Source organism: Scomber japonicus, chromosome 20, assembly GCF_027409825.1.
Source record: "Scomber japonicus isolate fScoJap1 chromosome 20, fScoJap1.pri, whole genome shotgun sequence".
Lineage (NCBI taxonomy): Eukaryota > Metazoa > Chordata > Actinopteri > Scombriformes > Scombridae > Scomber > Scomber japonicus.
The window spans coordinates 11,809,964-11,874,663 of record NC_070597.1 but is presented as its reverse complement, the minus strand read 5'-3'; the positions used below and the strand labels follow the sequence as shown (position 1 = coordinate 11,874,663).

The window sequence follows — 64,700 nt, the reverse complement described above, 5'->3', positions numbered from 1 at the left end:
CAGACACAGTTAATTGCATTGTGTTTTACATTTTGAAATTGTTTACAGCGACCTGTTCGGATGTCAGTAAAACGGACATGCATGAGTGATGTATTTACTGTCCCGTGTGTTTCCATTAGGATATACTATATAAGATAATGTACACTATATGAAGAAAAGTATGTGGAAATGCACATTCAGTTTTTAAAATGCTGTTATTTGAAATTCGACAGCCGAGCGATTACTTGATGTTGAACTACATGCAACCAAGGTTCCCGGTTGAACTCAAACCAGCATTCAAGACACAAGACAACAAGTCTGAAGGCAAAGGTACTTATTGTGGTTCCCAAAGACTGCAGTCAAAGATTGGAAGAAAAGCCTGCTGGTATAGAGAGGGGTGAGACACGATAATAATTCAAATCAGCTTTATTGGCCACGTTTGAACACACAAGGAATTAGACTCCGGTTTCTAACAGCTCTCAAAGGTACTCAGATACAGTGAAAAATATTAAAGGATAGACAAACAGAAGACATACAGCTAAACAAGTACAGCAGATTAACATAGAGAGATAATCAAACATAAACATATTGTGTATAGGCAAGTAAGTGTATGACTGACATCTTACCACTCAACATCAGAGCCTGATTTTGGCTGAATGGGAGAAAATTGTGGCAAGCTTCTCCAGGAAAGTGAGATGTTCAACAATGTCCGCAGAAATTTGGCCAAATAGAGTTAGATGTGCATTTTTATTATTGATTGCTCCTCTTGGTTGTTGAATATTTCATATGTTGAAAGAATGCATTTTCTTATGATTACACAAAAAGCTGATAAGCTGGTGTTGTCAGGCATTGAATCGTAATGGCAGATATAAATATTCTGATGTGTTGGAAATATAGACATTTACAGTATTTGGCTTGTTACTTTCTTTGCTCTTGACTGTTAATGATGGTTATAGTAGCCTACGCAGTCATTTCCTTCATCATTGTCAGCAAATTGCCCATGCAGCAGTGAGGTATTTAACGTCCAGCCTGGGTGTAGTTCCATTAGATAGCTTTAAGACCATGCTGAGTGCTCTTGAAAATTAGTTTTTTGGCAACTTCGTAGGATGCACAGTCTCCCAGCAAGCCACCAAGGCTTTGTCAAGACTGCGCTGGTTTAAGCTTGCAGCTTTTCAAGCCTCCCATTATGCCTGACTCAGTCGGGCAGAAAGCGAAAGAGCCTTTTCTGCAGTCATGTGGGCATACTGGCATTATACACAGTTCAGTATTAGATATTTGTGAGTCATATAAACAGAAGGGAGGGCACTGAGACTTCTTGAGGGAAAAAAAACTTTATAATTGGGGAGTTATATAAGTGTCTAAATCCTCCTCCAAGGATTTCATTTTTCCCCCATTGTGTGTTTTGAAAAGCAGGAAGACCTCACAGCAGAGGTGACAAATCCTCTGACACAGAAATCACAGTGGTACAGTTTAAGCACTGTAAGTAAAGTCTTTGAGTCTTGAGGTGAGGGGTAGTTAACAGCCTCCCACTAAGAAGTGATTTTTCAGTATTCACCAAACAGTAAATTACTTGTTTTATGTGCAACAGCATCAGGTATGTGGATGTTTTTTGGTGACGGTAGCAATTAATTCCTTCCCAAAATCCTTTCTAAAATGAAATTGCATAAAATTTCCATCACTGGAGACTTATCATATTTACATCTTTATGATAATATGTTGGCTAGCAGTCTATAAAGATCTGTTTGCATGGATAGCACTGCTCAAAATGCATTTATCGCACCTCTTCTACTGAAATCGTCCCACTTTTTGAGTCTCCTTTTAGACATTCAGGTCTATTTAGCCTCATGCACCCTTGTGTAGATTTGTTATGGTTCTCTTCTTCCTTCTGTAGCCTCCCCCCAATTATAAGCTGTATAGATTTCCCCATGGTGAGTCCCTGTCCTCTCTTCAGATCTACTCTGTGCATGTGTATGTCTGTGAGCTACTTGTGTGTGTGCATGCGCGGCTCCCTGTTGGCCCAGATGCTGCGGTGTGTACAGTGTGTAAATCTGGGGCTAGTCGGGTCGCTCAGGCATGACCTGGACTATGTCGGGCCTTGTCTTCTGAGTGCCTCCAGCAGTGTTCCCCCTCCTCAGCTCTGACCAGCCAGCCTCACAAACAAGGATTTAGGTCATCTTGAACCCCCCCCCACATCACCCGTTGAGTTCTTTAACGTGGCTGGGAGTCACTGCCACTGATGATCTGTGAGCTCAGAGTTTAAGACGTTTACAAGGGCTGCTTGCAGAAAAACAGATTTTTGGTTTCATTTTAAAATCTATAACAGAGCCTATAAACCTAATGATTTCACTGCTATCTTATTTGACTGGTATCTTATGAGCAAGTACTCTGCACATTGTGGTCCATGGTTTTCCTTCTGTTAGTCTTGTGAAATGTTTCCTGGAGCAAAGCTGACCCAAGCCCCTTTTTTGAATAACCTAAACAGGATTTCATACTCACCCTCATTTGACACTATGACTCCTACTGATTTTGTCATAGCTGCCTCAGAATCTAAACTTTTGGCAAATTTTGTTATACACTTTAATTCCCTATTAATGCTGTCCCTAAATTCCCAAATGCTGTCATAGTACCTCTGTGTTTTCAGATGTGGAAATAAGCCACTGTGTGTCGGATTTGAAGGTTTTCCCCTACTAATAAGAATGACACTGTGGCAGACAACAATGCTCACTGGTTCTGGTTCCGACCCAAAACAATACATACACAGACAGTAGTTTTCACTGGAGATTTTCTCTTTTTTAAGACTTTTTACTCCTAACTTGAAATACCTGAATTAAGTAAATAATTTATTTAGTTGACTTCCACCTGCCTGAAATGTAACGTTGTGGTTTATCATTTATAGAAATCAGAACAAACTCACAGTAGACAGACACAAGCATTTCCTGGACAAGGCTGTATGATGTAATGCCTTTTGTTGCAGCAGCGAATTACAGTCCTTAATGAGCAGCTAATGTTGACAAGCTTTCATGGCAAACATTTCAGGAAAAACACTGAGTGATGAGGGCAGGAGGCTACAACAGCTGATTCGAGTTTAAAGGTAACTATATAAAAATATATATTTTTTCAACTGTTCATTCCCTACGATCATCACCGCTGCTGCTGCTGTCAAGAGGCACCTGCTTTTGTTCTGATATATTTGAATAAAAAGTGTAAAGACTGTAGATGAATGGGTGATGTTAGGTGACACATACTTAACTTTACTTACATATTTATTCATTTGGTGATTAGATCTACTCCCTCACCACTACAAATACCACCGCACCACTGCACTTAAGGGAGTGCAAAGGCCTGTCCTAGAACAGGCGTACCAGTACAACAATTACATGGTGCCTCTGAAATCAGATTATGTATGGGTTCAATTGACTTAATGGATTTGAAGAGACTAGATCCTATTAATGAATAGGCTGCCCTACGGCACTGCCCCGACCAATAGCAAGCTAATCTGGCATGCAAATTAAATCCTGCCTCAATATGCCTGCCTGTTTAATGTGATCCATTACAGTTTCACTTTATTTATATATACTATTATAAAAAGAATAGGCTTATAAACAAACCGAGGGAGGGGTTTTCTCTATAAATGGTCCTGCGCAGTGGCCCTGGGGCCAGTGGAGGGAGCAGTGATATTTGCTGTCGGTCACTGCCAGTCTGTGACACCACCTATGTTAAATTATGAGGAGTAGCATTAAATCTTTAGTCATCACTTTATTTTATTTCATCTTTCAGTAGCGAGTGGGATTTTTTATAATAGAATTTCCTGTGTTTTACATTGCAGGACATGAGGTTATATAACGCATCAGTATCATCAGACTGTGTTTAGGGTGAGATTTGATCTGTTTCTGATTTGATTATGTTTGAAACATTTAATCTTCTGTGCCCATTTCCCCACTTCTGATTCACCACTTTCAGCCCACCGTGCTGCAGGGAGATAAATGATTTGTAGGCCGCGGAGTGCATTTGAAGTCATAATCTGGCACATGATCACGCTGAAGGCTGAGCGGGACGTCTGCTGAGGAGCTTCCAGCCTCTTTGGTTCTGCCAGGCTCTTCATGCCTGGTTACCTTAGAGGCTGCTTTGTTAGTGTCGGAGGGAATAGGGGTCAGGAAGAGGCCAGATTTCACCTGACCCCTCCTGAAATATTACCGCCAGGTTTACTTATACGTCTCCAGCCAGGGGGAAAAAAACTGAAACGGAAAAGGAGGGGAAGCCTTGGAGGAGGAAAAAGAGGGAGGCTAGTGAGAATATTATTAGAATCTGGTGAGGGGTTTTCTGCTGATGAAGCTAAATCGTTGCATAATTTTGGTCAATCTCCTGCATTGTGTCGCCTAAACATGACTAAATGTTTTCTTGTAGCCTGTAGTCTCATGTAGCACTGGCCTTACCGAGGATCAAAGTCTGATTCAATCTGGTTCAACCACTCTCAGAGCATACTTCAGCACAACCGGCTTTTGAGCAAAATTGAATAAGACGTGAATTGAATATTTTCTGTTTATCTGACACGGGTTCCCTGACAAATATAAATAAATAAAGCCTTCCCAATGCAGGTATGCTTGAGTGTGTGCACCTCATTTCAAGCACAATTAACTTGAAATGGAGTGCTGCAGGATCAATAGTCCCCATTTGATCCAGGGGGGTCTGTCACTCCGTGGAAATGGCACACATATGGTAATACAGCCAGCTTAACAACAACTTAGAGGATTTACTGTTGCCGTTTTCAAGCCAACATGAATAACAAACAGTGGGCCACTCTTGGGAGCCATCTTCTTTTATCCCAGCTTCAATTAATCTTAAAGAGAGATACCATTTAAAGCTAATGAACAGGGCGTAAAACTAATGCATATTGATACCGAGAATAAGATTGTCTCTAATATTCACAGTCATAGAAGGGGACTCATGTTGCAGATTTTGCCTCTATAGGCAGCCTGACTCTGGTAGCTCGCCTCAGAACACCACATAAAAAGATAAATGAACACTGAATGACCCTGACGTAGCCCTGTTCTTTCATCATATAAATAACAAAAAGAAGAGCGAATAAAGCAGACCGAGCCGAGGCCAATTCCCCAATGGGTGCTTATATGAAATGCAACTTTGAGGCGTTCCCCCCGCTCAGAATGTGGCATTTATTTGCAGGACTCTGTTTCAATTTAAAGGGAATGGCAGCTGAAGGAGGCACAGGGGACAGTGTCTCATCACTGCCACTTACCGGCCTGCTGCCGGGGAGGAAAACCTCAGCAGGCAGCTCCACTTAAACAGTGAAGACCTCCACCAGTCAATGTAATGTGCGAGGCTCTGATAGCCTCATATTCTCAATCCTTTTGGAGCGTGTGGGTGTTTGTTCATGTGCATGTGTGTGTATGTTGTACACTGGAGGGTCGGTGCTGTTTTAAGGAAGACGTGTTTTTGTAATGCTTGAGATATTTAAAGGTTTTTCACATTTAGCCTTTAACTGCAATGTAGAAACGGTTTCATCTTGTTTTAGACTTTATTTTTTAATTTGTGGACTAGCAGGGGGTGGAATCATGATGTAAAGTAATGATGTTAAGTAACCATACCGGAAAATCCTTTTACCTTTGGTACAGTTTATGTTGGCAGTGATCTTCCTCACAGGGTTAATGTAAATCTTGTACTATTTTGGGAACCATTTGGAAAGTCCCCTTTTAATATGCTACTTAATAATTTTTGTAATGCAAAGATATGTTGAGTGCCCAGCAAAAAACTAGCCAGTTAGCAGAAATATTTGATAACAAAAATACAGCTTCAACTTGATGTTATAGTAATAAAAAAACAACTATAATTGATATTTTTAATAATCATTGTAGACTCAACTGTAACCATTACCCCCCAAAGCACCTGGAAATACTTATACACTGATCTATATGAGATCATGTTGTAAAGATTGTACCCATAGGCAGTGGTGGTTGGCTTACTGTTAACATGCTAGCTAAACTTCTAAAACTCATTAAGTTTACATGCACTTAAGTATCCAGATTACTGTGAATCCACGTATACATGAAGCAGATCAGTAACCTAATGAAAAACAATGACAGAAAAATATCAGTTAAATAGAACTTTGTCTCAACTCTTGCATCAAACTATTATTGAACCTGTCTGAGTTTGCAGATGGTAAATATGATATTGTTGGGGAAAAGAAGACAGACAGGAGTGCTTGAACACACCAGTAATGTTTATTTCACCAGTAGGGTGGAATAAACCAACTTTAACCAGTAATAATTATCATCACAGATTCATTAGCCATTTTAAACTTTTCCCCTACAATGATAGAATGTGAGAATATTAAGTTGCGTATACTTCAAAGTTTCATGGAAAAGTGAGATAGTCTTAAAAGGTCAAAACTCCAGCAACATATCTGATTTTGTCGCCTTTGAATAGTCTCTTCTTGTGTCCTTCATGCTGCAATAGAAAACAAAGTGAATTAAAGAGGCATCATGCTTTCAATATGCTAGTTAGTGGGTCTTTTTGGGGTGATTTTCACATAAAAGCTACATGAAACATACTCAAAGAGACCATGGTACAGGTCACATGTTCTGATACTGAAAACCAAATTAATTATTTTGTATTTTCTCCCTAGGAGTCACTGAGAAAGCAGCCTGACTAAAACAGTGTGACTCCCTGCCCAAGGACGTTCTTGGGACCATTCTTGAAAAGACGGCATACGGACGTTCCTCGCCCAAAGGGTTAATGTTGATGAAAAACAAACAAACATGTCCATAAATAGGTGCTTTCCCTGGAAGAAAGACTTTATATGCTACAAGCTCATTTGAAATTCAGTGGAATGTCTCACACAATGGTCGAACATACAGGGCTGACAATGGGGGGTAAATTAGAGCTCGGAGATGAATTATCAAACAATTAGAAAAAAGAAAAAAAAGAAACGAGGCTGAGCCAAAGGGAAACAGAGCACAGATGATATTGGCAATGGTTTTAGAGATGCTCTTGTCTTTCTTGGTTAAGTCAGTCTTCTGATTTCTTTTATTCTTTAGTTTTTAGTTTTTTTGTTATAATGCAGCATATCATGGGTCTGTTAAAAGCCTGAACAGTCAAAAAATGGAAGGTTTTATTTCAAAGCCTATTTCTCAGCAATCGGCATATCAAATGTGAAGCCATGTGAGCTGACAGTGAGGCCAGTAAAATGGCAAGGGATGTGTCCATCCCCACCCCCTTACCCCCCCACTCACGCTCCACCCTGCTCTCTCTGTGTTCCAGCGATATTCATTCTGATTTCAATTAAAGATCCTGAGTGTGACTCTCGGAGAGAAATTGCCTGCCTTTAATTAGGTAGTCTAAGTTCACGGAAGCAATTGTTGTTTCCACAGCACTTTCAATTTGATGAGCCAAGGACTCCCATTTTATAGCTATGAATGAATATGGTTTCATACCCCTCAGGTTTCTTGTCCTGTTAACTGTCTTGCAACCAAACAGAGAATATTACTTGTGTGTTTGTCATTAGTCGTTGGGGTTATGCTGCTGTGGCAATGTTATATGTGTGTCTGTGTCTCTGTGTGTGTGTGTGTGTGTGTGTGTGTGTGTGTGTGTGTGTGTGTGTGTGTGTGTGTGTGTGTGTGTGTGTGTGTGTGTGTGTGTGTGTGTGTGTGTGTGTGTGTGTGTGTGTGTGTGTGTGTCTGTGAGTGTGTCCTCTAGCATTGCTCTGGACTGCAGGTGGGCTGCTCCATCTGTGATGAAGAGGTCACTGGCTGGCTAGGACCACATGGTGCGGTGCAGGCCGCTGCCCGCTAGTCAATAATCTATTACAGGACATCTCTCCTCCTTCCCTATGTGACTAATGCACTGCACAGAGAAGGCCTCCCAGAGGTTAATGCTGCTCGGCTGACCCTGGTCCCTTCTGACACTGTCGATGTTTGATTTGGAAAAGCTCTTCCTCAGCCAAATATCAGGTTGCTTCATTCTGAAGGTGGCTTGTGTAAGAATATGTCAGTATATCTCAAAGGGGACGTCACAGGCTATTTGTCATTTTCTTTCATTTTTGTACTGTTAAAGTAAAAAATCCAAAACTTGAGGTTAATGTATGTAAAATGTCATCTTCAAGTCAAACGCTCAGGTTTCGGCCTGCTCTGAATTCTTCGTTTGCAGTATTTGTTACCTCTGCTTCCACATTATGATGACATCAGATTGGTCATAGAAGCCTATGAACGGCCGTCCACTCTGTAGCCTTTGTTGCTATGGCTGTTGCACAGTCTGAATTGTTGCCTTGCATATTTTGGATTCGGGCTAGAACATTTACGAATGTATTTGAGAAGTTTATATTTCAAGTAAACAACGAGAAAAAGAAAATTGAAATTGAACTACTAATGTTTGGTCACATAGTTTCTGGAGCTGGTGAGATGCAGCTTAGTTTATCAATCAGAGTGGACACACATATTACACTCTTGATCATGAGAACTTGGATCTAGAATGAGACAATGATCACAAAGTTAAAGTAAAGATTGTCATTGAGCCATTTTCTTTAGACATTGTCCCCAAAATTTAGAGGACAGAAAGTAATTGTTAAGATAAACTTAAATTAAATTAACATATTCAACATTCAATGTCAAAGAGCTCACAGGCATCAGCAAACACTTCCACAGCAGCTATCATCACTTTCAGTCCATGCTACATTGTCCTAAAATTGGGGCAACAAGCTCTGAGCTGTTAATCTGTGTGGATGTAAACTACTGCAAAATCAAGATGAAAGTAACCACTTGGAGCTCATAGTCTCTGTTTTTAGTTTTTAGTACCTGTCAGTGTCAGGTACTAAGTTACTGCACTCTGCTGTGGTTTTCACTTGTGTTTGAAGCTGCAAGGATGAAGATGCCTCATGAGGATCTGTGATAAACAGATCTCTCTGTAGGACCCTGATTGTTAGAACATCATGTTATTCTGACAACCCTCGCTTCCAATCAACTATGCCACAAATTCGTACTTATATTCACTCAAGCATCGCATGTGGCCTTGTTCCTCCATTTCCTTTTACCCCTTGTCAGCTCCTTCAACATTCGTGGTTCCTCTCTCTCTCTCTTTAGTAAACAGGACCAAACATTTGTGTTCACATCCCTACAAATTTCCACCCAAATCCTGCTGCCAAGAAAGCAATTTCTTTTAAAAATGTGAGCAAAAACAGTCACAGTTTGTTTTACCATCTAATTTGCATACAGTGATATTTGCACTGTAGTTAAGAGCCTCATAAATGAACAGGATCATGGTTTGTGAACACTGCGCAGCCACGTTGAATTCAATGTGAATATAATCCATGACATTAAAGCGATGTCTCTTTGTTTCACTGTTCTGTTTTTAATAAATCACCTGCTGCCTCCAAAAGAAGCCGTCATTTGAAATTCTAGCAGCAGGTCTCGTCTGAGTGTGATGAGGACCACGGGCAGGCCTCATGTCTGCGTGTGGAGCAGAAGGAAATTAGCCGCACCTGAATGACAAGGCAAAGGCTCCCACCCCCAGAGGGACTGTGATCTACACACAAACTCCCTTTTAATAGACTTACACCTCATTTGGCCTCTAAAGCTTGTTGAAGGGTCCCAGAGGACGGGGAGGGGGGAGCCGGGCCCCTCAGAGGTCAGCCCCGCTCCTCGCTGTAAACCAGCTGCAGTGAAAGGGAGAGCTTGATTAGATGGCCATTCACACCCAGAAGGGGACTGCCGTGGAGGGACAATGCCACATTTTCCCTTGCAAAACAACAGGGACATTTTGTCTAGGCTGTCGTGAGCAATATCTGTTATGTTGTGGAAGGCTGTTTGAAACGCTCAGTCTCTGGAGAAGAGATCCAGCATGAGGAGACGAGTTGTTCACAGTGCAGTCGCTTCTGTTTAAACAAGAATCCATGTTTTCTGGTGGGTTTGGAAGAGTCTAGTTTAAGTTAATCCCCTGAATGATTTGATGATGATTAAGCTTATTTTGAATATCAGTGGATATCAGTAGGCTGATATAGCCCTGCAGTATGGATCTGCGAGATATATGAAGTAGATAACATAAAAACAAGAATCCTGATTATGTACTTTTACCTTCTTTACACTGAATAGCTTATGAGCTCCAACCAGTCACCTAACAGTATCTCTTTGGACTCGTCCTTTCCACTATTATTTAAATCACAATAGTTTTAACTCTTTACTAACTGCTTTTCCTTAAACAGGATGCTAATATGATGTGCAGCATGTTATACATGTTACATTTTGTTAAACTCTCACTATTTTGATCATTGTGGTCACTTTCAAAGAGAATATACAACTGAAACCTTAAAAACAGTGTTTCCATCCTCCTGCAGCCTGGTGGTACAACAGTTCAATCCATCCTTGAAAACCATTGATACCATTGATCAAAAAAAATAAAAATTGTTAAAGGATTAAAAACCTTTTTGAATGTTTTCTTTGAAAGCAAACATTTATTTAGGACCGGAATCACAGAAGTTATTGGAAATCCTTTACTCAGTCCTAACATTGCATGAATTCAAGCTCAATTCTGGCTTAACAAGATATATACTTTTAAATATGTTAAAACATTTCAAACATTGGTTGGCCAACAAGTCCTCTAAATTCAACAGCATAAATGACTATGTGGCTATGGTTAAGTCTGTAGTCTTAAGAGTGTGTTTAAATAGTCAAAGAGCTTCACTTTAAAAACTGAGATAATAGCATGTTTTCTGTCTAAGCTAAGGCTTGTAGCTGCTGACCATCCGTGCTTCAGATATAATACAATTCCATTTTGGCTCATTTGAGCATCAGCTGCCTGTAATTGGAGGGAAAAACATGTGACCTGCATAATGGTAGAGAATAAGAAGTAAGGGGAATATGGTTCATATACTAACTCACAAAAAATAAGTAATTAGTAAAGAAGAGTTTTGCATTGCTAGCTCAATAAGCTGTGTCGCTGCTGCAATATATTACACAATTATTATACCAAAGCTGCCATAATTGGTATTTATTAGAGTGCTGTAAAGTGGATTTCAGTGGATTTATTTTGGGAGATAATATTTACTTTTGATGTCTCAGAGAGTGTAACTCTCTTTCTGAAGAATAGACTTCTGCTACTATAATTGTCTACCAGCGAATATGCTTCAAGTGACACATGACGATAAACTGGGGATTCATTGTGTTTGGGCTCGATGCTCTCACTGCTCTTTTTCTTTTTTTTTCTTTACACATCATTCAGTGACATCCAAAAACATTGATGGTTAATTATTTCTGAGGAGGCTTTTTGCATAGCTCCTGTATCCCCGGGTTAATTCAGAAGCATTCCCTTATCTTCCCAGGGGTATAGAGTTTGCATTTTAAGTGAGGCACAGCACAGACACTCAGCAGCATCTTAACTTCCTAAGTTGAAGTGTGGCTGGGGTTAAGTGGTCCCTATGCTCACAGCACCTATCTCAGCCCAAACATGACAGCTGGGGACTTGACTGTTGCTATGGAAATCACAACCCCCCCTCCTCCCAGCCCCTCCACCCCGAGTGCATGAAAATGCCCCAGACTGCTCATTTGAGACCATACAAGTCCTCCTCCTTCTCTCTGTGTTAACAAGTCAACTTTTCTGTTGTTCTGCCCTGTTTCAAACAGGGTTTATTGCAACTGGAAAAAGGCTCGGGGTGCACTCGGGTGCTTAACAGCGCTCAACTCGGCTTTGCAGCTGGAAAATTTCCTAGAATGGGCTCCTGTAAGCTGGCTAAAGATGACAACTGAGAAATGGTTTGCCTCACAGTCCATCTTATTTTTAAATAACCACAATAAAAAAATCTAATAAAAGCACAAACTGTATCTTGGTAAACAAGATAAATCCTGTAGATCATTAATGTGCTAAATATTTCTTAGTATTTATCTTTTAAGTATTTTAGATTTTTCCTCATATTAAACCACATTTTTGATAGTGTTAATGTTGAGGAATCACCATTTAGTGTTCTGTAAATGCCTCTTTTATATAGTAGTTGTCACTGGAAGACTCCATGTTTCCCATGTGGGATTCAGATACCCAGAAACAAAGCATGCACGTACTAGACATAATGTGGCAGCCAGCATTGGATCATAAATGCAGTATTATCATATCTGACAATATTGTTGTTGTCTTCTTTTCTCCACACTTTGTTTGGCTTTGCTATAAACAAATACTGCTGTTACATTTAGAGCAGAGTAGCAGTCCCAGGAGTGTTTGCTGCCCCCTGTAGTCAATATCTTTTTAAACTATTTTGAAAATGTGTTTCGCTGTTATTTCACTTGGATGTTTGAGCTTCACTGTGCAGAGTAAAGTACAGACACACTTTATAGGCTGTTCTCACATCCATCTCCTGAAATCTGAGCTTAAGATCAGTGAGTTTACATACAACCAGAGTTTTTAAGTTAATTGTGATCCTTAAGCTAATGTACCACTTACACAAATGTGATGTGGAAACTTGAAAACCTCAAGCACACATAGAATGGGTTTTTTAGTCGACTTGAAGAATGGGGTAAGAATGGGGTAATTGAAACAATATCACAGAAAAGGATAAACATTTCTATAGATTTCTTTTTTTAAGAGTATATTTTTGGGCTTTTTTTGGCTTTTATGTGACAGTAGCTGGTAGAGTGCTCGACAGGATATGGGGAGAGAGCAAAAGGGTAATGACATACAACAAAAGTCCTTTGCCGGACTCAAAACCAGGGACGTTATTGTCATTGTGTGGCATGCACAGTAACCAGATATTTAAAGATTATTTTCATTATTACATTAACCTATTAAGTCTTAGTTTTGCTGCCCTGCCATGAATTTTAAATGAAATGTATTTGATTATGAAACGTAGTGAGTCTAATTATATGAAGAGATTCTTGAGTAGAATCTTTTTTTTTTTTTTATAAATGCAGGTGCTGCCTGCAGGATAAGAAGGATGAAACCCTCCAATTGGACAGTTTGAAAGATGTGTTATGATAGTCTCAAATCTAAACCAGTTCAAACATTCTTCTAATTTTTGCTGTCTCGTGATGATCCTTTCATTACTTTGCCCAAATTGGAGAGTGAGCCTTGAACCATCAGTCTCAAAAAGGGTGTTTTTAAGAATTCATCTCAAAGCCATCACTTGAAAGTTTCAACACTCAAACTTGTGGTATAAACAATGTTTATTCCCCAAGAAGCTGCCTGCAAAAATGTGCTGGAGGAGCTTCGTAGCGTCTCCGCCATAAATAATTATCTGCTATACATTTCATCACTCCCACTCCTTTCCTGTCTCGATCAATCCTGAGCCGAGGAGCCTTGCATGCTGCTGTAAAATGACTGGAAGCTGATGGATACAGCCCCCAGCAGAGCACGTGACCAGTTTTCATCGTCGCCTATGGCACCACATTTAATCTAAATGTAGTCCTTGACAACGCTAGGATCCTCACCCGGCTGTGTGGGATCTTTGCGGAAATGTAAAGCTGTTTTTAAAACAGACACCATTTGTTTTATTTTTATTTTTTTGTCATGGTTAAATTGATTTAATTTGAGCATATTCAGAGAAACCAAAAAAGCTGAACAACGGCAATTAGTCTCAGACAAATAGTGACAGGCTGTAAAGTTGTGAAAGTTGTCATTGTTGGCTGCGAGGATGCAGGTGGGAGCTGGCCAATCCTGTGCCAGCTCTTCTCCACTCAGTTCCTTTCTCCAGGGCAAAGCGCTGGCCTGCTGAGAGCACACATGAGCAGTCCACGGAAGGGCCGAGATCCCGACAGCTCTAACCCCCCCACCGACATCTCATCCTTCTTGCAGTGTGTTGGCACTGTGAAGGGTAAACTGGGCTGATCTGTGGGACAGGCGAGGAGGGCACAGGAGAGCAGCCTTCCCACCGGAGGCCTGGACCAGCACGCTCAGATTAGAGGAAATTTGTTCCACAATATTGTGGCCTCCTGCTTTCCAAAGCTGGGCCCGCACAGAAGGCAGAGGCAGAGATTTGGGCGGTGGCCAAGGCTTTTCGTCGGGCTCCTTGTTCGCGCCACATGTGCCGAGCTCGACTCCCCACTGATCCTTCTAGCTTTATAGCCTCCCTGCCTGATGGAACAAATGCTAGATCGCAGAAAATAAACTTATCTCATTTGGATGACAACACATTCCCCCAGGTTATAATGTTGCACCATTTTGAAAAGGCAGACAGGGTCAATTGTAAATTTCCTGCTCAACCAGGGAGTCTTTAGCTGTGAAAATGCCTGTCTCGCCACATGCCTGACAGTGAATTTGGAACAATTTGCCTTATTGACTCTCTTTGTGTGTAGTGTGAAGTATTTCCCTAGAATGGTGCTGAACATATATATTTCTTTACAGATATTTCTCAAACACTTACATCTTCTTTTAGTGAACAACAGAAGAGGAGAGTTCTTTTGTAATAGGTATCAATCCATTACATCAGCCAGTTTTTCTTTTTTTTTTTTTACCAGAGTGGTGGATGCATGACATGATTGATGACCTTAGTAGATTATCTCCAATACAAAAGCCATCATTGAACAGCAGGGCTGCCATTGTGTGTGGGATGTCTCCCATTGATTTAAGTAGTATATTTTCATGATCTATAAAGAGGCCAGCTGGAGAGAAAATTGTTTGCTCTCAAACATTTCGTGTCTATAAGCCATCACACTCTTGATTAGAAAATTATTATCACTCTTTGAACTCCTTTATGTTGTTTTTTTTGCTAGAACAATAGTCTAGTTACATCCTTGTGAAAAGCAAATTGGTTCTAACCAACTGAATTTTACTGAAAGTGAAAGGCTCAGTGCACCAAAATTACAAAAAACAAACAAACAACATATTTTCTCACTTCCCACTTATGGTGTATATACATGTACTAGTTACAGCATTTGATGACGTTTTGAGATATCTACAGTCTTAGATTGCCTTCACATAAAAACACTGCAATACAACTGCCTTCAAAATATGATTAACAGTGTATACTAGTGACCAAATACATTATAGAGGAAATGTGATTGCAGTGTCATGTTTTTATACTCTTCAGAAGTTACACTGTATAAGGAGGTGGTCAGTGTGGGTGGACTTTGACGCCTGAGGCCACACGTTGTTTTGGCTATTAAAACACTGTTAAAGGACATGTTCATAATTTTTCACAGTCAGATACATGAAATTAATTCTAAAAGCAAGTTTTTTCTGTAATCATTCCTCCTGTTCAGACTGACCATTAAAGGATCCCCTCCAAATGTGCTTACTTTATAATGAATGAAAAAAAAAATCCACAGTCCTCCATTAAAGAAAAAATGTATTTAAACATTTTTTTTTTCAATTTAGAAATCTTGACAGCATTTTACTTTTTTAACCCAAGCCATGATCTTTCCCTAACCAAGTGGTTATTGTGCTTAAACCTAACCACAACAAGAAAAAAGTGTGTGTTTATGTGGCATTTGGCACCTGAGCAACTAAGAACACTTTGACATCAGTATATCATGGTAAATTGAATGTCCATACTTTGCAATGAGAATGAAAGAAAGTTTGTCTAATTTGTATTGATATTGTGTATGACAGGGTTGTTCTGCTGAAGGCATTAAGGCACAAAGCTTTTCCAAAAAGACTTTATTTATTAACAAAAATAACTCCCAAGGGTCTTCAACCTCTCCTCTGATCATCCAAACAAACCCCATGCTGATTAAGCAGACAAAAAACAGCGAAACAGGAAGTGACAGAGTTTATAGCTCTTATCATGGAAATTAGGCCACCAGTTGTCTCACTTCCCTGCATCAGTCTAATCAAAACATGCATGAGTTTTATATACCCAACGACTCCGCAGTGGAGCATTTGAGAGGGAGGAGATGGAAGATGAGAGAGTAGATGGCTTATATTGTATGATATGTATGACATACATGTATGAGTTGTAGTTTCATACACCTTTACAGTTGAAAGAGATTGCACTTTTTGTGCATATAGCATGTATTGAATTAATCTCATTTACAAAGCTTTTAAAGCACTTTTTTCTCTTGCAATTTTTTCCAATTCCCACATTTTGCCAAAAAAATCACATAAAACTTTGCAAATCATAGTGCAATTTGAATTAGACACTGCAAAATCAGGCATTTCTGAACACAGACCTCTTCTGTCCATGGTGGACCATAGATTTGTCAAGCTAAGAGAGAAGTGTACTCTCCACACAGAGTCCAAAAGAGCTATGAAGCTACAATGAATAAAAAGACTTGAGGATATCATTACATACAAATTAATTCCCTTTCAGCTGTTGCTGCCCGGTCCTTTGGTTTAATTGCTTGATTGCTTAGCCTTGTGCTTCCCAGCAATCAAGTTGCTTCCATTTAATTCAAGTGCCACAAGATGGGGATAAATGGGCATCTCCTCGGCCCTGGAGCATAATAGACAGTGGAGAGTGAGGATATACCCTCCAAAATGGAAAACACCGGGTCATAGATTAACAGAAATGAACACCATTAGTCTGGTGATGAAGAAATCGTTTTCCCTCTCAGGTGTTTTGGAAAGGCTGAAATGGCATCTCTGGGTTATCAAAATCTTTTTTTCAGCTGACCCTCGTGAATATTCAACAGCTGAGGGATTGGAGAATAAAGATCAGTTTAAGGTTTTAATAAAAGTTAGACAAGGAGACTTGTCAAAACATAATCCTGATTTAAGAAAAGTTAATATATCCTGCCAACGCACGTCTTTCATGCCAGTACACATTTGTAAGATTTGTATCTTATAGAGAAGCACAGTTCTATTATCCTTATTAGCTAAGCTTTAGAAAGTTCACACAGCTCCAGTGTAGGCCATTTAATTAGAAGTCAAAATGAATTAAAATGAATTCAGAATTAATTATTGGTAAGAAATCTATATCCATGGTGTTTGTTGAGACTTATTTTTCTATCTATATCCTTCCAACTGACATTTCTGGAAATTTGAGGATAAAATGGCCAAAGATAACCAGCTGTGGGTCATCATTGTTAGTGGTTGTTTTGTCTTAAGTGTAAGTTATAAGTGATACTTTAGATAGGTGGCACCAAGCAGGACTAAAATCAATATTTATTTATTTAATGTAGCATTGCAAATTTCTTAACTTGTATTGCCTATTTTTTAGAGATGCTGTGTTGTCTCATTCTTGTAGCAATGACAATATAGTACTTTGAACTTGAACTTGAATCCCTTGTTAATCTGTGACTCCTTTTTGTTACTTTTTAAAAATGATTTAATCACGGGGCTACATACAAAGTGCTGAGGTTACAGGAATGTAAGTCTGATAATTTAGTGGACTCATGACATGCTTGCTAGACCTCCTGTGACTCAGCAGCTGTTGATATAAAATGAACAAAAAGTAACTTGGTAGGAATCAGTACTAACATTAGCAAGCTAAGCTAATTAGCCTTTTTTTCAAATACAAGCATAAAGGTCTAAAGAAAAGATCTAACAAACTTGGGTACAACATGTTTGATTAATGTAGACTGTACGATGATCACACCTACAAGAAAATATTATCCTTCTGTGCTGCTATAGTAGTAAAAAATGAAGCTAAGCAAGAGTCGAGCCCTTGCAATAAACAGCTGAAGCCTCCACCATTGAGTTTAGCACCAGTGCTATGTTGATAGTTGCTAGTTTGCTTGGATTGTAGATTTATGTCGTAGCAGCAGTCACATTGAGAGATGGTCATCGAGAACAGCCATCTTTAAACCTCTCACAGTATGATGTAGGACCAATTTTTTGGAACGTTTTTTGATCAAAGATACTGTTATGTTTCTTTCACATTGGTCGTCTTTCGTCTTTTGTCTTTCGACAGCCTAAAATTGCAGTGTGGGAACACAGTTCTGTTTACAGACTGTTGTTAGCTTGTTATATCTAAACCTCTTGTACTTAAGCTCTTTAGGAAATTTACAATGTTAAGTAACAATGTAGTACAAAGAATAATATAGTATAAGGAAAAATATAGAAAATTGCAGACCGTATCCGTTATCACCACTATGGGTCCTCCCAAATGTTGATTTAGTAAAGAGACGGCCAGCTTAATTTACTAATGGTTGATAGCTAACTCGATGTGGGCTAGTTCGTAGGATATACAGAATGAGTTCTCAAGTTAATTGACAGCTGACAGCTTGTCTCTTAGCAACACTGGCCCTCAAATGTCAGTCAACTGTTGTCAAGGGAAACACCCACTCAGAGGTTTCCACAAATATGTCCAAAAATTTTACAGAAGCAATGCTCTCTTTATGATGCACGTTTCACAGCAGCAGTCTGATGAGTAGATGTATTCTGATAATAACACAGCCAACATCTGCAGACGTGAGACTGCTCACTGATCTTGATCAGCAAGGGCTGTTCTCATACTTCTGCAGCACTCGAGACAGAAGTGAATGACAGGTGCATGAAATAAAGTCCCTCAACACAGAGAGCCTGCATTTCATTTTTACATGTGGTAACTGATCTGTGTGTTTAGCATTAATTGTTTTTCTTTATCCAAAGTGTCAATGTCTTACAGTCTTCAGAAAAGTTGACATGTAGACAAACTGACTACATGTTTCTTTTCAGCCTGTCCAAGTCCACCAAACTCTTCTTCCACCTCTCTTCAGGTTAATCAGGTGTAATTTAAAATCCAAAATTCCTGACAGTACATTTTCTGATGGTATTGCCTGTATGTTCTGCATGGCTGTTTGGATCAAAGACTGGTTATCTCTTTTATTGAGCTGTTCTAACCTCTGTCCACTCTCATTACAGGCAGCGAGCAGTGAATTTCCTAAGCAATCAGGACTAACGTTCCTGGGCAGGTATAGACTACGACACTTTAATGAGTTAAAATGCAAAGCCAAGTAGAACATTAAATCAGAGTGAGCAGGACAACCGACTCCAAGAGTCATCAAGCCTCTCGAAAAGACAAGTGGGTGACATGTCTGTACATACATATAACAGAAGGGAGCAGATGCAGTGAACGGTATTAAATTGTACGTGAACATTTATTACATTATGAGGCTTTACAGTCCAGTCTATGTCTTCAAACCACTTCTTCAAAATCTTTCACTTTTGACTGTGGTCTGCCCTTGCTTATTTCTTTCCCACTGTGTGTACACTGTGCACTCTAATAGTCCTCAAACTTATTTCTTTTTGTCGCTTTGAATCAAATACATAATAGAACTACATATATCTTTATATTTAACAAACTCTCAGACTGTCCTTAACAGAAAAATGACAGCTTTAGTTTAAAATGACCCATGTGTCCTTATTCCTTACGAGCAATTTTCAATGGACATGAAAAATACTGACTGTCGTCTCTCAAAAGCTGTTTACACTTGGTGACCAGAACACAAGTGGACAGCCAAGATCGTCACGTCACTTTGGCTTGAAGGTCCAAAGGCCTGCTTGGTTATTAAGTCAGTCTGTTGCCAGATTTGTTTTGCACAGGCTAGATAAGAAAACAAAAAAATGCATGTACAAAATATATTCCAGTTCATCATTTGGGCGTTGGCGCAAGGTCACCAAAACAACCACCATGTCCTGCCCTTGTTGGAGACGCATCAGGACACATAGCATTTATATTACAGAAGATATGTGGTCAAATGTGTCCTGACCTCCACAGCAGGTGGTTTAACTGATCGACCACAACGTTTATTGGTGGTCATTGACACTCGGATTGTTCAAGACGTATTTAAAAACCACATTTAAACAGGATCTCAGGAGCACAGGTGAAAGCCCGATGCTGTGATAGTGCCATAAACCTGTTTTTACTCTCTTATTACACCAACTTTAAACATATTTTTGTGGGTATAAGTAAAGCTATAGGGATTCATAAAGAACAGATAACATTTCCATCAAGGCCGAACAGAGTAGCTCCTCAAAGCACGTTTTCTGCCCCCAGCGATCGATAAATGTGTAATTTTGGAAAGAACTCTGGGACTTGTATTAGTAAGATGTTATTAACCACAAGTGTCTCAAAATCAACCAGAACTGTAGTCTTTAATTAAATTACACAACCTTTACAATCGCAGTGTCAGACCAGAAACGCTCATATGAATCACTTTTTTTTTTAACACCCATATAGGTCATTTGGAGGGCAATGACAAACAACCTATTGCCGTTTTTGTATGAGGATTTATTTGGAAATTTAAAGGTTAGAGCAAGACCTCATGTAGCTAGATCCATATTTCTCTTTATCTATAATAACCTCCATATAGATTTTTGACAAAGACATGGTTTTAGGTCTTGAATCAGTCTTGTCTCAGTTTCAAACCTTTTTTGACTTTGTCTTGGACTTGACTTTAGCAGTCTTCAATTTAATGAACATTCCTTTGCACTAAAAATGAATACAGCATTTTCCTCTTTTGAAATATAGGCGTTATTAGTCATGTCATTGCCAAGAAAATTGAGTTTTGTCCTAAAACACTGCCACAAAACGATATGTTATTCCTTTTCTAAGTATATTTATTGCTTATCAACAGTATGTATCTCAGTTTATGTATGAATATGTGTTTATATTACAACAATTATTAATTATTATGTCTTATGGGTCACCTTACCTTAATAAGGTGCTAATCGGAGAGGAATTTCATTAGTTCTGAGAGTGTCCCATGATGGTCTTTAAGCTGTTGTAGTGGCTTTTTAACCCTGACAAACTTCTAAAAATCCTGATGGAAACACTGAGTACTCATAATTGGTTGACATGAACCCTCCTTATGCCTGCAGCCCTGATAAAAGAATCACCCAGCATTGTGAATCTGGGTTATGTGTGGTATTCTGGGTAAACTGGGGGGAGGAGGGGGTGTTTCGGTGGCATGAGGTGCGAGGTGAGGGTAGATCTGAGAGTTTCGACGCTGAGACGCACCAGCTGTGTTTATAGATTCCCACTGCACCTGCTGGGGTTACAGAGCAAGTGCACTGAGGGATTAAGCACTGGGGCACTGGGAGAAGTAGAACAAGGAACAACAGATTCATGTTAAGGAAGCATGTCAACACCTCCCTGGTGTCTGTACTTAAGCTATTCATTGTTGTCGGTTGCTACGTAGGTTTCAAAGTAATCTTCACTCTCTTTTTTTTTTTTTTTTTTTTTTTTAGCTGTTAATCAAATATACCCAGCTGAGGAGGAAAGGTGCCAAGTTGCTACCAGAGGAATTTGAGTATCATGGACAACATTAAGTTGGAAATAGAGAAGATAAAAGCTGTTTAAATTTAGCACCCATAGACATTTACGTTTTGCCGGAGTGCGCTAGTTCTTGATTACAATGTTGACATTTTACTTAGAATTAACCTGATTAATGTCATTGAGCGTAAAAGCCCATAGCTCAGCATTTCTCATGATCACAGGAGATGGATTAAGAAAGAAGGCTTTCAAATTGAATATACCTCTCCCTGCTCAGCCTGCTAATTGTGCCATTTACCACTACTTGAGTCACTGACCGACGCTATTTAGTCAAACTAATGATGATGCACAGTCCTAGCCATCCCTTGATAATTAAACGAAAGCTCCATCTCTTTTTCTGTATTAGCTTTTTTTTTTCTTTTTTCTTTTTTTTTTTGGGCGAATTAACAGGTGCATGCAAAAACATATCGAGCTGTGGTCACTTTGTTCATTTAAATCACTTGTGGCATTGTTAGGGGGGAAATTACTTTTTTTCACAATCCATTCTCTGTCACTTGTTATTGATTACGCAAAGTAAGGACTGTTAACATTCCTGTTTTGAACATTTAGTCAGGTGAGGGGTGTTTACTGAGTGCACAGCCTGCTCAAAAAAAACCCAAGACTTTCATTTACTACTTTTTGTCTGTCAATTTTTTTCATATTAGACTCTCATTAGTTTATTGTTCAGTAGTTTTAGTTTGATCTTATTTGTTTTAATAGTTGTGGAGCACTACTGTGAACAAACTACTATGGGTTTTTTCTAGGATGTGATCTTCATTGGTATTATTGGCATTTTTTTATGATTTCATACCCACATTAATTCATTTTAATTCTGATGTTGTGAAATCTGTTTTATGTTGTCCATTTTAATCTCAATAGGGCTTTCCTTGTTAAATGATGTGAAATAAAGAGACATTTCCAGCATCAGCCAATTGTTGAAATATACTTCTTCTCGGGAGCAAACAGGATGTAGCGTGATATTTTATCGCCAGAGAATGAGTCTGTGTTTATGCTAGGGTTAAGAAATTGTCTGACTTTATTTCTGTTAACTATTATGATATTTCACTAATTCTAACATAAGTTTTAGATTCCTAAACCAGATTTAACTAAACTAGAACTTAACCTAAGCCCAGATTCATTGTTTATGTGTTGGTCACACCAGCAGTGATAGAAAGTAACTAAGTACTGTACTTAAACTTGTACTTTACCTGAATATTTCCATTTTATATGAATACATTTCAGGTGGGAATGCACTACTACTACTACTACTACTACTACTACTACATTTATCTGACAGTACTTTTGATTTTGATACCTCAAGTTCATTTTGTTGGGTGGATTTGCAGGACCTGTGATGGTATTTTTTCATTGTGGTATTGGTGCTTTTACTTAAGTAAAGATCTGAATACTTCTCTCACCACTGCACACAGCTCAGAGTTGGAGGACACTGACAAACTTCCTATTCGTCAGGTGTGATGACTTAAAAAATAAATCAGTGAGGGAATTAATTTCAGCACTTCAGCAGGTTTCTACATTTGTATCTACACTTCATGGTTGTTTAAAAACTCAGGCTCCCCTGTAAAGCATTCCCTGTTCTGGCCTGATTGACTCTGATGTCACCGGTGCCTCTAAAACAAAATGCCCATGTGTCCCTGTAAACACACAGCATTTGTTCTGAGGCAGAGTGGCACTGCAGAGCGGAGCAGAGCTGCTCTCCGGCAGCACTGAGGACCGAGCCAGGGAATAAGTAAATGAATAAATAGGCTGATGTTGAATTTTCCCCTCACTTGCCTCCACTGACACAAATAGGATCTACAGTAATTTATAATGCTGTTAGAGAGGCGGCTCTCTCTCTAACCGAGGTGTCTGTCACCTCGCGTGCAGGAGGCCTCTCAGTGCCAGAGTGGAGGACCTGCAGCACCCTGACATCCTGCTTTGCTATTCCACACACATGGCCCAAAGGCTAAGTGACATCAAGCCTCATTATTGTCATCACATGCCACATTTGTAACTGGTTAGTGAGCAAATTGTGATAAAATAGGCTGATGCCCCTTCTGAGCATCTCTGGCTGCACAAGCTGGACTTTCCATAATGTTGAGAACCACGTCAGTCTGAAAGAAAAAGAGGATGAGAGGTGCTTTTTGTGTCTAAAATACAGGTTTTCTTGTATCTTACGCTCCTGTATTCATACATCATTTATGTATCAGAGTGGTTCATATCAATAACTTTAATGTTATGGCTCTGGTGCTGAGACCAGTCAGCTGGGATTAGTTTTATCTTGCAAAAAAATATATCATTGAGTTCTTTGCACAGTATTTCTAAATGTGTGACATCTCTATGCTGTTTCCGGTGAGCTACTACACATGTTTGTATGCTAGCTCCTCAGTTGTACTGTCCTTTTTTTTTTTTTTTTTTTTAAAGTCCACACGCAGAAATAATGAGGAGGAAAATCTCTTGCTTGCATCAACCTCAAATTGGCAAAATGAAAATCTGTCTTAAACAAAGGGAAAGACCCCCATGGCGTCTGGGTCTACAGTTTCTGTCACATATATTCCTTGGAGGTTTCATGTGACAAAACACAGAAAGTTGCTTTGTCCCTCCTCTTGTCACGTTACACCCCTTACCCATAGGTTTTTTCCCCCCCTTCCTGTTGTCTGGCTGTCTGTTCTGTCAGCCCATAGCCTGGCACCTGCTCTCATGTTCCTAATTAGTCTCATTTAATTAATTATATACTGCAGCACATCTCTTGATTTCTGTCTTCCTCTGGATTTCATCGCCTTTGTTTCAAACTTAAAAAGAAGATTAAATGTTGGTGCTCAATTTATGCTCGTGACATCCATGCGATTGTGTGGATTTAAGACTCTTCTTGGATGATCTACTCACTCCAAGGTGTTTGTTTCCAGGGTTGTGACTCTCATGATGATAGGAGGATAAGATGAGACATCATTTCATATTCCCATGTGAAGTTTCTATGTATTTCCTGCCTCATAAAAGTGCTTGGTAATGCCTTTAGGGAAGGTGAAGCTGTTGTTTTTGCTGTGGGTTGTTGTGTGTTCTTGGTAAGGAATACCTGATGGCATAAGCAGCTTCCCAGCTGCTACTTCATCCTCCTGTTACACAGGGATGCATAATGTGCTAAAGAAAAGGTTTCATCAAATATTTACCACCTGATCAACGCAGCACAAAAGAGAAAGATCAAACCTTTTGACTGAATAGGTCAACTAAAGACTCATTGAGTTTCCAGTAGAGAAAACCATAGCTGCACTGTTGCATTCTGTGAAAGTCCTTATGGTGCTGTTTTTATATTCATTTATTTATATTTATTATTTTATATTTATTTTATTGCACTGCTGGTCAAAACTATTGCTCCCCTGTCTACATCTTCAACTTAACATCATAGCTTAATGTTATTTATCTGATAATCTTTATTCTGAGTGACTTACATTCCATGCAATACAGTAGTACAATAAGCTATAATTTACATAATTGTAATCAGCTTGTGAAGGAGATCATTTAAATTAAATGAACACACTAGAAAGGTAAGGTGCTGAGTTGAACAGGTAAATGTTGGGGAACTTTCCTAAAGTCATGTTAAAGTATAGTATTGTATTGATAAAAACGTAAGTCCAGTTTTTGATTATTTTACCATCTTTAATCCATTTATTCTGCCATGCAAACTATTTTATACCTTCCTCGCATATCAGAAAACATTCAGTATTACCTTGAAATACATATTCAAAAGATTTGCAGAGTTAATTTGAAGTTCATAATCATAATGTTAAAATACATTACTGTGCCATGAGTTAGTCCCCATTGCATTTTTGTGTCATTATGATTTTGGGAGTAATGTCCCTTTATTTAAGTTATGGCTACTGTAGTGTTGGTTAAGAGATAACATGCAGTTGTGAAGTTAAGATTATCACTGATGAGAAAGTCAGTAAAGGATATTTATGGAGTTTTTAAAGTGATGTAACTAATGGTGACTTTAAAACTTCTAGCGCTCATTGAACAACAATATAACTCACAAGTATTAAGGATGAATTAAAAACATGTGCTATTTATAGTTATTCAGCAGTGTGTGTGTTTATAAGATAAGGTGTGTTTGTGTTGTTTTTATGTCAAGAGGTCACGATCTGACTCACTGGAGCCTTTTCACTGCTGGCATCTGACACAACACAAGCCCAGATATTGTTTCCTTGAGGCCAGTTTTGGTGTTTAGATGTTTAAAGAGGAGCGACACGTGTAAACACTCCTTGGCATGGAGATTGATTTTGTTTTTTTGTGGGGTTTTTTTTAGGGAACAGCCATTGCAAGAAAAATATTTACTTTATGAATAATTACATTTTCTCCTGCTTTGATTCAAGGTTTGTTTCCAAAGGACCTGTTTATGGAGAGGAAATGACAAGAAGTCGAGTTGACAGGCCTGGAGTGAGACAGTTAAATGCCCCTTGCTGCTCTGGATAATTAATAAATAAAGTACCAGGGGAGTCCTGTCATGGCTTCCTCTATGACAGGGGCTGTCTCCAGTGCGCTAAAGCATTAAATGACCAATTCCTGTCAGGCTAACTTCCACTGCACTCCCATGGCACCCTCTCTCTCATTCTCCCTCTCTCTCTCCCTCACACTCACACACACTGTCTCTCTTTCTTCCAAAGAGAGCTACTTTGCTCTCTTTGCTCTGAGTTTTTCAGCGACTGATGGCTCTAGTTCATTTCTGCTGAATTAATTGGTCCCTGAATGAATTCTGTTGACAGGGCAATTCATCATGTGTTTGGCCTGACAGTGACTGGGGTGTTGGGAGTGTGGTGGTGGTGGTGAAGGAGAGGAGGCGAGGGTGGAGGGGATCTGCAGGAGTAGCTGGGGTTACAGGGGGGAAAGGATGGGGGTTGATGATTCTGCCCTCTCTCTTCTTCCCCGCTTCTATTATTCTCTTTTCTGCTAACAGGAGTAGCCTGCATCAAATTCTGCTATACCCCCCCTCCCCTCCCCTACTTCTCGCTGAATATTTCCCAGCTCCCCCGGTTGCAAACAAACACGCCTGGCTGACAGATCCAGCTGATTAGGGAGCTCTTCTGTCTGCTTTGGAGGATATCCCCATTACTGGCCAGTCAGGTAGCAAGCCCTGCTCGCCCAGGACCACCAGCGCCTGTTACGTGGGACCTGACACGTTCACTAAGTGAGGCGCATTGCATTAGGCTTTAATTGCATCATGTATCACACAATAGCCATTAGGGTAATTATTTACTGGTGAAGGGTAAATGAGGTTTGGCTCTGGGCTGAGCCAGCTAGGCAGCGGCCTCGGCTTTGGCAGAGGATTGGTGCTCACCTATACGCTAACAGACCTAATCGACAGACATTTGCTTCATTTGGAAATATGCTGCCATTCTGACGCATCTAATCCCCACCCACCCCTCCTGAACCCCTTTCCTCCCCTCTTTTTCCTCTCACTCGTTTTCAGTCAAGCAGGGCACTTATTATGTCCAATCAATCAATGCTTACTCATTAGGAACCTCCCCTCAAGTATCCCCTGGATGGCCTCAAACAGCAAGAGTCAAAAATTACCTCATAATTGCTGCTCAGGCATCATAACAAGCTAGGCTGCCCCACTGACACGGCCATACAAACAGGTCTAACACAGAAATTGATGGATACTGGAGAATCGTATTATATATTGCCATATCCAATTAGATACAGCACATAAAGCAGCAGATCCATTCCCTCTTTTCATAGCGTCTAAACCAGTACTCGGGTATAAAGACGTGAAATGCATTTTCATATTTCCTCAGCAGCACCCCCTTGTCTTGGCGTGTCACTGCAAATGATAACATCCTGAGGATTTATTGTACATTTGACACACCAGTAACCAAATTATAATTCAGTTGCTGCGGCATATTCATAGAACCACTGTACAAATCGCACAGAGAGAGAGAGACAGAGAGAGAAAGAGAGAGAGAGTGTTCAGTCAGCATGTATTAGCGTTGAGCAGCTTGAAAAGGTCAACAGTTAGATCTGACACTGTGGGTTTGAAGTTATGCATGATGAGGTTCACTGTTATAATACTTGAAATAAGTGTTTCTTATTACTGTCAAAACTATATTTCAACATACATCCTGCCACGTGTGAAGTCCTAAACTGTTTCATTTCTCCCTCTTCTTAAAAATGAATAATGAACATTTTTTAATGGATCATAAATTTTCAACATCAGTCTTGTTTTATAGGTGCATGTTTTTGTCCTCAACTTTTGAGGAATAGTAATTCCTTAGGGGAGAAATGCAGAGCATATTAGGGTAATTACTGCTGGTCCAAAGAGAACTAATCACATTAATGTCACAACTAGACAGAGAGAAAAAAGTATAGTAGAATTTAATTAAAAAGTATTTGTTTCATGTATAAAAAGCTCAGTAAATCGATCACTTAGGCATTTAACTTAATTACTAAACTATTTTTTAAAAATTTAAATAAAAATGTCTTTTTCAATCCAAGTTGAACTTTTTTGGATCAAAAATACACTTTTATGTGAACTTAGATTTAGTCCATTTTAGACAGCTGATTCTTCTTCATTTACTTCATTAACTGAATGTTTAATGAGCAAAGACAGTGATAGACACCGAGTAGAGCCAATCAGATCATCCCACTGCTATTATGCAGTATATATGGTAAACAATATATATTTATATTCCGGAGGATGCTGTTGTCATCTGGCATGCTGCAGTCTATTTGAGCTTGATTGACAGATACATCCAGGTTCACAGTTTATTGGTTTTGGAGGAGAGAGCCAGATATGCCAATTTAGACAGGGAAGTGACAAAAAAAGTTTCCATCTAAATAGAATAATTCTGCTTCTGGGAATTCTCAGCTTGGGAGACAAAAGAGTCAAGCTCTTTTTTTTTCCCCCCCTTCTCCTTTAACAAGGGCTGTGAATGACAAACATATATACGACAGTTAGGGGCTGACAGAACATCAGCTTTTGATGCATCACAGGGGAGCTATGAAATAAACAACAGGCAGAGAAATTGAATTACAAAGCAAAAAGGGGTCTCTTCTCGTGGGCCCAGAGGCATCAGAGTGCACCAAAAAACAGCTCAGCTCCCTATACGTTTTAGAAGAGCCAATTTTCTCCTTTTTTACAATGCCGAAATTTGGAGGAAAATGTGTAAGGAGAAGGACAGAAATAGTAAAAGAGAGAGAGAGGAATAGAAAAAAACTTCTCATATCCATACTGGGCCAGAGGGTAAAACTCACATTTTTGCCACTAAACAAGACTGAAAGTAGTGTTTGGAGCAGATATGAATGTCTGAATGAACAAGTGAAGAACTCAGCTACTGTATTATACATTCCCATTCTGCTTCACATCAATTCAAATGTACATGCTGCTTTATCGGGGTGCGCGGCCCCAAATCCTTTGCAAATCGCACAGCGCTAATCAGGACAGTGTCCACTTGTTGTAAATCAATAATGATATAACTAAGTCATACAAGGCGGCGGTGGTGGAGGGATTACAGAGCGAAGAAAGAGTGAAAATAAGCTCTAAGAGGGATTTCATGCATAAATCTCTCACTGCAACTTAGCACAAATTGAATTCAGGCACACTGCTAGAAAAATTAATTCAGCTTTACAAAGCGAGGAGAGGTTAAACACTTTATGTGCTGCTCAGTGATCCAAATCATGGAGAAAACATTCAGAGGCATTCTTACTGCAGTCCCCTTCTACCATGTGATCTTTTATACCTGAAAAGTAAATACATTTATCTCAAAACTGTCTCATTAAGTGCCTGAATTCATTACAGCATGGTGTTTTATGTATGTATATATGTATACCCACCAATGCTCAGAAAGTAACTTATATGCCATCTCAACCATGATTTGTAGAAATGTAATACTTTATGTTAACCCCTTTTAAAGTTAGATTAATAAGCAGTGTATAAACACACTCATGTAATTGTAAGCAGATATAAGGGCATTTTAAATGTTTGTCTACAATTCTAACTTATTAACTACATAATGTAATACAGCTGTAATCACTATATGAATTACATGAAGTATATATTAACTATGTTTAATATTTATATTTTTACAGTGCAGCAATTGTATTCATGTCATGTATTTAATAATAAAGTATGCATTTATTAATAAATATGTCTTCACTTTCCATGACAATGCCATGAGATAAAGCTAGTATCTAGTAAGTGGAGCCTTGAGTTCAGAATTTTTTGCCACTACTATTTCAAAGGTAAAAAATGAACTCTCAGCTGTATATAAGCATATGCTAAAAAACATCTGTAACATGTGTAATCATTAAGTGTAATTAGCTATGTTATACTGTTATCAATCATTAATTAATAGTTTATACACAAGTAAAAATGCTCTTATAAAATGTTAAGTGTTTCTATCCTATAAGGTTAAAATAAAGTGTTAGTCTTAAGCTAACTTGATTTACATGTAGTGACAGATCAGTTAAAATTGAGCTTATGATTGATTTTTTTTTATACATCAGATATTACAATTGAAGTATTTAGGACCATAAATCAGGATTATTTTCATCTTTTGTTTGTTTTTTCAATAAAACAATGAATCATGTGGATATAAAATGTCATAGAAGAATGAAAACTATTCCCTGGAGTCCAAATTGGCATTTTCAAGTCGCTTGTTTTGTGAGACCAATAGTCCAAAACCTCAAGCTATTCAATTTACAATGATATAAAACAGTGGAATATATTGTCTGTTCATCTTCTCTCCAATCTAATCTACTAATCTAATCTAAACTCTAGTCCAGACAGTCAGAAACACCATGCAGCCTGTTGGGTTGTTTTTTTTGCGTAAAAGATTTCAGACACTTTTATTATTGTACAAGTGTGACCAGCATAATGAAAGTGATAATACCCATGAACATGTAAGACATTTTTTCTTACTGTATTTACAGAGAAGTGTCTTCACATCACACACAAAAAACCCTTCTACAAATGAACAATTTGTAAATAACATAACATTAAATAAACTCCACCTACCTTTAGGTTTACAGCTGAATATGCATATGATGACCATCTCTGCACTGCATAGAATTTATACATATACTTTTCCTCATGAGCAATGTGGGTTTTTCCTAATAATAATAATAATAATTATAATAATAATAATAATAATAATACTGCTCTCATGATGCATATAGGCGGCCTGTAAATAAACATGGAGGAGAACTAAGTCTTTGGCAAATGCAAATACATTCACTTGACAGATGAAGAAACCATAGTTCCAGCTTGATTCAAAGAAATGACTTGGCCTGAAACATGTGAGGGAGCTGTTTAAGGCATTATAGCTGAAATCGTTGCCCTGCTTTTTGACGCTATTGGAGTCGTCAGAATCATCTATCAGGGTGAATTTGGACGCTTCTGGCATCAAACTAGGCAAATGATGATACTGGTTTTTTAACTTGGGATGGCTGTTAGATCCTTTTCTCTGGTTGAATGCCAAAGACTTAATCAACTTAAATAAAAAAAACACAATGCAAGCTGTGAGAACATACAGTAGTAGTGCATGTCAAGGCAAATGTGACATGATGGGCCTTGAATTACAATAAAAAATTAAAAAATAAAAACTGAACAGCCTGTGAAACTGTAAGTGCCTTTCCAGACTGAAACTTATTAGACTTAAAGTCAGTTTCGTGAAATGCTGTAAAGCAAATATGCATCGCCGTTTTCTGCATAATAACGCTCCAGTGTTGCAAACCCTCCAAAAATAGTGCAAAAAATTAACAAAAAACACAACAAGGTTTTGCCTGATGACCTCTTGTATCCTGACAAATAAGAAATAGTAAAACACTAGCCAAGCAGTCTGCAGTTTAGTCATTACGAATTATAAAAATGAAATAAAAAAATCATTTTAAGAATATATTTACTAGTTTCTTGAAATCTTGCAAATAGTGGGCCATAGTGATATACTGTCATGGCTCCCTCTATTTTCAAACTGATGTTTCTTTATTTATTTCATTTTCATTTTTACATCTTGATTGTGTATCACAGAGAACATGTCTTAATCTTCTCATGGCATCAAAGCGATCGGTTTACTCATGCTGGATGTTTGGTCGGTGACTGTTGAGATGGATAAAAACAATGTTAGTCTTCCACAGCCTGCATGTGCTGCTGCTAATCTCCTCTGATCTCACTGCGCTGCCATTTGAATTGAGAGAGGGAAACAATTGGAAAAAGGGAGAGAAAAAAAAAAAAAAAAGGGCTGCTGCTACATTTTAAGCTCCGGACAGCGTCTCTGCTGAGAGCCGTCAAGAAAAGGAATGTACAGTATTGATCCAAGATGGGATGAAACTGTGACACTGCAACACGGGGAAAATGAATTCTGGATATTTTTTGTTTTCAGTCTTTTTCTCTTTTTTTTTTTTTCCTCCTTATTTTTTGAAACCACTGCAGTTCCAAACAGTTTTCATCATATGTGTTGCATCTTTCAGTGTCTCTTGATGATGTCTTGGAGATTTTTTTATTTTATTTATTTTTTTGGCTTTGAAGGTCCAAAAAAAAAAAAAAAAAAAAAAAAAGCTGAGAGGAGAGAAGTCGTCTAGAATCCCCAAAAAACGTTAAGTTTCTCATTGTGTGAGCCGGGAACATTTTATGCGCAGTTGCTCAGTGTCCAGTGGACCATGCCGCTCACACCGGGGCAATATGGAGGCTGAGGCCATGGTCCTGCAGGTTGATTTGGTTTCCATGGTAACTAGTGACGGTCATAGGCAGTGGCAGCAGTGGGAGGGGCGGAGCCTCTCGATGCGGCACTATAATAATAAGGGGAACCTGAAAGTTAACAGAAGAACGAACCATTTGAAACAACAACAAATAAAGTTGACCAACTTCTAGCAAAATGTATTATCAGTGTAATGGAATTGGTAGATGGCTGTTTTACACATTATATTATATAGACAAGTACAGACACACTTAATTATGACCTGCTATCTCATAATTACAAGATCATAACATCATCCACATTACCCAAAACTACCAGTGTCTCAAACCACGCAGGAATTAAAAGCAAAGTTTCAGATTATTACAAGATCTTTATCTTATAATTACATGAAAACTGTCTTCCAATTACAATATACTTTTCTCATGAGATTCCAAAGTCATTAATATTAGATAAAGCCTCTTCTCTTTTTTTCTTTTCTTTGGTGAATGCGTTGAGCTTCATGGAAAACTTCTTTTACTCAATATGTTCGAAATGATGATGGTTGCATATTTAAACCCAGGATATTTTTTTTAAACAATAGGTCTCTGATTTCAGCCAGAGGCAGACAAAAGCAAGCATGTGATTTTTAGTCAGAAACTGTTGATTTTGAAATGATTTTGTTGGCAGGTAGCTAATTAAGCAAGCACTAGCTCCATGAGTATTCAGAAAGTGCTATTTCTGAATGACTTTTTTTTACATTTTTTCCCCCAGCCGACTCCTTTTAGAGTGATAATCTTAAATGATATTGATATTGTGTTAAAAAACCAGGTTAAAGATGTTAACAGGCAGTTAGCATCCTAGTTAGTAGATGATCCATGAAGAAGACATTTAAATAAAAGACAAATGTTCTTGTATTGCAAAGCAGTCTTTATAAGTATGATATGAAAAATAAAGATCAGAGTGGTAATTAATTCTAACACAACACTAGTTGGTTATTCTGTTTTAGGCTATGTTTTCATTTGTAACATGACAGGAAAAGCAGTTTTTTAGGATGACTTATAACTAATGTGTGTGGGAAACGTAATGCTATCTTAAGTGGCATTATTAGTTGGAGTTGCTGGAGCATAAACTTCTTGAAACAGAATAAAGAACAACAAGGAGCTGTTAACGTTAGCTTAAACTCTGATAGCATTCAGGACAGATGGTTTTTCTTTTGTTTACATAACCTGTAACTCCACAAAAATAATAGAGGCGATTAATCATGTGCTCCTTAGATTTTGAGAGTAACAAGCATGGACATGTTTTCTTTTTTGGAAAACCTAGAAAATAGAGACTGGTTAATCTCTGTTCAGGGGAGGCACTTAGCTAACGGTCAATGAATCGTTCTCCAGTTTGTCACTCAATACTCACTTAGTAATGCTGGGTTGCTGAATCGCCAGGCTTCATTGTAGGTTGTGTACTGTGGATGACTGTAGGGGTTCCCCGAAAACTCACTCCCTGCAAAACAAAACAACAAATCAATTAGCATTTCAATGCGTCAAACCATTACCCCTTCACATGCAGTCATTTCTCATCATTCAAAACAGGATGCAATTTGAGGGGGAAAATGATAGTCATCGATGTGCGACCAGTCAAGCAAGTAATTTATTTCTTTTTCATTTCACTTAAGTTATGCAACACTGAACAATACAGGATGTGACACTGAAGGCGGCTTTCCCTGTCCCATTTATGGATATCTACCCATTCTTCTTCCTCCAGTATATTCCAAACCGGTCTAATAAATAGCAAGTGGTAATAAACAGTTTCATGCATACATTTTTTGATATACTGCAATAAATCCTGCAGCCTTTCTTGGAGGAATTTTAACGTCTCCAATCTGATCCCCTCCAATCTGAGCTCTGCTGTTTTGGTGCAACAGAATTTCATTGCAAGGGAAGTAACTTGGAGCATGTCAGTGAGCACTGCTGTTGGTTCAACACGTTTCTTTCCTTTATGAGACAATAAAGGCTATTTTATATGAAGCTGGTGAGAAATGGCTTTGCTTTAACAGTGTTTGCGCCTGTCACTAAATCTTAGTGGTTGTGTATAGGATGAATGGGTTGTGACACAAAACCACAAGCCATGGGATTAAGGCCCTCATCTTTTGCTTTGTGCCACATACAAACAAATGGAAAGTAAAAGTATGTTTGACTTGACGCTTTTCCGCCCACATGATTTAACAGTTTTATAAGTCAAAATCCAAAAGCAAATCTTGACTGCACAGCCACTGGGATGCTACCACATCTCCTTTTTGTTTTTACTGGTAGCTGTTAAATCAAACAAATGTAAAGTTTAATAACAGAAGCAGAACTAGAAAACACTCACACTCAAATAGATCCACTGTTTGCTCCATTTAAATAGAAAAATGACGCTAAATGTGCAGTTTTAATACCGGAATGTGTTTTCTGGACCCACATCTGCATTATGTGCCAGATTTTTAAAATTAAAATTGATAATAGAAATGAAAATCTTGCTGCATCTTGTTATTTTAAAGGGTCAGTTCACTAAAATTATATAATATAACTTAATTATTTAAAATTTAATCCACCTCAGTTGTATCTGAGATCTACAAAATCTGTACAAATAAGACGAAATACATTCTTCACAAAAGCACTCGCTCCTTGTTCTATGTTCTATTTTGTGCCAAGTTTTAGTGACATCTGTTCTGAAAACTGGAGGTTTTCTCAATTATTTGCCAACTAACAGACAAAACAAATGGTACAGTAAATATAACCTTCCTGGTCCGAGGTGATAATGAAACCCGTCATCACAGCTCTTTATAATGGGGAAAAGAGAACCAGCCAGAGCCTGTGATGGGTTTTGTGATTGCTAAATGATATGCTAACACAGCACACACTCGACTGGTTTCCCCATCCGTGTGGTTTAATCACATCAAGGCAGAATGCCAGCTGTGTTTTGGTGAAAAAGTGTGTGGCGATGCTGGAGCTTGAACAGCACCAAAAAACGCGTCACCTGCCCTGTTCCTGGCAGTGAAACACAAGCCTGACCTCCTCAGAGAGACAGTGATTTGAATATTTACTGGGCTCCCATGCCTCTGCCTTTTGACCCTTAACTGTTTGCTGTGAACCTGAACTGCAGGTTAAGTAGAGGAGGGGAAAAGGGATATGCTCTGGAGTACAGAGGCTGGGGAGGGCTGGTAGTGCTGTTTATCGACGGACGGTGAGAACGGCAACGCAGGGAGATAATGAGCCAATAAGGCATAGAGGAAAGTAGGAAGGAAGGGAGAGCGACTGTCCTCTCCCTTGCCTCTGATCACTTATTCAGCCTGTCTAATCCAATCATACACACAGAGGTAATATACGGATGTGTGTGCTTTTTTACCCCGCAGGTCAATATTCATCGCTTCTCTGTGTAATTTGGCGCTAAAGTCTCCTCACTCTGCTTCTATAGCTGGGACACGTGTTCGTTTTGAGAGCAAGGCCACCTGTTAAATAGACCCTAATGACAATGTGAAGCAGTGACGTTGTCTCTCACTCACCAGGAACCATTCCAGCGAGCGTGGAGGTCGGATAGCTGCCCTGGCCTGTAGGGGGAACGTGAGGGGGGTATCCAGGTAAGGTTGTGTTGGCCATGTCCCGACCTGGAGAGACAAAACAAGGCAAATACAAAAAACATACGTCATCCGTGCTGCTAGTTTTAAACTTAAAGTTTTTACTTTAATGTTATGGCTTTAAGGATGATATAGCTGAGAGTTAAATCCTGGAGCTGCTGCACAAAAGATGAATAACAGCTATTAAAAAAAATAGTGCAAACTCAGCAGGGTTGTTGTAGCTAATAAATTGTATTAATTATTTTATATCTTGATCTGGAAAATCACAAATAACTTAAATGTAATTTAGTAAAAAGTACAATATTTTCTCCCACAGTGTAGTGCAGTAGAAATATAAAGTAGTACAAAAAGGGAAATACTCAAAATATAATTGTCTTAAAATGCATGTAAATACAATACTTTAAATGTACCTCGTTACTTTTTTTTATTTCAGCTCTTAGTGTTTCATCTTAAAATGCAAATGAGCTCTTGTCGACAACACACCGCATACACAACACCATCACACCACTGTTCACAGTCGACATCATGACTCATCACCACCACCACAAGTCAGTCAGCACGACAACTCGATTAGTTACTCGACCTGCCCGGGCCAAACGTTTCTCAGAATGTGGTGTCATTTAAAGCTGTTACTTAACACCAGGGAGCCTCAGCCTGCCTTTCACAGGTGAATTGAAAACAAGATCACTGCTGCTGCTCGCATAAATATATCTCGTCATAACAGTGCTGAAACTTTCCTAAATACTGTAAGGGCTTTGTAGCTGTTAAGAGTGAGCACGCTGGCCCCTCTGCAGAGCGTCATCATCCTGGCTGCAGATATTCAGCTCTGTAATTGAGAGTGACGGTTGGGTCGTCCTCGCTCGCCATGGGGATGTTTGGACTATGGCATGTAACCCCAATCTGCGCAGGGGCCAGGGTACAAGAGGCCCCTGCTATATTGTAGTTGTGAGGGCCATTTGGACTCAATGGAAAAATCATCTACCGATGGAGCTTTGATGAGGAACTGATGGACAATATGCAACACAACGCCACAAAACATCAGTTGTCCGTGTTGTTGCCATGATACAGAAAATGCAGGAATACAAAGCAACTCCCAACCACCTCGAAACACATTATTATGATCATTTCTCCTGCTCTTAAGGAATCTACTTCCTGGTGGGTTCTTGTTTTATTGGTTGTGGTACTTTTTTCAGTGTAGAACTGTGTGCAGGTTTACTTTTTTCATCTTATATGACATAAAATGCACCTAGTTGCAAAAATAACTATTTTAAACTGTTCAGAAAGCTTTTTTCCCCTCTATTTTTATTGTTTGGCAGACTGCATCACACACAGTTTTCAGTTTGAAGTGTTTGTGACACCTCCAATTGAATCTAACTCTAAAACACTACAACATTATTGCTACAATTTACCATCCCTCCAAAGTGCAAAACACATCTTACCAAATATCGAAAACCATGCTGCCAATTAGCATTGTTAACAAGAGCATAAACCACAAGCAAATTTAGATATTGATGTAAAAAATCCAATTCATGCATGAAGAATATCAGGAGAAACTTCTATGTTTAATTGAGGGTGAATGAATAAGCCCTCTGGCTATTGAAGTACATGATCCTAAAGACCTGGGGAGTAAAACGGCAGGTGGAAAGGCAGGGTGGCAGGCCTGGAGGTGCATAAGACCCAGACCAGGAGGAGGAGGAAGTGGGGGTGAAAGGAGTGATGGGAGTCTCTTATGGCTCTTTCTTAATGTATGGGGATGATAGATGGAGGAGAGACACATAAAGAGGCAAAATGAGAGACACAGTAGCATGTGGTTTGTTATACTATATATGCATCATACATAGATTTTATACAGTCACAGACACAAAGGAAAAATCCAGCCAATAAGATATTTCAGATTGTGTGACTACACTGATGTTTGACGTAAAATCATCTACACACATGCAAAAATACTGAAATTTGATTAGAGCATCAGGATTTTTTTAAAAATATACTTTTACTTCTATACGGACACATTTCAACAATACTGTACTTTTTACTCCATTAAATGTATCCTATACATAAAATTACATTGTAGATTAAGTTTCACATACACAAAATTAGATATTCTAATAAAATATGGTGCACATTTATAGAAGAAGAATGAAATTAGCTCCACCCTGACCTGCTAAACCATCAAAGTGTAGATTACAGGTTAAAGCATCAGTCATAATAATGCTCTGAAAGGGGTAATTCTGCATAAAGAGTTTCTGCAGTTTTATTTGCAATAAGGAGTTGTAATGAAAATTTTTACATTGCAGTATTATTACTAATGCAACTTTTTGGTCTGAAAACCTCTTCCACCAATGGATATTTCATCCAAAATATTTTATTTTTAATGTGCAATTTTCACTTCACCATCAGAAAAAGTGTCCATATCTTAGTCCAGCTCAGATGAGATTTTGTTCAACGTCACAAAGTAAACTCTAAAGCTGTAAAATATTACATTAATTACATTTGTGGTCATGAACTGTATGAAAGAGAAATGATTCGGTCTTATGTTGTAATGACCGACTGTTTTCTATTATTAGCAAGCCTCAGCGCTGGTGGCTGTATTGTATGAGACCTGGTGAGATGTGTCTTTTGGTTAAAGTGCTGTGAGTCGAGGAGCTGCAGAGTTAAAGAGCTTTACAGAGAAGAGTGAGGTCATGTCGGACCTTTCATTTATAATAAGAATTAGTTAGCCACAAGCCAGTGCACATAAGTCAAAGGAAGCCGTGGGAGTACTGTAGGTGGGGGGTCCAGCAGGGGTGAGGCCATTGTGTGTCTGTGTGTGTGTGTGTGAAGACATTGGTGACTATTGTCTAACTGTCTCAGCAAACACTGACCCAATCTTTTCTTCATTATAATGGCAGCAGCTACAGCAGTTGCGCAATTTTAATAAAAGTAAATACTGTTATCTCTTCATTAACCCGGTTCAAACAGATTAAATAAATCATGAACATTTTATTGCTTTTACTGAACATGTGGTTTCTTGCCAGGAATGCTATTTTGACCAAAGAAGTTTTTACGTTAACTGGAGGTGAACAAATCACATTTTCCCTCTACTTTTACACCGTAAATACAGATTCTGATTCAGATTTTTTTCCGTCTTTCATTCAAAATCGGATTATCCCACTGATCAATCTAGAGGCTATAACTACACATGACTTCTTAAATATAAGTTTACGCTCTCCTATACCAGATTCCATGAAGAATTGTACACATTTTAATTATGCTTCTCTAAAAGTTTCACACATTTGCATCTTTGCATTGGGTCGTTCACTTGTAGACAATACCTAATCAATATTAGCCCTGATGCTGATCCAGTGTATTGGATCAAAGTGTCAATATAGTCCACTCAACTTAACCTTCATTGGAGGCTTCAATCCTCATTCTAACCTTGAATAGCATCAATAAAACACCCATTTTGGTCATTTTGAACATTATTTGAGAATAAAAATCTGTATACCATAATTTCCCGACTATAAGCCGCTACTTTGTTCCCACGCTTTGAACCTTGCAGCTTTAATTTTTTATGGATCGTCTAAATATCACGTGATCACTGAAATACCATGTGGTCGCACGATATTTCGACAATGTTTACAGTTTTAGCAGTAGCAGCAGAGTAAAAGCCATCAGGTAAGTGTTTATTTTAATAAACTCCTGGTGTACTTACAAACTTTCCAATGAATTGATTTATGAGTAAAGAGCTTATTTGTACTATTGTAGAAGTTTGATAACAATCCAGGCATTATTAGTGGGATCATTTACCAGATACACTGGTAAAGTTCCTTTGTTTCAATGTAGGCACCTGCGGCTTATAGACATGTGCGGCGTACTTATGTTCAAAATAAATATTCTTTAAAAATTCAGTGGGTGTGGCTTGTATTTAGGTGTGCTTAATAGTCCGGAAATGACGGTATATTTTAGTAAAAAGCACAACAAAAGCAAAAGGTTGGATACGTTTAGTTAAAGGTTATTATTACCCATTACCCACTAAGAAATCAGTTGATAAATAAATACAAGCATCAGTCTGAGTGTTCGGCATTGACTTCAGTCTTTTTTTAATAACATGTTGACTGTGATAACAATAATCGCAGCCTGTGTTGGATCCTGTTTTCGTATATTCCAGGATGCAGTTGGCAGTGACTGCCAGCAGCTCTGTGACTGTTGCTTTATGTCCCCTTTAAAGCCCTCTTTCAGAGAGGCGCTGGTTGGGAGAACTCTCTGTACAGCAATGATAGCCTCATTAGCTGCTTCCTAGCCTTTGTTGTTTTTACAACAGAGATGTGTGTCCAGATTCTCATTAAAAGATGGGCTTCTTTATATTGTCTGCTCCCTCTGACAGTCCCCTTAGATTGAACGCCAGCAAATCAAGCTATTTATTTTCCTCTGCCCTCTTTTTCTTTCTCTGTGAAAATCAATTCAAAGATTTTTTGGTTTGCTGTTACAAAAGCCTGTTGATTTCTGTCTTCATTTGAGAACAGTCGCCGCTGAGCTGAAAATACAGAATTTCCTGCGCCTTAAATGTCGTATTTATACAGGCAAGATTGTTTCAGACTTGTGTTTTTGTAAGGATTTGACCAAAAGTACAAACTTATGAATGAGAGCAAAGTATTCAAGTGACTCACTGTTGCTTCTTTTCTTGATTTGAACCATTCAAAGTAACTAAGGCATACAATTCAAACCCATTTTTCCACTAAAAATAACTTCAATCAGCGCTTAATTACACTGTGAGAAGACAAAGATTCATGGGTTTTTATCTCACTTCACAACAACGTGACAAGAAACATAACGCTCAGCTTTTGAATTAACATTAAGTCAGTTTCTTAAAGCAAACAGAAAACCAGGGTGACCTTCTCTTTATTTGGCACAGGAACAAAGTCATTTGTGGCTGACTCTTTTGCTTGCAAGAGTATTAAATTTAGCATGACAGGGACACCTTCATGTTTGCTACAACAACAACCAAAAATCTTTGACCTCCATTTTCTAGGCTATATGCAGAATGGGGCAATTTATCACAAGCCAAAAAATCTCAGCACCCTAATTAATTACAACTAAGTAAAGAATGTTTGGAGAGCCAAATTGCTTTAATTCCCCAAACACCGGCTGAAAGTCATTCATTATCAAATGTGTGCTCAAAGGTTAGTTTGCTTTTGTGAAGACGAAATAAGCATTAATTTCGGAGCCTGCATTTCCCCCTGTGGGACGACAGGCGAGCGGTTTGTCACGAGGCCACACCACTGACGGCAGGTTCGCTGTCTGATCGTTGCTCGCTGCTCACAGCACAACGGCAGGTCTTGATACTTTCTGTGTAGTTCACCCTGAGAGCACTCACTCCATCACCTTAATTGAATGTTAAGTGTGGATACTTGTATACTCAACCTTTTTGTTTAGAAGAATAACATGAAGGGATAGAGGAGTGTACACATGCAGCTGCTTGAGGAGGAGAAGTGTCATTGACACAGGGGCTTTAAGCCCTTGGAGGCCTCCATTAACAGGCCCAGCAGGGAATATGTTTAAAGAGTCTTCAGTATGCACTGAGTGGAGATGTGTAAAACTCCCACTGAATGCTCAAGGGAATTGGCTCAGTGCTCTGGATGGCTCTTAAGTCTGAAGCATCATCAAGAAAACAGGTGGGCTTCGACTAATTTCAGGAAATACAGAAACTCTTCATAGAAATGGTGGACAATTGGCTGTATCAAGGCCATCTCTCCATTTATTTCTCAAAATACACAAAAAGTTCTCAGCTCCTCCTTCTGCTATTCATAAATTCACCCAAGGCTCACACTATTTGAATTTTAAGCAGTTCGAATGAACAAGAATAAGAAGCACTTGAGATGAAATCCATCTCTCGAAGGGAATTCATCAAAGAAATTACTTCCCATATCAACAATAGAAATTACCTCACAATATGTAATTGTCCTATCCACATATTCATGGAACCCTTTGGTGTTTTTATGGGGTAAGAGGGACTATTTAGCAGGTAATACAGCATTAATGTGGAGGAGAGGGAGAGAGAAAAAAAGCTGTTTTAATGGAAGTGGCTTCTTGCCTCTGAATTTCGATGATGTGCACAATGCCCTTAAATCCCTTTCTTATTTGAGCCTGCTTTGCAGGTACTTTTGAGCCTTAATAGGATAAGCAGAGGACACAAAAGATTTCTATCTCTCAAGTCTTTCAGTTCACTGAGAATCCCAATCTCTGGCAATGAGCACTTCATGAATCATTCATTTATAATAGATTATGCAAATTCAAAGGCATAAAATCAACAAGATCAATAACTGCAGGCGTTTTAATTGGTGTTCGAAAACATTTTAAGGATGAACATAATCTCCAGTTCTTTCCCCCGTAAAGGCACAATTAATTTGAAATTGGATCTCGGCCTAAATACTGCAGATAATTTACTACTTTTTGCATGGCTTAAAATTCCTCTGGTAGGCTTATCGCTGGCAAGTAAACTGTAATACTCAGCCATTAGAGAGACCACACACCTGAATATCACCTATTATCCACACAGGCGCTGAGGGAAAACCAAGCAGAGGAGCCACTAACCAAATACTAATTACCAAGTGGAAGTCAGAGTGATATTTGTTCATTAGTTTGACCTCTGTATGCTTTATTTCTCTGCCTCCAATGAGATCCACCAAAAGAAAAGACATGACATAAACTTATTTACTAATACAAAAGCAAGTAATGTACTTTTTTCATATGCAAACACACACAGATGCACACACACTGATACACGTACAATCCCATCTTTCCTCTACATGTGTCTTTGCCACTGTAAGAAGACCCTTACTGTAGAGAAAATATCAAAAGGGCAAACAAAGCTGCCTGTAGAAGCAGGCCTGTTTTCAGAGGGCCATCAATGCACAAAGGGCAAACACACACCTTTCTTCTCAGGAGGCCTCCTCTTACAGGGAAATCTACCTCCCACATATTAATGAGAAAAGGGCCCTTTCTTTTCTCATAAGACTGCTTGGCTATCATTTGAGAAGGGGGGTCGGTGCAATTTTCAATCACCCTGTCCTCCCCCACGCAGAACTCGTTGCCTTTGATGGCTGCTGCATAATTATATGAATTTTAATAAAAGATCTGTATATTAATCTTAGGCCCCCGACAGTCATCGTAAACTTTCAGTAAACTTAACCTTCTTCTTGGTAATAACACGGCAACAACGCAACAATATTTCAATTAGCCAGGCAGTCATTAACTGTGACAAGGAGAGGAGACAACGAGGGGGGAGAAGGAGAGAGACAGCAGGGTGAAATAAATGATCATGGTGTTAAAGTTAGGCGGCAGAAATGCCAGAGCGTATTTACCGAGGCACATTACTCGTGCTTTGAGACACACAAACTGTCTCCCGGCGTACAAATCACAGGACCAACACAGCAGCAGCAGGCAGCCAACAAGCAGTCAGTCCTGCATGGTGGCCTTTTTTTCTTTCTTTCTTTCTTTTTTTTTTTTTTGCGAGACCTTGCTCTGATACACAGTCATAGTTCTGATCTACTGACACCCAAAGGTCCTTGCCCAGCAGTGACTGAACAGTCACCCCCTCCCAATCTCGCTTATCGCCCTGCTTGCTCAGCGAAAAACCAGACTGAGGACAGCTGCTAAGCTTTTATCGCATCATCGTTACCACCTTTTCAGCTCAGAGTGAAATGGTATTAAAAAAGTCTTCACACTTAACTTTTTGGTTTGCTTTTATTTCTCATTGTTTGTCAATTGCACAAGCATGCTTTGCATTATTTTTCTTTTACATTGTACAAAAAACCCTCAGCTGAAGCTGTGGCCTGGCAGTGTAAAGGCGTACTGTATGGCACTTGATCTTACCTACAGGGTAGCTTTGCGACACGCTGGGGCCCAGGTCTGGGTTGGCGCTGGGCTTGACTTCGTCCAGGCTGGAATTCAGGGCAGGAAGCGAGTACTCATTAGCCTGGGAAAAGGACAGTTGAGTCATTACACAACCAAACAATACCTAGATGGAAATCCTCCCTTCTCCTCCTCCATTAAGCGCTCCACACAGGCCTACGCAAGTATAAATTTGTATGAGAGCATTGTGTGTGTGTGTGTGTGTGTGTGTGTGTGTTTGTGTGTGTGTGTGTGTGTGTGTGTGTGCATATGTGTGTGCATATATGTGTGTGTGTGTGTGTGCGTATATATATGTGTGTGTGTGTGTGTGACTGTTCAAGCATATCATGAATGTATTTTGGTATTGTCTGAAAGGAAGTGGGATTTTGAGATGAGTGAAAAAGCCAAGGCGTCAGCTGGCCCTTTGTGCTTGACTGCAGTCCTACCCCTGACCAGCCAAGGGAGAAAGCAGTTCTGCTTTGTTACAGGCACACCATGTGGCCCTGTTTGAGAGACACCATTCACCTTTTAAATTTTTTTTTTTTTTTTTTTTTAGCTTTCTTTCTTTTTTTGCTTTTAATTTGGAGTTTACACCACCTTTTAAGTTTCATTGCCTCTTATCTCTGAATAGAATCACTTGTACAACTTGCACTTTTTGTTACAGTTTAGCAGAAATCACACAAACCCCCCCAAATATTGGGGTGGTATGAAGCCATGCAGATCATTTAGGTTTGGTGCACCCAGGTTTTGCAAAATTTACATCTCAACTCCAGATTAATATAATTTGTGAAACTGTGCTGCTTTAATTTCTCCAAGAACATATGACCGTGTAGTGAAAACGTTTGATGTTTTCAGAGCTCTAACCCCAAATAAAATACAGTACAAATAGACTGAAATCAGTAAATATCGTTTGAAAAAAAAATTAAATAGGATTATTGATTTGGTAGTACTCTGTGTTACAAACATGTTTCAGTTGGAGCCAAAAAAGTACTGAAGTGTAAAAAAAAAAAAAGCCTTATTTAACAGCAAAATCTCTGTCCAAAGATAAAGTCCTGGATCACAGAGAAGTCTGGATTATAAGGATTAACTGGGACTTTGTTTCTGACAGGATGTGTTCCTGTTTAATTCTTTAAAACAAATATTTTCAGATTTTGGCACCACAAATTAAACTGGGGTAACTGCTCAAATCTTAGAAGCAGATACGTAGAAATGTCAGCACATAAAACCAAGTATGTCTCTATATGTATTTGGGTGAACTGACCCTTTAATAATAATATATATTTTTAAACTAAACACATTTTATTCAGTTTAAAAATAATCTCTTCCTAGTCTCTTTCTTCATCATATTTTCATTTTGTAAATCCGCTAAAGACACTCATGGCAGATGTTAGCAGATTTTTTTTAATGAGATGAGACTTCCGGAGTCTGAGTGTTGACAATGTTTGTCCAAAGCCCAGTGTGAGCCTGAGTGGCTCAGTGGGCTGCGCTCCCACAGGGGGACGCCTGTGACCCCACTCTTGTCTGCCACTATCACCGATAAACTCTAATTGTCTGCTACAACTGTTCACTGGCACAATGTCGGATGTTTTCCTCTATTCTCAGAGGCTTCAGACGCCAAACAGACGTTTTATCATGCAGATAAAGGGCAGGAGGGGGAAAACTGAAAAGATAGGTCTGAAAAGGATGACCAAATGGCTAGCAGAAGTGTGGGAGGGGTGAATCCATTGAGTTTTGCATCTCCAGAATGGGTTTTTAATGCCTCGCTACAGAACCCAGACACTGGCTAATAGGGCCACATTTTCCAGAGGAAAAAAAAAACGTGAGGCGCCCATGAAAGGGAAAGTGCTCTGATTAATATTGCATTAAATTAAAGCTGATTTTTCTGGACTGCTCCTGGCCTTCTTTTTTTTCTCTTCCCTTCTCACCCCCTTTTTTAGTCTAACCCCTTTCCCTCTGCCTTTTAATACTCTCCCTGACGCTCTTTGTGATTGCAAGTCATTTCCAATTCGTTTTGGTATTGATCTTCCAGTAGAAATCAGTTTTGTAATTAGCTGCAAATTAGGCCCTCTTCTAGAGGTGAAGCCTGTCCCACTGATTTATCACCTGCGTAATTCGCCCCGATTGGAGAGAAATTAAAATGAACTCAATTAGGCGACTGCTTTTGCTTTATGGGTCCGCTTGTAGTTTTGTGGGAGAAATTAATAGTCTCTTGTTGTTTAATAGTATAATGAAAGTAAATAAAGGTTATCCATTGTAATAAGCCCAGAGCTTTTAATAAGCAGTGGTTTCTGGCTGTCGTTTGGCGTGGGGGTGGCTGTTCCCCAAATGCCTCTTAATTTTTGAAATGAGGATGGATGGCATGTGTGGTTTTAATATCATAAAGACTTGCAGCAGGAATATATGGAGGCTGTTTGCCATGTTTCATACATCCATCTCATGAATATATATGTTACAATAAAGGCAGCTTTCAAGACTGCTTCATTCATTTAACATCAGAATATGACACAAAGCTGGAAAATAAACAACAAAAGCAAGTAGCAGCAGTTGAATAACACAGGAAAAATAAAGAAAAATCTTGGTATTGATTAATTTAATGTTGCCTTACTGTTATTCTCAATTATATGGGATACAAGGAATGTGTTTTTCATCACAAAATCAATAATGTGTGGGAGTTTTCCTGGTGATCCTTCCAGCATTATACATGCTGGCTTGTAATCCAGTGACCAGCCATCTCAGATGTTTGTTTAATTAGCTTTCTTCTCTGGATATGATATAGGGGACATTTGTGATGAAGGTGTTTTTGTGTGTGTTTGATTCAGGATTGCATGCACAACTTGGATGTATGTGGAAAAAAAAGAAAACAGAGGTGTGGTGAGTTGCAGTGGTACTAACCTGTTCGGGTTTGATATGCTCCGATGTAGGGAAGACGTCAGGGTACGAGGGGCGTTCAAAGACCCGGTCCAACGCTTCCAGCTGCTGCTGGGTAAAGGCATCTGCCCTCAGGTGTTTCCGTAAACTCTCCACACTACCCTGAGAATCACTGTTTGGGCCAGAACCATCTGAACCATCTATAAGAAGAAAGAGCAACAATCGAGACACTGACCCCGAGAAGCTGGCCTTTACTTCAAGCTATGCACTTTATATTCTCCTCATGTTTTTTTCTGTACCACCTCTGTGGGGGATCTGAGGAGGGCAGAAAGGGATGGAGCGCAGGTTTTTACTGCACAACTTAATGACTGTGGTGAGCCACTGGCTACATCACATTGACATTTCCCCACACAGTATTAACACCATCATGATCTGAAAGCCCTCTGGTAATTGATGGATTACCATCACTTGCAAATATATACATGTTGTGGCAAGCATGTGTAGTAATGAAAGCAGCAGCTAGCCCATTATAGTGCCTTTTCATTCCAGACAGAGTTTTCTTTGCCCTCCCCTTTCCTCCCCAAAACCTTACTGGTGATTGCTGAAATCAAGAGCAGCTTCTTCTTCTGTTTTTTTTTTTTTTTTTTTTTAAAGCACAATTTCCCTTTCACTATTCAATACTGCTTTCATTCTCTGCAAGTGTGTGGTTCCATTTGGAAACAGCAGCGCAGGACAAGAGGCTGAATAAAATTGTACAGTCTAGTTCAATCATCCTGCTCTCCAAACACAGAAAATTTCTCCTGACTCCTGACCTGATTACCCGACTGTTGGGAGAAGGATGCCTTAGCTTTTCCTGTTGTCACTTGTGTGCGACGCTATAAAGCCTTTACAGACCACTCTACCATTCCTTCCCTTTCTACCCCATCCTATCCCCGGCCCGTCTCGGACACCCCCACCTCTCCTGGCTGCAGTGGTTGCATCTGTAGGTCTCCTCCCTGGATCCCAGAAAGCTTCAGCTCCCTTACAAATCTGTCATTCTAAATTTGCGGCAGATTATGTTCTCCCCTCAGCGGGAGAGTGGTGATATATGATATGCAAGGCCCCTATTGATTGCCTGATCTGGTGGCAAGAGGGAGCTGAAATGAACTTGAAATGAACATCATGCCTCAACTCATTGTGCGTATAATACTCTACTTAATCCCACATTTTTCTCTGCCATGGAATTCAATTGATCAATCATGTCTGTGTGATAGTACCATTTGGGAGGGTTATTGCCATTCTATTCTGCTGCTTGACCTTTTTTCACAGGCTGAGGCCAGAGGATGAACCCAACTCCTGCACAAGGAGCCGAAAGGAGCTATAAAAGAGAGCGTGGGTGGGTGTGTGTCCGAGCATGGGTGAGTGTGTAACCACAAATTGTCTTGACAGCCAAAAAAATGTTGTGTAATAAATCAGTTTTACTATCTATTCTATGTTGACTGAAAAAAAATGTGCATACAGAAATATTTACCCAACAGAGTATCATCTCTGCTGTGTGACTTTACCTCTTAAACATTTGATTTTTACCTTAAAATGTTCCTAGAGTTTCTTTAAATTTAGAAAGAAAGCACTTTCCACACTGCAAAACATTATGTTAGTGTCATGTGAACACCATTAATCTACTGATTTTGTGATTTCTTTGCTCAGAACGATTGAAAGATTAACATGCTCACAGGCATGGTGAGAAAATGCTACTACCTCCATAACACCCTTTCATAATCCATTAGATTATGTCCAACATTTGTTGTCATTATACCTCAAAGAGAGCAGAGATATGAGGTCATCCAATCAAACCAAAAATGTCATGTTTTTAGCTGCACCATCATCAAATAAAAAACATAACTTTTGGGTGCAGCAGAATTTAAAGGGATAGTTTAAAATTTTGGGAAATGAGCCTTTTATGATTTCTTCAGACAAAGCACAAAACAAATTTTCACCTCATCGTCCTCGACATTCACGCTTGTTTGACAACAGACTGTGTCTGTACCATGAAAACAATGCCAATTGAAATTCAATTATGATCCTTTGTTATGTTGGACACGCAAATATGACCCGAAGAAGTAACACAGTTCAGATGACATTTGTTTAAGGTGACAAATGTCCATATTCAGAGGTAGTGGTTTGGGTGGATGATTAGATTAATAAATGTCACAAAGTGGATTTAGGTGCATGAGACTGTTGTTTGCTTCACGTTTCCAACTGTGAGTGGTTGTAAGGGTTATAAGTGACAGGTTGCTCCAGTCTTTGTAGTTTTGCCTCTTGTCTCTGCACCTTACAAATCACATTCATAAAGGCCCGGGATACAAGCAATGTTTTGTTTAAGAACTTTTTTCAACTTGTGTTTAATTTGGACAAAAAAATAACCTCCAGTTGGGGTTTTGTGGTCATCTGTTTCCCCCTGCTTCCAGTCTCTATACTAAGAAGCTAACACACTCCTGGTTGAAGCTTATGACTCATCTAACTCCCACGAAGATAACGAATATATCCCAAAAATGTCAACCTATTCCTTTAAGAGGTTAACCCAACAGATCTGAGTATTCATCAGGTTTTCTGCACAGCCACAGTGAAGGCCCTCACCTGCTATAGCTGCTGCTTGTCACTTTATCAAACTCAGTTGTTCTCCTTGCTACCAAAGCAAATAGAGTCATTAATTACTTTCCATCAGCCAGCCGGAGCCACAACACCTGATCAATACCCCCTCACCCCCCCATATTTGTCATTCACCACTGTGGAATACACTTCCCACACACAAGACAAACCATCCTGGGTCAACACTCTCCCTCCCACTCAGAATGAGGACAGTCCCATCTGCCCTCCCTGCCACTGACAAATCAACCATGTTCAGGTGATGAAGATGATTCTAGTGACACTTTCAACGTAATTATGCTTTCTCAAAGTGCATGAATCAATTGTATGCATCCTCACTCATTTACTTACGATAGGTGAATGAGTCCTACATGAAAATGTGCTCATCTGCCAAAATTAGAAGAAAACGAGAGAATTTAGAATATTTCAGATGAAGGGTTTTTATATTTGTGTTTCCTCTGCAATCAAATTCAGCAGAAAAAGGTCATGTCAGGTGTTTCTGTGCAGAAATCAGAATCCAAATTTGACAGGTTGTTGTGCTGTGTGCTCAATATTTTGGTCAGGAAACTCCACCGTCAAGAAAAGCTAATCAAACCTTACTTATTTTATTTTCCGTGAACATGGAGGTGTTTTATTTTAAGACACTAGACAGGCATTGACAGGAAGTTACACTAGCGACGGCGCACAGATCCTCTCTTCTCAAACAGGCGTTATTTGGATAAACAGACTACATATTTGGGAATCTAAATGGTTGCTTTCTTGCCTTAAAGAAGATTGGTGTTTAACTTCACTGGTAACTTCACTCAGTCAGTCAATCACTAAGTGACTCAGTGATGCAGTTATAGGGCTGACCTCACTGTTGCAGTCCAGCTAAAAAAATTAAAATCTATTGGGCTCTTAGTGACAAGAAAATTGAAGTTATCACTGTGGGCTTTCAGAAACTGTAAATGCCATTTCCCCCACAATTTAACATTTTACAGACAAAAGGATTAATTAAGAATATAACAGACTAATAATTGATGAAAAGTCTTGATGAAATATATTAACTGTATTTTTCACTGTTAAACTCTTATTATTTTTTAAACAAGAGTGTATTGTTACAGAGAAATACTTAAATGTTCATGTGCATGTGTCTAATTGTCATTAAAAGAAGTGAGTTTTATTATTTGGAATTCCTAATCCGCCCACAATGCAGTGGTGATACTAATTTTTGACCACGGTGGCTTTGCTGGTGTGTTGCATACTTGTCCCACCCTGTGGTCATTTATTGATCATCTCTTGAGTTGAGTGTATTCATCTTGACATCAGTCTGTATTAACACTCTGGTAACGAGGGAGCAGCCTCTATCAGATCAGATAACCAGCTCTACAGAACAGACTCCTCTCTGCGGGTTTGGCACCCAGAGGTCACAACCCCTAGCAGGAGGCTTTAGCCAATGCAACTCTGAGACTGAGAGTGAGTCCGAGTGACTGCTCGCCAAACAAAAACAGAACAATTATCATAATGAAGTGCAGACTGGCTATGAAAAGTCGTTTTTCCGAAAGAGTGACTAACCAAGGAAAAGAATGATTTCCGAATGAAAGTTTAAACTCTTTCACACAATTAAATTGGAGTTTCTGAGTTCTTGTTAGAGGCACAGGGAGGTGAGCCGGCACCTTGAGGTCATGAAAGCCCCCCTCAGATGAGGGAGCTTATCCCCACAGTCTACTCCTTGTTTAAATAACATGTCAACATATATATGCTCTCGTTCCCATAACACATTGTTACATATTTCACAATAGTACACCTCTATAATTTCCCGCCTGATTCAATTCTTGGCTAAATGAGATCAAATTAAAACTCATTTGCATCAAATTGGATGAACTCAGCTGCATTTTGTTTTTTCTAATTGAATGTTTTGATTATGTAAGCATGAATGAAATACTGTCTTTGGGATATAATATGCTTGTTCTGCATCACCAAAGATATGTGATTAGTGTTGAATCAAATAGATTAGCTGATCGACGGAATTTTGATGTTGGTTTATTTTTCATTTTCAAGCAAAAATGCAAAAACATTCTCTGTTGGCAGCTTCTCAAAAGGAAGAATTAGCTGTTTTTCTCTGTTTAATATAATTGTAAATTGAATATATTTGACTTTTGGACTGTTGGTCCACCGCTGTGCTCTGGGAAACTATAATTGGCATTTTTCACCATTTTCAAACATTTTATAAAGCAATCATTTACATAATTACTACTTCTCAGAAATATAATGAAAACAATGCTGCCAACTTTTGACTTCAGCATGGAGTGAGATTTGGAGCAGGTTTTGGAAGTGGTGCGGGCCGTACTTGTTTTTGTACATAATAAAATGAGCATTATTTGCGGTACATTGACCCACTCAGCCTCTCTCTGGCCTTGCTTAGTGCTGCAATGGTGCAGTACTTTCCTAACCTCCTCCACGTAAGACGACTATACAACTTTACACCAACAGATCCTGAGTAACACCCGACAAATTCATAAAATTAGACAAATGACCAGAAAATTATCTGATTAATCCGACAAGCGCCGTGTTGAAAGGCGTTCAGTAACAATGCTTACTGTTCTTGAGCTTTTAAAGGCTTTATCAATCTAATTTGGAGGTTGCGCTTAGGTGCTGACATTTCGCTGCACTCTGAGTTCCTGTGTTGATTCCTTCTCTCCTCCAAAACAGATGCTCAGACACAGAGTGTGACGGCGGCCCGCTCCATCACTCATCTCCATGCACGGTTCAGTCCTCATGACGCTCAGAGATGAGAAATAATTAATTCAACAGCTACTGAAGCACAGAATCACATCCATTCTGACTGCCACTGGCTATTGTTGTTGGCTTTTGAAATATATGATGATCATCTTATCATGAAATTTCTCTCTTGGTATTTCTCTCATAAATCAAGAAGAAAGACTGACACAAAGCAGAAAGCGCTCAGAATGGCTGAAATTAAGAGTCAACTGCAGGTCTGATTGTGCAATTTGTTGGCCAGTCTGAAAGGACGTGTGATATGACTTTGAAAGGCCGGACACACTTCATGGGTTTATCATTCTGTCCATTGGACACTGCATGTTCTCAACAGACCTCCAAGCTGTCTGCTCAGGTCAATGCAATGTGAACAAAAACATCCATGAAAGCAGATTTGTACTTAAACATCAGATACTCTGTGAAATATCTGAGTTCACCCTTTAGAGAAGCAGCTCAAGCTTCTCCTTTGTCTTTTCTGAAGCCTACAGTGTCAGAGGCGGTGGTGGGGGTGGTGGTGGAGTTGGGATGCAGGGAGTGAAGCGGGTGGTTGGGGTACTTGGATGTTAATCTGTGAGGTAATAGCTTTTCTCTGCAGAATTGCAAATTCTAATATATGTCACTTTGTAAAACGTGTGGACAGCCGTGGTCACCAAAGACACCATCTCCAGGGGTCTCTCTCCCGGTCTCTCCCCCACTCTGTCCGTCCGCAACAATGGCTGCCAAGTGTAACATGCTACTTTTAATTTGCAATAACACGTGACAATACCAGATTAATGGGTCTTATGACACCTGTGTCCCTGAAGCTCCTCTTGCCGAGACCCAGTGTACATAACGTGTGTCACACTACATTATCTCTACATCCCTCCTGTAATGGGGACCTTTTTTTTAAGGGCACTGCTGACTTGGAAACTTAGGAGCTGTCTGCTGGCTTGGCAGAGAGCCACAGCTACTGCCTAAAACAAATACTCTGGGCTACACAGCCAATCCATTTCACCGCGGCTTGTGTTGCACACCGCCTCCCCTCTCTAACCCTTCCCCTCCTTCTCTTCCATTCCCTTTCCTTCGCTCATTTTTTGTTCATGTTTTCAACCCTTGATAATGACTGCTTGTGCCATAATCATCATGAGGCTTACCAAGTTAAATAGGGCTCAGGCAAGCCACTGTGCTGTGAGGAAATTTAATCCAGCCATTAACTGACTATAGACTACTGCCTACTGAGCAAAGCAAAATATGTCTGAATAGAAAACGAGACAACACTGAAACGCAGTCTCTACCTGAAGAAAAAAAAGCAAATTGAGACAAACATGGCCATGATGGTTAGCACAAGCACCTTTTTTTTAACTTAAAAACGGTTGTACTTCAGAACATGATCATAACCAGGATTTAAAATCATCAGTCCAATTTATGTTGTCAGTGGATAAGGTTTTTTTTGTTCGGTTTTGTTAGAAAAACAAGTTATACATTATTACTCAATCATTTCCAGACAAATTTCTTAAAAAAGCAATGAAAGGTCTTATTATTTGTTAGTTTTTTATGTGAATTAAAGAAGGAATGCCACTTAAAACAGTTGATGGTGAAGTATGATACACACGTATATACTTTTTTTTTTTGCAAAATTCTGAATTTGTGTTGTTTTTGATTTGACAATACAACCCCCTAAATACTAATACATAGTTATATAGGGCAATATTTACCACTGATTATCACATGCTGGAGGTGTGACCTCACTCACTATTTTACTGATGACACTCCATTTCCACCAAACATATATCCTCTGTATTTTGTCACCTTTGCAATTATAAGTAAAGTGTTCTCAGGTTTTGGAGACACTTCAGCCTACCAGTTGCTTATGTTTTTTTAAAATTCAGGTTTGTTTTTCGGTGCACTTTCAGAGACGACAGCAACAGGACAATAGTGTCCACAGGGTAACATGGTATGTAATATACTATTCTTACAAACTGTGGCTCGAGGCGAGACATTGCTTTATCGGCCGTGTGTGTGTGTGTGTGCAGCCAAGGCCTGGGGTTTATGTTTTGGAAAGATAAAGTATCCCTGACCCTGTGGTTCCCGGTAGGCACCAGAGGTTCAGAGAGTATATAAGAACCACAGCACCCCCACCCCCTTCCTGTCACCCTCAGTACAAGTCCTACCCTGTCGCAAACACACACACACACATCCACACACAGCTTTCTTCTCTTTTATCGTGATGCTAGCCGAGCACCTAAATCACAGAAATGGCAGCACATCAGGGGAATCATTTGAGACTGAATAGCTGTAGAAACATGGCGCTGTCACCTGGAAGACCTCCACAAAATAGGCCAGCTCTCCTTCTCGCACACACACACACACACACACATACCTTATTCCTCTCCGTGCCCTTTAATACCTCTTTGCCCTTCAGCAGCAATCTGCATAGAAATGTGTGCATTCTATCATTCAGTGACTAGACATTACACCCTGGCTAATATGAGAGGTCCTCGAACGACTGAAAATGAACCCTTGAAAATACCAGACGTTTGCATTATGCCCTCGCGATTGCATCTCTTACAGGGAAAGACTTGATTATGTCATTTGCCATGTCCACGTCATGCTGGTTTTTATATCTTTGCCAGGAAATCTACCTCTGACAGGTCATTAGTCATCCCTCCCCTCCCTGCACGCACATAAAACATCAATTCCACTCAATATCCCGCAAACCCCTGCGCTTCTCAACAAACGCCAGAACAAAGAAGACGCTATGTAAACTGCTGCCGTGCTCTGATTAGCTCTCATTCCAGAGCACTGCAGAAATAAGGCACTCATTCCCCACCCTGTTTGAGATAACTGCCCCTTTTCAGCATCCACATCATCCCACCATACCCGAATACGCCTCGTAACATGAGTGCATCTGTTTAGCTATTCTCATCAGCTGCTTATGTAGTGACATTAAGGAAGCCTATTGCTTACAGAACCAATAATCTATATCGCCTCAGGCCCTGTTATATCCACTAACCTACTACTTCAGAAGCAGCAGAAGTGGAGGCACTTTTGTTAAAGGAAAAAAAAAAAAAAAAGAAACCCTCCACAGAGCTATAGCGGCTTTCTTGACTGACCTGGGTGGTTGGCTACATCATCTTGACATGTAATTATCTAAAGCCCTTTAATCACTTCCATAAAGATTAATTGCAGGAGACAACAGCGGAGGTCGTGTCTTCAAATCAAAAGACTCCTTGGCAGATTGACACAGCAGTGTAACCGAGTTCAGACTTAGGTGTTTTATAAGGGTCATCTACTGGAACAGAAGCAGGTTTTAATGCTGTAATTGCAAGTTCAGCAAAGTGGGTTTTATAGCATAAAGCCGCAAGGAATGCTACTCACTTTTTAGTCTTTTTTTCCCCAAGATTTTAGGTATTTTCATGCATGCTACCATGCCTAATCCTGCGCTGAGGTTGATTTTTTTTTTGTGTGTGTCTTTGTGTGTGCATGTTTTCCTCATAAAAGATAAATTCTCTTACCTTCATCTCTTTTCCTCTTTTCACCGTTGGATCGTGGGATACCCAGAATCCCATTGATGGAGTAGGACCCTGCAGGGTCGTTGGAGGCGCTGGTTACAGGCGGCGAGGCTGTGCTTGGTACTGGGTGAAAAGAAGCAAAAACATTAACCACCAGCTTGTATTCATGCATGTTCACGATGTGCTGTGATTCTATATAACGCTCCTGCTGATGCTGATGCTGTGAGCTGCAGTTACCTATGGTGTGGCCCGTTGTCGACAGGGATGTCCCATCAGGAGATGGATGGAAAGGCTGCTGGACTTTTGTTCGGATGATCCTGAGGAACAAAGGAGAGGTAGATGTCACAGGTGCTTTTCTAGGAATGACTTCTCTTTGCTGGAGAGTTCCCTGTTTGAGCATGATCGCAGCCGCTATGGAGATTTTGTGTGATTAAGATATCAAATGTAACTCATACGCAAGAAAGGATCTGATCAGCGGTTTCTACCTTAAAGGTGAGGTCTGGAGAAAAGTCTTCATTGCACTTTTGGTCTGAGTGATCTTGCAAACAAAGCATGAAATCACATCAATTCACCTCAATGATCAGCTTCACTGACTCTACCTGGCCCACACTAATCAGCTCCTTCACTCTCTCTCTCTTTCTCCCTCTCTCTCCCTCTCTCTCTCTCTCTCTCTTCCCCCCACTGTGGAGGTGGTTTCACGGGGGCCGATTCGCAGTAGTAGCCCTTTGCTTCCCAGATCAAACATCTCTGTAGAACCCGGCAGCCCCCCATGTGCCAATGCGGATGAGGTTGTATTGATCGGGGCTTGGGGAGAAAAAGTTGGGGATTAGTCACACGGGCAAACAGATGCAAATAGAAAGCTATAAATTATATGTGACAGGAAAGCAATAGTTCCTTATTGCCTTGCACAAGCTTACGCCAGCATTAGATTCCTTTAATCTGAATGGCACTTGGGGAGAAAGGGAGCTGTCACAATAATTTGTAAACTTTAAAACTATTCATCATGTATGCCATGAGAGCTATTTTAGAGAACAAGCAAAAGAGGTTGAGTGAGGACCACAGAGCTTTTTCGGGATTTATTTCTGAGCCAAATTTGTTCCTTTTATTCTTATTTATTTGCTTGTTGTCTTCCTGTAGAATGAAGACATGCACTCGCTTAGATAAGACAGCATAGTATTGACCCAGATTGTGATTCTACACCAAAAAATGCTACTTCTCCTTTTTTTTTTGTCCTCCACATTATCTGGAAACACATCAAATGATTTGAATATTGATGTTACTGTAGGTGCCAGAAGGATTTAGAGGAATAAATCTAACACTGTCAAAAAACCCACTCCCCTTGGAGGCAAAGCTACCTAACAACAAGACTTTCCACAGAGCGCATATTGATGTTTTAATTTTTTTCACTTCTCCCCATAACAGTTATTCGACCCCTTGACTTGTGTGTGCTACATAAATTCAAAGACTTTATTTGGTATCCATGTTCTTGATATTGAATAAGCAATTTGGGAGAATGAATTAATGACCTGGCTGTTGCTGAAAATCCCCTGAAGAAATATTAAAATTGCTTTACTTCTGAATCAATACTATCGAGCGCCATTGAGGACCTTTTTTTTTTTTTTTTTTTATGTCTACCAGCAGCGTAGCGTTACTTGTTGGTTGTGGTGGCCCAGGCTCGTAGTACAACACTATCTCTGTAGCATTTAATAATGCATGCAGGGGAAAGGTGTTTAAATAGAGCATCCTCTGTTGTCAACAGTCCTGAGGTCAGACTGTCTGCCACAGAAACCAACGACTGGCCACAGTGAGAACCATCCGACTGGAAAAGTCTTTGGCTCCAGTCTTTTTTTCTTTTTTTTCTCCCCATTGTCTTAACTGGGAAAGCCCAATTTAAGCACCTGAAATGAAAACTTCTCTTGTCATTTATTTTAAACAACTTGAGGCACAATTAGATGATCTGGAACTAGGACTCATTGTGAATGAAGCACTAAAGATGTTTTGTTTTTTTTGATTGATTTCTGCAGACTGCTCCATTACAAGCTCAACCATATATTGAAATATTTAGCAGGAGCTAAATCAAAACAAATGTGTGTGTCCTCTCACTGTGTGTGTGTGTGTGTGTGTGTGTGTGTGTGTGTGCTCTATAGTGTGTGTGTGTGTGGCACTGAAGCGAGAAACATATTGAAATCTTACATTTCTTCTGCTAAAAAGAGAAAATATTCAGCATTAAGCCATAATAGAATTCAAAGTAGCTCTCATATTTGGCTGATAGAATTACAGCTCTTTGTATTCACAATTTAATTTCCCACATAAACAAAGACACATAAGGTTCCCTCCCGTTCCAAAATAGAAAGCTTTAATTGGAATTGAAAAAACTTTATATGGGGGTCTTTTAATGATATTAATGTACATTTTGAATTTATCACATACATGTGTCTGAGCCTGCTTAAATGGGGCTTTTTAAGCAACCACGAAGCATGAAATGAATTTTCTTCAGCCTTTCTCTATTTAAAAGATGTCTTGTGTGGAGCTGTCCATGCTCTCCCATCAGCTCATTAAAATGTAATGCTGATGCTGGCTCTATGGAACAGTGCCTCTTAACCAAAGTTCATCACCAGGGATCTCTGGTGGTGGTGGTGGGGGGGTGAGCGAGGAGGGGTGGGAGGGTGTCCTGGGTCCTCCAGTAGCTGCCATTCTCAAACTATGGCGCTGTTTACGAATCTCTTAAAGAGAACTGGGCGTTTATAGCTCCAACACTGACACTTGAAATATTACATTTAGATATTTGACCTGATAATTTGTCATGTTAGCATTTATACAGGCGTTTTAAAGATACAATAGTGGCACAATTGATATTACACGTGTGTGCATCATCATTATTTTGCATCTCCAACAAGATATGACCTCAGATTAAATATATATATATATATATATATATATATATATATAACATATTTTCTCCTCCTGTGCTGAATTAAAGGCGCCATCTTCGCCTCACAGACAGCGTTTTTGATCTAAATATTTTTCTTATATTTTTTAATCACGACCTTATTTTCACTTGATGCAATATTTTTTCAACAGATCTATTGTATTTCCCCTTTTTCTCAGGAATAAAATCTTGCAGATAAACCCTCTCTCTTTCAGTGCAGCCCTGCTCAGCTCCACACATTAGATGTGCTAAAGAAAATTGGCCTGCTTTATAGCGCCACGGGATCTGGTCACCGCATATTGATCGGTTTTCATCTCGACAGATTCACTGAGTCCTGGATGTACTGCTGATTGTTGAGGGAGTTTGGTCTGAAAGATTGAATTGCACCTTTGAGACCAGAGGCAGCCTCGCCGCGCTGGGCAGCACAAAGTTGGTCAAACAATCTTCTGCTTGTGGGTGGTGCGCTTTACCACAGATACTGAGATAAATGCTTTCCAATTTGCGCTCTGCCAGCCCTCTTTATTACACTGTTTACATCCTGCAGCACATTGTTTAAACTCAAGAAAATGTACAAATGGAAACAAGAAATAATATCTGAATTTTTTTAAGCACATTTTTCTGTCATCATTCAGAGCGGTGCAGTGAAATGTGTCCTACCTGTTAATGGATGAGACGCTGGGAACAGTGTCGTTGTCGCAGATGCCCTCTGCCAGCAGTCTGTCTCTGATCTCCCAGGCGAACATGGTTGGGTTTTGCCTCTTGTAGTCTGCTATTTTTTCCACCACCTTTGGCGTGGCTACTTTAGGTTTAGACCCACCAATCACCCCTGGTTTGATGCTACCAGTCTCGTAGTATCTGCAAAAATAATATTCTGCAATGAGGCGGTGATATTATGACATATTTCAGACTGGTGCTGCAGATACCTTTTTTTTTTTTTTTTTTTTTTTTTTAAAGATAGATGTTTAATATTAGTGTAAAATATCTCAGTGAAGCATGCGGATGTTGCAAGCGTAAAGGAGCTACTACTTTTTTAAAATATGTGTCTAAGAATCCAACTTTTCATCAGCAAAACAAGATTTTATGAGCATAAGTGGCATCTTTAAACATTCATCACATCTCCAAACAAATCATATTTCCCTAAATTCCGTTTAATCTTTTCAGACACACATGTATCCACATAAAATATGGAAGACAACAACATCTGAACTCTATTCATGATGCTATCATTTCCTAAAGGAGTCCTAATGGAAACTAATTAATTTTTTTTATTAAAAAGCTCAGATTTTATAGGTTCATCTCTCTCTTCTACACTGCTGTTTATTTGCCCTCTTCCCAGCAGGTGTACCTGGCTGCAGGGCGGGCCGGACTCTTCACATACCTGCCCAGGATCTTGCTGACGCAGCCGTGACTGACCCGCAGCTGTCTGGAGATGTCGCAGGGCCGGACACCCTGGTGGGCCAGCTCCACTATCCGCTGCCTTACCACGTCCGGGAGGGGTCTGCCGTTCACAAACACCCCGCCGAGCTGGTTCACACCTCCGTGCCCTACGTGGGATACAACAGCAGCACCACACACAACCGTAACATTATGTAAAGTCGTTGAGGAGGCGCAGGTGAGCATTTAATAATAATAATAAAAAAAGAAGAAGATATATAGCAGGGTTAAAAATCACTGGAGAAAAATATAATATGCACAACAGAAGAGAAGCGCAGGTGGTTGCACTGTTTTCTATAGAGCAGGTGGATTTATATGCTGCTTATATGATTTTATGGAGGAGCTTATGAAGATGCAGGAGATGCATGCTACATAAAAACTGCTGTTTAAAAAGTACCTGTTTCCTTTATTATTATTATCATCATTATTATTATTATTTTATTTTCATGTTATCAGAAGGATTCTGTCATTGTTTCTGCGTTTTACACCTTTTATAAATTCACCACAATGACCAAATTCTAATATTTAGTCAGTTATCTGCCACTGATCCAAATATGTAATGGATACATGTTTTTGGCGATTTAAGAGAAAGCAAAGTAGAAATGATCACAACACTGCAAACCACCACATGTTCCTTCTTTTCATTTATTGTTATTATTATTACTACTATTATTATTATTACTATTATTTTAATAAACCAAAAATGACTTGAAGGATCATGCCTGTTTTTATGAGCATACTTGCAGATTTTTGTGCAGTTTTGCTAGTGTGTTTAATTAATTTTCCTCACTTGTGTTTCTGTGACATAATTCATCAACAGCTATCACTTTCAAAAATCAGATTAATTACAACATTGTTCTTTAAAATAAATTCAAACACAAAGCTTTTCTTCTTGAACGCTGAATTATGAGACACATTTTTTAATTTTGTCGTGATCACACTTGTTATTCAGCTACACTACACTCATTTAATTCAACCTATATGGGCCTGGGTCACACTTGCTCTTTAATTTCTTTTAAATAATTAAAAATCTGAATTAAATGGAGTCTCCAGTCTTTTAAAGTTTCTCACAGTCAAACCACAGAGCTTAGATTTTTTCTCAGCAGCTTTACGGCTCATGTTGACTATTAAGTTGCAAAGCTCCTTCATTTTCCCTCCACGGTCATTTTAAATAATTGAACAAGCGTTGATCACTCATATTACATATTATTTGGTAAATGAAGAGGTCGTCAATTATTGAAACATGTTCACCAAATTAAGCATAAGCCGCGCTGTATGTGAGCTGAAGTTGGACATAGAGGGGTTTGCTGTTATTTGAGTCATTTGAATAATAGATGTGACTAATGTGTCCTGACTTATTAGGCCTTAAACACACTGTCATACTATCACACTGCGCGGGAAGCTGCAGGGTGACACACGTGTAAATTACAGAGCACCTGTCAACGCCTGTTCTTTGTTTACTATAATGAAGTTTAATTTGTGCACTTCATATCCAGGCTGCAGCAGCATTGTGCTCATTTATGACATTCTTACTAGATTTTGTCTTGTCTTAAATTTCTACACACAATCCGAGGTGTGAAATAAGAGGAGCATATTTACTCCACCATCACCCTCATGTTTACATATTTGCCTCTGTCAGTTTATTAGCCTGTAACTTTGTCTCTTTTAATGCGCCAAAATGCCGTTTGCGCATAAAAACAATCGCTATGCTCCTTGCTGCAGGCCTTTGTAATATGCACAAATAATATATTTATTATTGTTGTTATTTCCCCCGCATTCACGCAAAAGCTGCAGTGGCAGAGGAACTCAGGTTGTGCTACTTACGGTGCATCGCTGTAAAGGGGTCTGCTTTGCAGTGAATATCCATTGGATAGCAAAGGAAAGAGAGATAATCAACTGAAGTCGCCGTTTCGCCTTCCTATCAAGGATGAAAATGTGAAGAAAAAAAGGTGATTCTACTCGATGGAGGGACTTAGTTTGTCCCCTCCACCCCCGCTTCAACAACCGATCAGATGGCAACTTCTTTCCCCAAAAAGTTGCCTTTCTTTTCTTTAACAGTCCGGTCCGAGCGCGGAGGTCTGGCAGGTGCGCAGCATGACAGAAGGCTTGTTTTCAGTGGTACGACCTGTGTTTATCGGTATTTTTTCAAAGCCTGGGGTGACCAGAGGTAATTCTCATAGCATGCCAGCGAATAGACCGCGTTTATTTCAAAGAAATGAAACGTTCAGGTCCAGCGTGCACGGCCCGGTATCTCCTCAATCCTTGGTGGCCTTGATTCACGCGTCAAAACGGCGGAGAAACATGCGCACACACATCGGGTTTCTCTTTTTCGCGCTGGATGCGTTAGGCTGGATCTTTGGGCTGGGAATGAAGCCTCTCTCTGTGTCTGTGGTTCTAAAAGCTGCAACACCCCCCCTCTCCCCCCCCCCCCCCACCCCTCTCCTCCCCTTCTGCAGACCCCCTTTGCTTATATGGATGACTTGTCAGACAAAGGCAATAGATGCCAACACTTTGTGATTCGCCAACGCAAAAGAACCGTGGGTCCAAATGAGGAGGTCTTTGGGTCTGACACACCGGCAGGAAGGGGAGGGAGAAGGAAGGGAATCAGAGTTAGAATATCAGAGTATATTAGACATTATCACAGCTATTATTCGGTCGCTTGCTGGAAGTTTTGAATCAATGAAATAGAGATTATTTTTGAAATATGTGTCTATTTCTGATCTTTTTTCCCTTTGTTATACGGATTAACAGCCTGTCTGGGAATTCACGGGATATATATGTGAACAAGTCTTTTCACAACCCGGATTTAGCTCCATTCTTTTTTTTTTTTTTTGTATTTGTCTTTTTGATTTTTCTTTTAAAAAATCACCAGTCTTTTAAAGTCAGCTCTGGAACCCAAGTAGGCCTAAACTCATTTGTTTATAACCTTACATTTTAATCTAAAATAGAAAATGTGAAAGTGATCTCTGATATATGCATATGCAGAAGTAATGACCTTTTTACATTCAGCTGATGGTGTGATGATTGCAGTGGTCCAAACTGGGAGCAATGGTGGTGGTGGTGGTGGAGGTGGTGGTGAAACTGCTTTGCACGGAGCTGTAGATGGCGCTGTATAGTTTCTCAAATGTAAAGGCGCTCTCTCAAACACAGGTGAAGTCCAAAAAAAGTAAAACTTGGGTTCTACTTGAGTGTCTGTGATGAAACTGAGGAGTGAAACTATTTCTGTGGAGCAAACATCTATAAACTACAGATGAGTGTTGAGGTTTTAATCAATTAAACAGCTGATGAGACTTCTACGTCTGCAGTAAGGCATCCAACGTATTAAAGTAAACAAAGCATGGTGGTGTAACATGACATTAAAGGTGCATTTATGTAAATATCTCCTATGTAATCTTGAATCCACAGAACATGATAACTTCTCCCATAATCCAAGATGATCACATATTTCTAAAATATAGAATATATATTAGCTTTCTAAAAAAAACAACTTAATTTGTGTAGCATTTATCTTAAAACTACAAAGTGCTTGAAGGGACAATTAAAAAAAATCAAACAATAAACAAAGGAAAAAGCAAATTAAAACAATATAAAAAATAAAAATAAATACAGAAAAATACAATAAACCCTGAAAAAAATCAATCTCAATGTTGCTGAAATAACAGTTAATTATTTTATATTTATGTGAGACTGAAGTGACAATAATTAAAAATAAATAAATAAATAAAATACATAATTTCACATTTTCTTTTCCTTTCCCTTTTTCGCGCTCTCGCCAGATATTTAGGCGTTTTTGGAGAGGAGGTAGGTGGTGTTGGGTTTTTTGGGGTTTGGGGGGGGCATATCTCGGGGGCAGACGACCACATCTCGCGCTCTTGCCTCCTGGTCAGGTTTGGGGATGATTTCTCTTTTTGTTACTGTTTTTGGAGTGAGCTTCTGGTACAATATGTAGCACTATAGGCTGTAATTTCACAGCCGGCTGCACATTTCCCTTAAAGCTACATTCTTTTTTTTCTCCCTATAAGACCACCACCATCACCACCACCATCACACACCCCTCGCTCAGTTCCCCCCACCTCCCCACTCTCTCTCTCCCTCTCTCTCTCTCTCTCTCTCTACATGCCCTCCTGCTCCCCACAACCCCCCCACCCCCCCCCCCTTGCAAAAATTAAGCATTTAGGCTTTTGGGTGAGGAGGGAGAGAGAGGGGAGGGAGAAATTTAGTTTTGTGATGTTGGGAGCACATATCCAAATGAATACACCGGTGTTTACTTTGTTTGCCTCGTGTTTGAACAGCACGTGTGTGTCATGTTTGACTCTGTGGTCAGATGGGCCTTATAACCCCTCTCTTTTAAGGAAGGAGGCCGCTCCATTCAGCTGCTACAACCCTGGGGTCAGAGAGCTTCAAAAAAGACCATTCAGAAAAATTAAACAATAGAGCAAGTGAATGAATTATTGATCCATTTATTTTTTTAATAATTAACCTGATACTTCTAGTCACGTGAGGAAAGAAACTGTCTAAATGTTTGAGGTTTATGAAAAATAATTTAAAACAATTTGAATACATTTCCTATACTCATTTTCCTCACTGACGCACAACTGCAGTATTTAAGACGACGCTGCTGCATGTCAAGAGTTTGGAAAATGTTTTTGGAGCCCGGGTGCACCCATTAGGAGAGGTGTAATGTATTGACAGAGAGCAATTTATCTTTTGCCCCGCTTCCTAATGGCCTGTGCAGAGGAGAGGAGAGGAGAGGAGAGAGGAGAGGTGGCATGGAGGAAGGAAGAGAAGAGGAGGAGGAGGAGGAGGAGAGGGAAGAAGGGAGCACCGAGGGGTCCAGCAGCTCCACCCGTCGCCGATCACCAGCTCACACTTTCAGGTAGATGTGGGGAGGATGATCGAGACCTCTGGGTGGTAAAGAACTTTTTAATTCTAGGTGGGATATGTGTAATTTCTGTGTTTTTTTTCTCCCCTTCTTCTTTTTCTTCTTCTTCCATCTCTCCTGTGTAGAGTCAACTGCTTGTCTCGCGTTACTTCACCAATCGATCTGCGTTTTCCCTGCAGAGGGGAGCTGACACCACTGGTTGTAAGTTGAATATTAATCCTTTTGGATTTAAGGGAGGGGTTTGTTAGAAGATTTATGGTGATGTAGCTGAATTTGTGGCTCTATAAATATTGGCAGATTCATATCCAACCCTGGAAGACTGAGAATGACGTTAAAAATCTGGTTAAGTGTACAAATCTGTGTCTCAATAAATAATAAATACTCTTATTTAATTTTATTTAACATAATTTGACAAAAAATGTGCATTGAAAGTGTGACAACTCCTTTTAAAATGTTGATTTTTAGAATAAATTGTAGATATTTTATCTATTG

The 64,700-nt window shown here is 39.4% G+C and overlaps 1 protein-coding gene across 9 annotated transcripts; it reads right to left on the bottom strand.

Moving 5' to 3' along the window:
* Positions 1–31,730: 31,730 nt before the first annotated feature.
* pax2b (paired box 2b) lies at positions 31,731–61,199 on the bottom strand. Of its 9 annotated transcripts, none has more exons than XM_053340886.1 (12): positions 61,151–61,193; positions 59,271–59,448; positions 58,550–58,747; positions 55,201–55,280; positions 54,967–55,086; positions 52,671–52,679; positions 47,011–47,046; positions 46,115–46,290; positions 43,205–43,307; positions 35,279–35,380; positions 33,151–33,237; positions 31,795–31,871 (listed from the first exon to the last, which is right to left on the bottom strand). In XM_053340886.1, the coding sequence occupies exons 1-12, from the start codon at positions 61,191–61,193 to the stop codon at positions 31,795–31,797; spliced, it is 1,209 nt and encodes a 402-aa protein (XP_053196861.1). The 9 variants fall into 9 exon arrangements, with proteins under 9 accessions (XP_053196862.1, XP_053196860.1, XP_053196863.1 ...); XM_053340889.1 differs by having other exon boundaries at positions 59,271–59,436; XM_053340887.1 differs by lacking the exons at positions 47,011–47,046; positions 52,671–52,679 and adding an exon at positions 60,325–60,327 and having other exon boundaries at positions 31,731–31,852; positions 59,271–59,436.
* Between the last annotated feature and the right edge of the window lie 3,501 nt (positions 61,200–64,700).

Excerpts from the sequence above, each read along its gene's own strand:
- pax2b (XM_053340885.1), bottom strand. The coding sequence starts at position 61,193 with ATGGATATTCACTGCAAAGCAGACCCCTTTACAGCGATGCACC. Across the intron at positions 35,381-43,204 it reads GTCGCAAAGCTACCCTGTAG|GTCGGGACATGGCCAACACA; the intron begins GTAAGATCAAGT and ends TTGTCTCTCCAG. Across the intron at positions 33,238-35,278 it reads GCTCGCTGGAATGGTTCCTG|GGAGTGAGTTTTCGGGGAAC; the intron begins GTGAGTGAGAGA and ends TTTGTTTTGCAG.